General features: G+C 47.6%; 1 protein-coding gene and 2 long non-coding RNA genes across 4 annotated transcripts; 1 reads left to right on the top strand and 2 right to left on the bottom strand.

Moving 5' to 3' along the window:
* The first annotated feature begins 48,102 nt into the window (after nt 1-48,102).
* LOC126987394 (uncharacterized) lies at nt 48,103-58,265 on the top strand. The gene is made up of 4 exons (XM_050844375.1): nt 48,103-48,176; nt 48,905-49,096; nt 50,197-50,359; nt 57,932-58,265. Exons 1-4 carry the CDS (start codon nt 48,118-48,120, stop codon nt 58,010-58,012), a joined length of 495 nt encoding a protein of 164 aa, XP_050700332.1. The 5' UTR covers nt 48,103-48,117; the 3' UTR covers nt 58,013-58,265.
* On the bottom strand, nt 49,086-50,217 carry LOC126987396 (uncharacterized). The gene is made up of 2 exons (XR_007740870.1): nt 50,089-50,217; nt 49,086-49,781 (listed from the first exon to the last, which is right to left on the bottom strand). It is a non-coding gene; the product is annotated as an uncharacterized LOC126987396 (long non-coding RNA).
* Nucleotides 58,118-66,615, bottom strand: LOC126987395 (uncharacterized). Of its 2 annotated transcripts, none has more exons than XR_007740868.1 (4): nt 66,411-66,615; nt 61,499-61,662; nt 58,310-58,992; nt 58,118-58,269 (listed from the first exon to the last, which is right to left on the bottom strand). It is a non-coding gene; the product is annotated as an uncharacterized LOC126987395 (long non-coding RNA). The 2 variants fall into 2 exon arrangements; XR_007740869.1 differs by having other exon boundaries at nt 58,310-58,954; nt 66,411-66,613.
* Between the last annotated feature and the right edge of the window lie 4,927 nt (nt 66,616-71,542).

The raw sequence follows: 71,542 nt of genomic DNA, 5'->3' as shown, positions 1-71,542 counted from the left end.
ATTATCATATTCTGGAGGCGCGGAGTCAATATCCACAATCACCTTGTATACTGGGAATACGAGCCCGTGAAGCAGATTCAAAATCCGATCAGTAAGGATTCACGTGTTCGAACAGCTCGGGCAAGAGGTTCGAGAGCCTGCACTTCCTGCACAAGCCGCAGTAGTGTTAAAGGCGCGGTGTTGGATGGATCCCGGCTAGCCGGTGGTTTTACTTGTGTCAGTGATAAACAATGAAGATACACTGTGTTTGGTGCCACGGACTCTACTTGGAGGACAGAAACCTTGCGATGAGGTGACAACCTACTAGAGAGAGGACATGAGTGTGGTGGAGGCGGTTTATGTGAGCACAGATGGCCGCCGGTGCCACGCCAGATGGTGAGGTGAGCATCGTTTGGTGGGTTCACGACGCTTCTCTCCCAAAGCAAGCTTGGGGATCCACTGAGTGCGTGGTTTTCGTATGGGAAACACTAAATTCGTCGCAAACGCTTATTTTAGTGGTGGTGGGAGGAAAAATTCCCTAAATTTAGGGAATTTCCCTAGATCTAGGGTTTTTTTATCGCCCCCCCACTAAAAAAATACACGAATGCGACAGATTTCGTGTCCCCCACCCGAAACCCCGCATTCCCACCAGGTCCCCAGGCTTTTATGGGGGGGAGGGGGGAGTATGGGCAAACACTAGAATTTTACCCACTTGGGACAGGAAGGAGCGGAGGGCCAGGGTGTGGATGGGCTGTAATTAGGACAGGAAGGAGCGGAGGGCCAGGGTGTGGACGGGCTGTACTTGGGACAGGAAGGAGGGGAGGGCCAGGGTGTGGATGGGCTGTAATTAGGACAGGAAGGAGCGGAGGGCCAGGGTGTGGACGGGCTACACTTGGGACAGGAAGGAGGGGAGGGCCAGGGTGTGGATGGGCTGTAATTAGGACAGGAAGGAGCGGAGGGCCAGGGTGTGGACGGGCTGTACTTGGGACAGGAAGGAGGGGAGGGCCAGGGTGTGGACGGGCTGTACTTGGGACAGGAAGGAGGGGAGGGCCAGGGTGTGGACGGGCTACACTTGGGACAGGAAGGAGGGGAGGGCCAGGGTGTGGACGGGCTACACTTGGGACAGGAATGAGCGGAGGGCCAGGGTGTGGATGGGCCACGTGTGTGTAGGGTTGCCACCCTGACCTCAGGAAAATACCAACATCTTACTCTCCAATACGGAACTAACTGTATTTTAAGTTATGGGTCTTGTCTTGTTGCAGTGTAGGTGATGTTCACTTTGGGCGACTTGGGAGTCCACCGCCCCAACACTGTGCCCTACTCCTAGGGCCGCTTTCACTTTATTTGTTTTGATCGTTACCAATGGCGGTGATCAACGCATAGTTTTCCACGTGAAACTGGCCTATGGGGTAGTGGTAGAGGAGGTGAGAGGTGCTGAGAGTGTGTGGTAAGGTGCGGGGCTGGGCTCACCCCGCAGCCGCCACTACCCCATAGGCCAGTTTTACGTGGAAATACTATAGCGGCAATCACCGCCATTTGTAACGATAAAAACAAACAAAATGACTGTGAAAGCGGCCCCTAATGTGCCTCAGCTGGTCAGGGAGGAGCTACTCTCTGCCCCCTTGGAGTAGTCGTGTGTAGGACAGGGGGCTCATCAGGGATCCCCTGCAGAAACAGGTCAAATTTTCTCCTGAAGGTCTCCATGCTGCAGTTTGAGGTGTCCCTGATCTCCCTGGGCAGGCAGTTGAATAGTCTTGGTCCCTCGTTGGTAAAGCTGGCAGCATGTATGGACCTAAGACATTGACTGACTGTTTCAATGGATGTCCTGGGGCAGGTGCGGCCAAATTGGGGGTGTGTCTGGCGTGTTATCCCTCCTTCAGTTTGTGGTGATGGGTTAGGCACTTGCTTCTTCAGTGTTAATTATGTAGTACTATCTCTTCGTCTTTGGAGGGAGTAGAGTTGCAGAGTCTTGAGCCTGTCCCAGTAACTCAGATTTTTCATTGAGTTCAGCTTCCTTGTGAAGACCCTTTGTGTTTGTTCCAGTCGCTTGATATTGTACATTTTGTGTGGGGACCACAGATGGCACAGGTATTCCATTTTCGACAACACCAGGGACTTACAGAGCGGGAGGAGGTGTTCGGGCTCCCTCGTCTTGAAGGTGCAGAGTATCCATCCTGTCATCCTGCTGGCCGTCCTTGTGATGTCAATGTGCTCAGTGGGTGAAAAGTCATTACTAACTAGTACCCCCAGGTCATGTACGGAGCTCTTCTCTGCAATTTCTTGACCTTTCACCTGGTACTGTGATCTTGAGGTGGCCATTTTCCCCATATCTTATTAATTCAACTTTATTTTTGTTCAAAGACATGTTGTTGTCCTAACCTAACCTAACCCAGCCCTAAAATTTCTGTGGCCTGCCATGACTGACAGCCGCTGCCCACTGCTGGTGGAGGAAGGGGGAGGGACATTGCGTCGCCTTCTTTACACATAGGTATTTTAAGACAACCCATAACAAATACATCATTTTTCTGTTGGTATCCAAGGCGGTGGCTGAGTGGTTAGCGTGCCGGTCCAGTATTCACTGCGTCGTGGATGATTTGGGTTCGAATCCGCCGCTACCACCTGGGATTTTTCAGTCACCGCCGAGTGGCCCAAGACCACCCACCTGCTGTCCTGAAGACCACCCATCAACGTGGACTCTAAAGGAACTGTCAAAGGGAAATCAAGAATGAGCTTCCGGGCGCAGCATGAGCCAAGAATAGACGGCGCCAGTATAAACACTTGCCTGCACCACGTCGGGCTTGGGCCAACCACCACTCTTCCTATGGCTATTTATTACTCACAAAAAATGGAAATGTGTACATTTCAGGATAAATAAAAGTACGATGAAAGAGAAGGTTTTTGCCTTAGGCCAGTATTTATGTTATGACTACAGTACCCTCTCCAGTTTCGTGCTCGCTTCATTCCGAAGGTGTAGCGCTAAACTCGAGGGTCGCGAAACTCAAGGTATTGAAAACACTGAAAAAGCGCTTATTTGTTCCGACCCGTGGAGTTTTTTTAATTTTTTTATGTGGCTTATGGCGCCGGTAAACTATCCATCTGAGCCTAATGGTCGGCCCCGAGCCTGTCATGGCGCAGGCAACTGTTTATAGTGGTGCCATTATAATTGGGTCATGCTGCCCCCCCCTTGTTATCTCAAAATACGTACCTTGGAAAATTGGGTGAGCTCTGAAAACACGCTTGTGATTCGCTGGGAGTCCAATGATGTCATCGCCGGCGCTCACCCAATCAGCGGCCTCACTGCCTTATTAACCCGTAGGCCGTAGACCGTAGGGTTGTGCTATGCCACCACCGCCTACAATTAGCTCGAATTAGGCGTTTTATGGCGAGCCCTTTTTAGGGTCCACCGTACCACAGCCACGACTCGTGAAAGCCTAAAAAAGGGTCTGCCCACGTTCTCGGGTTAAGGAGGGCGCCCGGGGGGGTCCCTCCTGGGCACACAGTATGTCCTATGGCTTTGAAATTTTAGTATGTTGTTTGTTGGTGTAAGTGTATGACATTCTGTGAATTTTGTGAAATTTGGGTGAATGTGTAGAGGAGACTCAAACAAAGCATAAAATCTTATTTTTGTTTCACAGACTTTAGTTTTTAGTTAATTACTTTGAAAAAAAAATACCATAGAAACTTTTTGTATAGATCTACATTTCTCATTTTGTAATTTTTTTCATTTTTTGTTCTGGCTTAAAAAAAATTGAAATTTATTTTCACTAATAATTTTCTCCACTTTTTCTACCGTTTTCTTTTTGCATTTAAAAAAAATGTACAAAATGAGAAAAATTGCCGTTTAGTTGTAGATTATATTGATACCTTACAAAAGACTGTCAGACGTTTTGTCGATTTTGTGAAATTTTTTGAAGTGTAAAAAACAAATTTTCAAGATTTTGGCTCCTTAAGATTTTTTTTTCCATTTCATGTGTCTTGCCATTTGTATTCATTTGATTGTCATGAAATGTTCACATATGATTGTTTATACCTTGTTCACTTACTGGGCCGCCAGTGTGCTGAGCAGATGTTTCACTTGTTGCATATTGGTACATCTGTGGCCCGAATAGCCCTTTCTATAAACTTTTACAAACATGAGTATATAAACAATTTGTGGGTAAATTTGTATTTATTATGACTGCAGATGTGTTGCAATAGTACCAGGTAATAAGTTCAAAATGATAAGGTAATAAATATATAGCTATGTAAAGGCATCCAAAATACATTTAAAGTTTGGTGACATTTTGCTTCCAAATATAAGCATTTCATTATGTAACAGTAATCAACTGTAGAGGCAAATGCCTCATATCAAACAACGTAAAAATAAAAAAAAAATCCTGATAAATTAAAATTTTGCTCATAACAGAGAAGAAAATAATGTTCCCCATTCTGCTTTTCATCTGTTTCTAACTCCTCACTTTCCTCGGAGAGCTCATCATCTGGGTCATCTGAATTAACAAAAAACCTGAATCATCTGAATCACCAGATAAGGTATCCGATCGCCCTCCTTAAAAGACGGTCGGGTTCATTTCTGTTGAAAAGGAGGGGAAAAAAAACATTATTAATAGTTTTATATGTACAGCTCATCAAAATGTAAGATATTGTATCGACACTAACTCGTATAATAATCATAAAAACTGCACCAAATAGCAGAACAAGACTATATCGTCAGTGCTTCGCGAACTGGTACATATATGCGCCAACCTATGCCTGGTACATTGGTGCACCAATACGCAGTAGAGGGAAAAAATATTAGTGGTCTGTGATTTGGTATATATTTGTACCGTGGATTTTTACACTATACTACAGGCTATCCTCTCATAATGATACATAACTCCTCTCTCTGCAAAAGTCCAACGGACACTGGCGTGGTGGGCGCCATGAAAGTTCCGCGGAGCAGGCAAGAGCGCTGAGTTGCCAAACGCGATTAATGTGTTAACAGGCCTTAAAACTATCAAGCTTGCAGCTTTGGTCGCTGGATATTGTCCATTGACGTGTAGTTCTGTCTTAGTATTGTTACGAATATCGCTTCAGATTTATTTAGGTTAGTTCAAAAGACATATTTATCAATGAATATATTATTGCATTAGTTTATTATCAGTACACGCACTATTTGCCTGACCCGGTGGCCTGTGGCTTGCCTTCGGTGCACCCACCACCGCCCTGATCCCTCCCACCAACTTCAGTTTCCCCGTCCTAGGGCTCAATGCATTCAGGCTAAAAATCGGGCAAACAGAGTACTAGGTTTCATCTCAAGGAGCGTGAGCAATAGGAGCGCTGAAGTCATCCTCAAACTTTACTTAGCACTAGTTAGACCTCATCTCGATTATGCAGTTCAGTTCTGGTCCCCCTATTATAGAATGGATATCAAGATGTTAGAATCTGTACAGAGGAGGATGACAAAGATGATTCAGGGGGTGAGAAACTTGCCTTACGAAGACAGGCTGAAGCAGTTAAATCTACACTCTCTAGAAAGGCGAAGGTTGCGAGGAGACTTGATCGAAGTTTATAAATGGATGAAGGGATTTAATAAAAGGGATGTCAATAAAATTTTGAGAGTGAAAGAGCCAGGTAGGATGCGTGGCAATGGTTTTAAGTTAGACAAATTCAGATTCAACAAAGACATAGGCAAGAATTGGTTCACCAATAGAGTGGTGGATGAATGGAACAGGCTTGGGAGCCATGTTGTGGGTGCCAATACCATAGATACATTCAAGAAGAGGTTAGATAAAGCCATGGATGGTGAGGTAAGGTGGGGTTGAGTGTACAGGAGCTGCCTTGTATAGGCCAACCGGCCTCTTGCAGACTCCTTACGTTCTTATGTTCTTATGTTCTTTTTATTTTTTATTTTTTTTTCAGCACATGACTTTGTGTCCCAATGTCCACCACTGGTGTTAGTGTTGAAGTGAGGCATCGAGACAGTTGCTGTGGTCAGTACTTGTTCCGTCCCTGCTGCCGCTGACTTCAGGACTCCTTGGTGCATCCCTCGCCTTGCCTGCTCAATTGGTCACTGAGTGTGGCTTTGAAGCAACCTCGCCGCCTTCTCCAGCATCTCTGAGGTTCCTCAAGGCCAGCCAACTCCTCACATCCAGAGTAGTGTTGCAGTGGAGGCTGCAAGGCGGGACAGCAGCTGGAGTGGCTGGGATCAGCAGGAGCAGACTGCTACTGGTGTGAGGTTCAGGAGTGATAAAAAACACCACCAACACAACCACCAACAACAACAACAACTGCTGGCCTCTTCATCCACAAAGGGGGAAGTTTGAATTTCAGAAGAGTGAGAAGATCTGAGAATGAGAGCAAGTTTACTGACCAAAGCCAAGAGTGTGAGAAAAGACATGCAGGGAAGGATGACCTCAACAAATACACCCACACACTCTGGTGTAAGACCTGATGAAAGTCGGGAGTGTGGCAAAAGGTTTAGTAATAGGAGTAACCCCAAACATCACACCCTTACACACACTGGTGCAAGAAACCATGAGTGTGAAGTTTGTGGGAAATGTTTCAATCAGAAGGGTCACCTCAACACACACACCCTTACACACACCAGTGCAAGAAATTATGAGTGTGAAGTTTGTGGGAAATGTTTCAATCTGAAGGGTACCCTCAACACACACACCCTTACACACACTGGTGCAAGAAATCATGAGTGTGAAGTTTGTGGGAAATGTTTCAGTCAGAAGGGTACCCTCAAATTACACACTCTTACTCACACTGGTGAAAGAAATCATGAGTGTGAAGTTTGTGGGAAATGTTTCAATCAGAAGGGTCACCTCAACACACACACCCTTACACACACTGGTGCAAGAAATCATGAGTGTGAAGTTTGTGGGAAATGTTTCAGTCAGAAGAGTAACCTCAAGAAACACACCCTTACACACACTGGTGCAAGAAATCATGAGTGTGAAGTTTGTGGGAAATGTTTCAGTCAGAAGGGTACCCTCAAATTACACACTCTTACTCACACTGGTGAAAGAAATCATGAGTGTGAAGTTTGTGGGAAATGTTTCAGTCATAAGGGTCACCTCAACACACACACCCTTACACACACTGGTGCAAGAAATCATGAGTGTGAAGTTTGTGGGAAATGTTTCAGTCAGAAGAGTAACCTCAAGAAACACACCCTTACACACACTGGTGAAAGAAATCATGAGTGTGAAGTTTGTGGGAAATGTTTCAGTCAGAAGGGTACCCTCAAATTACACACTCTTACACACACTGGTGAAAGAAATCATGAGTGTGAAATCTGTGGAAAATGTTTCACTGAGAAGGGTACCCTCAAGAAACACACTCTTACACACACTGGTGAAAAAAATCATGAGTGTGAAGTTTGTGGGAAATGTTTCAGTCAGAAGGGTACCCTCAAATTACACACTCTTACACACACTGGTGAAAGAAATCATGAGTGTGAAGTTTGTGGGAAATGTTTCAGTCACAAGAGTAACCTCAAAGTACACACTCTTACACACACTGGTGAAAGAAATCATGAGTGTGAAGTTTGTGGGAAATGTTTCAGTCAGAAGGGTACCCTCAAATTACACCTTGTTACACACACTGATGCAAGAAGTTATGAGTGTGAAGTTTGTGGGAAAAGGTTCAAACTGAAGAGCATATTGAACAGGCACGTCTTCAGACACTCTGGTCATAAAGGGTTCAAGTGCGATGTTTGTGGGAAACGTTTCATGACTAAGGGTGAGATTGTCAGGCACATGAAGGTCCACTTCTCCTGAGGTGCTGTGCTGATTCAGTTCTGCTGTGTGTGTGAGTGCAAGTGTTTGTTGTGGTGGTGTTACAGGGCTGTGTGTAGCACAGAGAACAGAAAATATTCATCTGTTGGAACAAATGGTGACTGTGACGGCATGATCTGTTATTCACTTTCCACCCCAGGCTTCATGTGGTTGGTGGGTCCTGTGAAAGGTCTGGGCCCGTATCCTCGACAACTATTAATACTAAACTTGGTATTAACTTTCGACTTTGGTATTAACTTCACTCTCAAAGTGTATCCTCAACAACTATTAGCCTAATACCTACTCTTAACTTTGGTATTAACTTGAGAGTGCTGGCGAGGACTTCTAAACACTTAATAGTAAAGTTAATATTGAATCCCAGACCCAGACCCATATCAACATGGCCAGGCTTCCTCGTCCAGCCCGCCTCCGCAATTTAGAGTTTGATAGGGCGCTTTGGAACTGTATAACGATGGTGAACTTGTCAAGACATACATATTAGACCGTGCAGGAATGGAGTATGTGACTGATTTGGTGAGAAGAGCTACAAGATCCAGTTCAAAGGAGCATTCCCGCACCCCAGGGTTGAAAGTGATTTTGACTTAAAGATACTTGGCTACAGGAAAAATGCTGCTGTGTTCAAGTGATGAGTTAGGGGTAAGCCAGAGTAGTGTAAGCAGGGTGATTGTGGAAACTCTGGCCGCCCTCAGTGACCGTAGGTAGTCGGAGGTTTATCCAGTCTCCCCTTGATAGGGTGGAGATCCGTGTAAAGCAAGCAGAATTCTACCAACTTGCCGGTGCTGTGGGAGTGATAGACTGTACCCATGTGAAAATAATGGCACCAAAGGAAAACGATGTAGTTTATGTCCACAGAAAAAAAATAAACATAGCTTGAACATACAATTAGTGTTTGATGCCTTTGTTATTGATTAAAATGTGAAATATTCGAGTTAAGGAAAACAGAACATGGGAAAAAACTTTTATTTGTAGCAGAAAGGTACACACATGCAAATGAAAAGATGACATTAAAATTGCATTAAAATGTCATTTAGAATATGATTTATAATTATTGCTGCCGGTTATTCATATTGAGATAATGGTGGTAAGAAAGCTTGTTAGAGACGTCTGCCAGTGTGAGGGAGGAGGAACGAAAGGTCGAGGTGACCACATCGCGAACATCATGACTTATGAGTGAAGTAAAACGAGGTTACTTGGTTTCTGTTTACAAAGTTCCAAGTGGAAAAACAACTTTATTGTGAATTCAGTGTATACTTTTCTGGAGTATTGTGTTTACTGAGTGAATTGGTGACCAATCTGTTGTTATTTGTGTCTTGCTTGAAGATATTCATCATTGGATTCAAAGCTATGGTATTAATGTGCAATAGTCATCATAACAAAATACGTAGTAATTAATTATATATGTCAACCTATTTATTTTCATGAGATCATGGTATGACCGCTGAAAACATAGCTTTTATCTTGGCTCCATTACAAATTCAGTATATAATTACTCTATTAGTGGAATCTAGTTTTCAGCATCTTTTATTATTATGCCAATATTCTAAGCACTCAGCTTGCAAACATGCTTAGGTTTATGTTGTCAGCTTGGGTCGGACTTATGTGAACACTTTACCAAGTGACCTAAGATTACTCAATGCTAGCAAAGCTATGGTATTAACGTGCAATGGTCATCATACCAAAATACGTAGTAATTAATTATATATGTCAACCTAATTATTTTCATGGGATCATGGTATGACCGCTGAAAAACATAGCTTTTTTTATCTTGGCTCCATTACAAATTCAGTATATAATTATTCATATATCCAATAAAGTAGTGGAATCCAGTTTTCAGCATCTTTTATTATTATGCCAATATTCTAAACACTCAGCTTGCAAACACGCTTAGGTTTATGTTGTCAGCTTGGGTCGGACTTAGGTGAACACTTTACCAAGTGACCTAAGATTACTCAATGCTACCATATAGGTATACTACATCTTTGATTGTGAGTTCATCAGAGAGCACTGGAGAGCAGCATGAGTCTAATTAGGTGCTAATGAATATCCTGCCTGCATCACAGACTACATAAAATGCAAATATGATCGGTGCCTAAAGGTGTTATAAGCTAATGCTCATCTCCGTAACATTGGCCCTTGAGCCTGTGGTGGGAGGGAGCCCATTACCCCGGGACACAGGGCCAGTGTGACATCCGGGTTACCACAGTTTCCCCAGGTAGTCATTTATCGACCAGCCCGAGAGGGAGGATGATCAGCTGGGTGAGCTGCACTCCGACTGCCCGGGCCGGGATTCAAACCCGGGCCCGCGTAGAAGCCAGGCATGCTGACCACTAGACCACGGAGGCGTATTGGAGCCCAATCTCAAGTGAACCCACTCACAATGGCACACAATTTTTTTTCTGGTAAATTTTGTGCTTTGAATGAATTTGCTAACCATTTCTGTTGAAAAACAGCAGAGATTATTTTTCACCCCTTCCACCCTAACCTTATCAGTAATAAAAAAAAAAAGTGACAAAATCATAGCCTTGAGGCAGTAATATTCAGCCCCAGCATAAAAAAATTATACTGCTGCCCTATGAAAGGCATCTCTCAACTCTGATGAAGTAGGTGGTGACTGTGGTGGAGCAGCTTCATTGTCATCCCTTGCAGTGGCAGGTGTCATTGGGCCAGCAGATGATGAAGCAGTGGCTGGTGTCATTGGGCCAGCAGATGATGAAGCAGTGGCTGGTGTCATAGGGCCAGCAGATGATGAAGCAGTGGCAGGTGTCATTGGGCCAGCAGATGATGAAGCAGTGGCTGGTGTCATAGGGCCAGCAGATGATGAAGCAGTGGCAGGTGTCATTGGGCCAGCAGATGACGGAGCAGTGGCAGGTGTCATTGGGCCAGCAGATGATGAAGCAGTGGCAGGTGTCATTGGGCCAGCAGATGATGAAGCAGTGGCAGGTGTCATAGGGCCAGCAGATGATGAAGCAGTGGCTGGTGTTATTGGGCCAGCAGATGATGAAGCAGTGGCAGGTGTCATTGGGCCAGCAGATGATGAAGCAGTGGCAGGTGTCATTGGGCCAGCAGATGATGAAGCAGTGGCAGGTGTCATTGGGCCAGCAGATGATGAAGCAGTGGCAGGTGTTATTGGGCCAGCAGATGATGAAGCAGTGGCTGGTGTCATTGGGCCAGCAGATGATGAAGCAGTGGCTGGTGTCATTGGGCCAGCAGATGATGAAGCAGTGGCTGGTGTCATTGGGCCAGCAGATGATGAAGCAGTGGCTGGTGTCATTGGGCCAGCAGATGATGAAGCAGTGGCAGGTGTCATTGGGCCAGCAGATGATGAAGCAGTGGCTGGTGTTATTGGGCCAGCAGATGATGAAGCAGTGGCTGGTGTCATTGGGCCAGCAGATGATGAAGCAGTGGCAGGTGTCATTGGGCCAGCAGATGATGAAGCAGTGGCAGGTGTTATTGGGCCAGCAGATGATGAAGCAGTGGCAGGTGTTATTGGGCCAGCAGATGATGAAGCAGTGGCAGGTGTCATTGGGCCAGCAGATGATGAAGCAGTGGCAGGTGTCATTGGGCCAGCAGATGATGAAGCAGTGGCTGGTGTCATAGGGCCAGCAGATGATGAAGCAGTGGCAGGTGTTATTGGGCCAGCAGATGATGAAGCAGTGGCAGGTGTCATTGGGCCAGCAGATGATGAAGCAGTGGCTGGTGTCATTGGGCCAGCAGATGATGAAGCAGTGGCAGGTGTCATTGGGCCAGCAGATGATGAAGCAGTGGCAGGTGTCATTGGGCCAGCAGATGATGAAGCAGTGGCAGGTGTCATTGGGCCAGCAGATGATGAAGCAGTGGCTGGTGTCATTGGGCCAGCAGATGATGAAGCAGTGGCAGGTGTCATTGGGCCAGCAGATGATGAAGCAGTGGCAGGTGTCATTGGGCCAGCAGATGATGAAGCAGTGGCTGGTGTCATAGGGCCAGCAGATATTGAAGCAGTGGCAGGTGTCATTGGGCCAGCAGATGATGAAGCAGTGGCAGGTGTCATAGGGCCAGCAGATGATGAAGCAGTGGCTGTTGCTGGAGCAGCTAATGGTATCTTTTCCACAAGTAATGAACAATGTGCTGGGATGGTCTCTAGCAATACTGATAAAGTGTGTATCTACAAAGAATATGAATTTATGGGTAATTAATAAATTGTTTTAATAAGAATATAAAAGTTTTTGCCAAAAACATACAGGCCAGTCAATATTTCACTGCTGCTTGACTGTTGCTGCTGTCCTATCCCTAGCACATCATGTCAATGCTGAATGGCTCTGGTACCCCTTCAAATACATGAGACGAGCAGCCTGTGATGTCATACACCAGTTTATCTACCACAGTTAATGTCATAGTTATATAGGCAGGCGCCTGCGTATCTGTGGTGCCACACGTGTGGGGCACTCAGGTGCTGGGGGAAATGTCATTGTTATGAAGGGGCAGGGGTAAACCAGTGTATGCTGTGAGGCCTTGGTGTGGAAGTTCCCTGTCTGAACTGTGCAGCTAATCCCCATACAGTGAGGGCCTTTTTACTCCCTCAGGGCTGTGCAGCTGAGAGAGTGGTGTACATGAGTGTGAGTGTGTGAGTAAGTGTGTGCCTGTCTTGGCTAAAACCCTTCACTGGGGGAAGACAACCAAGGTATTTAGATAGATTGATAGTCATTGACAGATGAACATTAAAAAAATTTCTATATCAAATATGCAGTTCACTGCTATGAACTTATTAACTTTAAGCTAAAATAAAGGCATTGTGGCCAGTATAGCTGCATTCTGTGAGCACATAAAAAACTAACTAATATAAGTTTTACATTTAAAGACAACAACTAAAAAAAATTACCAGTCTGCCGCTGCTCATTCTTGCACTTGGCAATGCAAGGCTTTGATTTTTGTTGTACGTTGTACCAACGCCTCTAACAGTCATCCTTCGTACAGGTCCACTCCCAGGAAGGCACTGTCAGGGTATAAATGTGAAGCAAGTTTCTTAATCGTTTCACTATGGCATGCTTTTTATTTCCACTTCTCCAATAACATTTAATACATGCTGTGATGGAAAGCTAAATCAGTACCAATATTTTATTTACATGCATCATAAGACATTAACTTTTTAGTTGTTATGAACATGGCCATAAATACTACTTTTCATTACCTACTTTTCTAAAATGCTTTTCTCTAAGTAGGAGGATATTACACAATACAGCTATACAAAAAAATTCAAAGCATTAATCTTAATTCCATTCTTTTGAGTACTTCTAACCTAACATTATATCACCAGAAACTGTTTGACCAATGCTATCAAAATAATATTTTAATCTTACTTTACCATTCTCATCAAATCTACCTATTCCGATATAGTCTTAACATAAAATACTTGTAAAAGTGTTGAGAGCCTGGCATGCCCAACCCACCCACCCCCAAAAAAAAATCTAAATAAGGAATAAATAAAATAACAGGTAAATATGACTTGACTCTCTTATACTAACCCCCTTTCCACCCTAACAAACTTGGGGACCTACCATGTTAGGTTAGGACGTGTTAGGTAGGACATGTTTAGCAGGAGTTGGTTTAGTTATGTTAGATTGTTGAGGTGGGGTTGCAGCAGAAATGGTCATGATGATGCTATTCACATGGAGCAGTAGGAAAAAGTATGTCCTGTTTGGAAACTCTGTGGTTGTGTTTGTATACAAAAATACCCATTTGACGAGGTTAGGTTAGTTTGCAAGTTACTTGAATCATGAATATGTGAATGTGTAACAAAAAAATAAAAGCATTAACCTTAATTTCATTATCTTGAGTACATTCCAATCTAACATTATATCACCATAATCTGTTTGACCAATGCTATAAATATACTATTTTAATCTTACTTTACCATTCTCACAAAACCTACCCATTCCCATATAGTCTTGACATAAAGTACTTGTAAAAGTGTCCATCGTCTGGCATGCCTAGCCTCCCCCCAATAAAAAAAATAATAAAAAAATAAAAATAAATAAAGACTGAAAACAGGGCAAATATGCCTTAACTATCTATACCAACCCCCTCTTCCCCCCCAACAAACTTGGCATGTTAAGTTAGGATGTGTTCGGTAGGACGGGGCAGGTTTGGCATGGTTAGGTTTAGTTATGTTAGGTTGTTGAGGGAGAGGGGGTTGTGGCAGAAATGGTCATAATGAAACTATTTAGATACAGAATGAAAAGGTATTGTTACGCCACCCCCTACCACAACCATCCACGGGCAGGCAGGCGGCGTGATCCCCACCAGAACAGCCACACGGGCACCAGTCACTCACAGCGGCCCACACAGAACACCGAGGGGAGCAGGAACGGGGCAGGGCACAAAGGATACACGTTGAACACTAAGTTCTAGTTTAATGACAGGTTCCTCACAGAGTACAGCAACTTTCAAGGGCACAGAACAGTTAGTTAATCAGGCACAGACAGTACAGGGGCACGGCAGTCACGCACACACGGATGCACACAGCTCGCGAGCGGAGCAGCTCAACACTCTCTCAAGCCCAGACACGCGTCTTCTCCACTACAACTCCTCAGCCACCCTTGCTCCCCCACTGCTCGACTCAGCACTTCCTGCCCGGCCCCGGGCCCCCTCCTGTCTCTCTTGTCCCAACAAGTAGAGTTGCACCATGCTGAGCTAACATTGCATCATGCTACAAGTTCATCACATTACACATACAATCATTCACATACAGCACATTCGTAACACTATCTCCCCCTTCAGAAGGCAGTCGACCCGGCTGCCCCAACATTCAACAAACAAAACATGAAATTAATCAAACTAATCAGTCCCCTGGGACATCACTAAAGTCTCTTAACCATCCCGGCCGACGCCTCTCTCGCCGAGGGCGCCGCTGGGATGCGGGCGGCGGCAGGCAGGCGGTGGCACCCAGAGCGGCGTCGTCGGCCCCAAGTCCTTGCTCAGGGTTGTCACTGACATCTGCCGCTTCGCCCGCACCGCCCATGTTCTCGTTCGCCCCTTGGTCGACCTCTGACACGTCCCCTTCGCCGCTGCTGGGGCTCACGTCCCTCTTACGCCGGTCGTATGTCTCCTTCATTTCATGGCCTGGCCTGCCCCCTTGAGCTTGCCCCGTACGCGTCGGTGCACCTCAGCCAGGCTTTCCTGCAGTGCCGCTGCGAAGCCAGAGGTGACGGTGGGCAAGCTCACGTCGGGAGGCCGCCCCGTGGCCAAATCCACCGGTAGCCTGAGCTCCCGGCCGAACATAAGGCAGAAAAAATACATGCAATACACATAAATCAGTCTGTCTTCCACAGTCTCTTCTCGCGCCCCCAAAGGCTCCGCCTGTCAGCCACGCCGTCGACCAGCCGCCAGTCCGCAGTGGGCTCTTCCACGCCATCCACTCCACGTGACGCTCGGGACAGTCGACACCGGCTCCTGGCCTCCACCCTCGGGGCAAGGTGCCCTCGCTCAACCGTGACTACCTCCCCACGCAGCCATGCTCGAAAACCTCCTGGAAGCAAAGGGCACCATTCCGGTCACCCTCTCCAGCTCCCGTCCGAGGCCACCACGAGCCTTACTGGCCTGCGTCAGGTAGTCGAGGCCCAGCAAGCACGGCTCGTCTCGATCGGCGACATCCATCGGCCGGCGCTCCACAGCGCTGCCTACGCCGATACGAGCCTCCACTGGCCCCTCCAGCAGCACACACTACCCCGGGTCAGGCCGCGCCGAGCACTCCTCAGCCCCCGGTGTCCACTGTCACGCGTCGTGGCTACAACCGCTAAGCCTCCACTGGCAACACGCTGGTCGGGCGGCGGCAGCTTACAAGGCGGGGCCGAGGGCGGGAGACGGCTGGAAGTCGGCTCCCTTCTCCAGCCCGTCCGCGCTTTCCGCCCGCGCCGCGTCCCTGGGCCTGGGGCAGGCGCTCGAGCGGTGGCCAGACTGGCCACAGTCCTTGCAGCGAGGCTGGTGGGCATCGGGGCTCGGCCGGTCAAGGGAACGCGTCCTTCGCTCCCCCAGGCACCGACTGCAACTATGCCCCCTCTTGCCACAGCCCCCGCACGAGCCACGGAGACCCTCCGGGCTCACCTTCATCGACGCTGCCTTCATCTTCACCTTCGCCATCCGGCCCCGGAGGTCATGGCAGGGCGGGGCGGCCGCCGCTAGGCCGCTGATCGTCGTCAGTGCCCCGAACTCCAAGGCCCTCGTCAGCGCGTCGTCGGTCCACGGCAGGGGGTGAGAGTCCTCGCCAGTCTCGTCCCTCAGCGCCCGGCAGTCCGCACAGAAGCGCTGCGTGCCGTCCTTCTTCATATCCAGGACGACTGCTGAGGGCCACGGACTGTCTGTCCGCTCCATCACCCCCTGCACCGCCAGCTCGTTGACGGCGCGCTGCAATTCCTCCCGCCTGGCCGGCACGACACGTCGGGGCGGGCTCCTGGTGGGCGCACCATTTCCCGTGCTGATGTTGTGCTTCAACCCCGTGCAGCCCGGCAGGTCAATCCACCCCGCTGAACACGTCCGCGCACCGAGCCAGTGTGGCGCACCTTCGTCTGCGCCTCCGTCTGGTGAGCTGCGCTCCGGTGCGCCGAATCCTCCAGGAAGTCGGGCAGCGGCCTCCAAGCGGCCGACTCCGAACTCCCCGACTCCTCCTCTTGTTGCTCCACCTCTTCACAGTTGCCCAGCTTGGCACCAGCGGGTACTTTCAGAGCCTCGTCGGAGTTAGCCACCAGCACCGTGACTGACTCCTCCCCCGCTCCTTCGAGACTCCGTCCGGCTGCCACACCACCAGGCAGCTGCAGGCCCTCCGTGGACTCCACCGTGCCTTCCGCTGGCATCGCGTCCGACCGGCAACACAGGACCCTAGCCTCCGTCCCCGGGGCAAGGTGCAGTCGCTCCGCCGCGACTACCTCTGCACAGCCGACCTTCGGGAGCAAAGGCGCCTGTCCGCGCAGCCTCTCCAGCTCCCGTCCAAGGTCGGCACAGGCCTCGCCCTGCGGCAGGTAGTCGAGGCCCAGCACGCACGGCTCGTCTCGATCGGCGACGTCCATCGGCCGGCGCTCCACAGCGCTGCCTACGCCGATACGAGCCTCCACTGGGCCCTCAGACTGCACGCAGTGCCCCGTGACGCCACACAGCCTCTGTGGAGCGTGCTGGAGTCGTGTAGCGGCCAGCATGTCAGGCCGCCCCAAGGTCCTCTCGGCGCTCCCCACCAAGCGGCCGGGCCCGTCCACTGAGCCCCGTAGCGCTGTCGTCAGCAGCAGCGCCTTCTCATCCTCGCCCCAGCCCTGGGCAGCAGCTGGCATCTTGAACTGGGCCTTCAACGCCAACTTCCCGTCGTGCCCCGCTGGCTTAAGCCTCCCTGAGCGCGGGGAGGCCGAGGGGCCGCAGAGAGGAGCGGGCGGACCACGTGGGCTGCAAGCCGGCCGGCACGGCGGAGAGGGAGGCGGTGAGAGAGGCAACGAGGCAGGGTTAATGGGTCCGACTCCAGCACCAGCTGGACCCAAGGGAGCGGCTCCGACGGCTCCCCAGCCTCCTGCAGCCTCCACCGGCTCCGCCACGACGCCACCAGGCTTCAGGAGCCCTTGCCAGGGGCCCCACGCGGAGCCCCGCCAGTCCGCCACCCGTGCACCCGCCGCCAGCACACGTGACGCTTCTTGTTCCTCCCCGCACCACGTTGCCACCTCTCGCTGCTGCCATGGGAGAGAGAGCGGACTACGTGACCTGCGAGCCGGCTGGCATGGAGGAGAGGGAGGGGGTGAGGGAGGCAACGAGGCGGGGGCTCCCCCACCTCCTGCAGCAGCGACGGGTTCCGCCACGACGCTACCAGGCTCCAGGAGTCCTTGCCAGGGCCCCAGATAGACCCTGCAGGACCGCCGCCCGGCGCTTCCTGCCAGAGAACTGCCTTCTTCCTCCGCCTGCGACGGTGCCACCTCTCGCAGCTGCGTCTCCGCCTCCCTCAGGCCTCGGACCTCGCCTTCCTGGGTCCGCACCTCCTCCAGCCGTTCACTCCTCGCGCTGTCGCAGCCCTGGTCGGCGTACTGCTGGGTTTCCACCTTCAGCGACGAGAAACTGCTCTGGAGGACCTCGGCAAGATGGCGTGCCCTCTCGTCTGCCCTCTGTTCTGCCCTCTCTGTTCTCTGATCCAATTCCTGCCTCAGACTGGCCAACATGGCAGCGAACAAGTCCATCTGGCCCGGCTTCACCTCACCCACGTCAGCCTCGGCCTTGCCCGTCTCCTCACCCTCACGCCGATCACTGGGGGACGCCATGACACTCGGCGCGCTTCACTGTTCACTAATCCCACTCCTTTGACACCAAGTGTTACGCCACCCCCTACCACAACCATCCACGGGCAGGCAGGCGGCGTGATCCCCACCAGAACAGCCACACGGGCACCAGTCACTCACAGCGGCCCACACAGAACACCGAGGGGAGCAGGAACGGGGCAGGGCACAAAGGATACACGTTGAACACTAAGTTCTAGTTTAATGACAGGTTCCTCACAGAGTACAGCAACTTTCAAGGGCACAGAACAGTTAGTTAATCAGGCACAGACAGTACAGGGGCACGGCAGTCACGCACACACGGATGCACACAGCTCGCGAGCGGAGCAGCTCAACACTCTCTCAAGCCCAGACACGCGTCTTCTCCACTACAACTCCTCAGCCACCCTTGCTCCCCCACTGCTCGACTCAGCACTTCCTGCCCGGCGGCAGCCCGGCCCTCCCCTCCTGTCTCTCTTGTCCCAACAAGTAGAGTTGCACCATGCTGAGCTAACATTGCATCATGCTACAAGTTCATCACATTACACATACAATCATTCACATACAGCACATTCGTAACAGTATGTTCTGTTTGGGAGGTCAGTGGTTGTGTTATTATGCAAAAAATACCCAATTGATTAGGTTAGGTTAGTTTGTAAGCTAATTGAACCATGAATATGTGATTACTAACCTTGTTACAGCTTCTGCCACTTCAGTCCACGCTCTCTTCTTATCCTCAGGGGTGATACTCTTCCCATAACACCCTCTGATTATACGTATTTTTTCTTGAATTTGATGTAAGAAGACCGTTTCATCTGGCGACCAATTAAACTTACTCCTTTTCTGCGCTGGTTCTCCGGCCCGTAGATCATTGGGGCAGATGACGTGGTTATGGTGCGGTAATTTCAGCAGAGCAAGTCGTGACGCAGGCGGGGAGATCTTCTTCTTCTTCTTCTTTTGACCTGTAACGCTTTGTATCGCTTCTTAGGTCCTCCTCCTCTCGTTCCTCCCTTCTTATTCACACAACTTTCTTTTCAGCGTTATGTAATTTTCTAATCTGAAATAAAGCCACTTATATTCACTTATACGGACATTTGTGCCCTTTTTTCCCAGCACTGCGCGAGGAACACTTTTGCCAACTTTACCATTCTTCTTTCCGTTTCCTTTTTGTCTCCATACAGCCCCAACACCGTGCAGATCGCCCCGTTTTCCTCCTCTAGTCTCCTAGCCCACTCCTCTCCGCCTATTACCATCACTACTCCTGCCACCAACTCCCCTCTCTGCCGCTCATAGTTGATGCATTCCACTATTAGGTGTTCTACTGTTTCTATCTGCGGGCATTGACGAGTGACGGAGTAAAAACAGCCTTTGAGGCTGCTTCTATCCGCCACAAAACTCAGTATTTTCTTGTGTTTGCCATTTATTATGTTTCTGTTGTACATTTATACACCTTTTCTTTATTTTTCTTTTGAAATATATACTTAGTTCATGTCGGATGTTTAATACGGAAATAAAATAATGGGAAAAAATATGATTGATTGTTGCAGGTAAACAAAGTACTAAATCAGAAGAGGAAAACAGGAAAATCTGAATCTAGGTACACAGAAAAAATAAAGAATCAAGAAGGACCTAAGAAGATGTGCAAAGAGGAGATTTGATTGATTGATAGTTTATTGTTGCAGATAAACAAGAGGAGAAGGGAAAAGAAGAAAACAGGGAAATAAAATAAAGAAATGGGAAAATAGGTCAATCGTAAAGGATAAAATCGGAAAGTCTGAATATAGGGAGACAGAAAAGTGAAACAATCAAGAAGGAGCCAAGAAGCTATAAAGGAAGGAGAAGAAGAAGAGGAGGAGGAAGCAAACAAGTCCCCTGTGACATCAAGATCAAGGTCGAGGTCCGCCGCGTGCCCTGAAGTGCCCTGGCAGTGTTTCTCGTGGAGGAGGAGGAGCCCCTCGGCGTGCAGGCCCCCAGGGTGAGTGTGCGGGTGGTGGAGGGCCAGGGTGTGGACGGGCTACACTTGGGACAGGAAGGAGGGGAGGGCCAGGGTGTGGACGGGCTACACTTGGGACAGGAAGGAGGGAGGGCCAGGGTGTGGACGGGCTACACTTGGGACAGGAAGGAGGGAGGGCCAGGGTGTGGACAGGCTACACTTGGGACAGGAAGGAGGGAGGGCCAGGGTGTGGACAGGCTGTACTTGGGACAGGAAGGAGGGAGGGCCAGGGTGTGGACAGGCTACACTTGGGACAGGAAGGAGGGAGGGCCAGGGTGTGGACAGGCTACACTTGGGACAGGGAAGGAGGGAGGGCCAGGGTGTGGACGGGCTGTACTTGGGACAGGAAGGAGGAGGGCCAGGGTGTGGACAGGCTACACTTGGGACAGGAAGGAGGGAGGGCTAGGGTGTGGACAGGCTGTACTTGGGACAGGAAGGAGGGAGGGCCAGGGGTGTGGACGGGCTGTACTTGGGACAGGAAGGAGGGGAGGGCCAGGGTGTGGACGGGCTACACTTGGGACAGGAAGGAGGGGAGGGCCAGGGTGTGGATGGGCTACACTTGGGGGTATTATTCTAGTGTTTGCCCATACTCACCCCTCGCAACCAAAATTGGCTAGGGGGCCATTGAGACTTCGGGGAATGCTGTGGTAAACATGAAATGCGTTGCAAATGCATAGTTTTGAGTTATGAGGGTTGAAAATACCCTAGATGTAGGGAAATTCCTTACAATTACTAAGATGTAGGGAAATTTCATACATTCCGGGGTTTTTTTACAACGTACGGAAACCACGCAAGGTAATTATTGAAAATCACTCCGCACCTCCATATTGTACTTAAGGGCATATTATACATACGGACGATGTGTTTACATGGCGACGCCATTGCAATATGAGCAGCGTTGCCAACGATCCGGTTAGCAATGATACGCTATGTGAGACCAGGTCCACCATGCGTTGTTATTATTATTTTTTTGGTGTGAACACGCACCTTTACCTAATACTATTTCCGATAATACGCTTGGTTAGCGATGGTACGCTTTGTTAGCCATTAGCCCACGCATGTGAGACCAGGTCCACCACACGTGGTTATTTTTTTTTTAGAACACGCACCTTTAAGAGGGGGGGGTCCAGGGCAGCCCCCCCTTGGTTAGCAGGGTCTTCGAGGGGGCTGAAGCCCCCTCGTTAGCTAATTAGTTAGTTAGCGGGCCGCAGTCTCCTGAGCGGCCCAAACAGACAAAATACTAGCTTGGAGGTTTTGTATTTTTTTGCCCAGGGCTTTATTTTGCTCTCCAGCAGCTTAAGAATGATTTAACTTGCTGTTAAATAATTGTTAGTAGCTATTTTGATTTCTGGTCTTAAGATAAGTGATTTACAGACGCCCTCTCGCTGGAGAGGGCGTCTGTAAATCACTTATCTTAAGACCAGAAGTCAAAATAGCTATAGGTTCTTAAGCTAACAATTATTTAACAGCAAGTTAAATCATTCTTAAGCTGCTGGAGAGCAAAATAAAGCCCTGGGCAAAAATACAAAACCTCAAGCTAATATTTGTCTGTTTGGGCCTCAGGAGACTGCTGCACATTCGCCCCTCAGTGGTCACACACACCACACACAGATGCAAACCTTAAAACCTTACCAGCAAAGGGTAAATACATTTTTTTTCTATCAGCAGGTACCACGTTTGGACATTTGGCTCCAAACGACAGCCAGTATTATTTTTTCCCGAAATAGAAAAGAGGAACCGAGCTAAGTCCAAACTACTTGTCTTCGAGTCGCCGCTGGATAGCCAGTATGGTCCCTTGACGCACTGTACTCCTGAAAAAAAAATCTCCTTCAACTCATGCAGGATAGCATTATTTATTTATTTATTTATCTATTTTTTTTTTACGTTGATTGCCTATTGCACCGGTAGGCATCTTCCCGGTGGGGCCTGATGGTCGGCCCAAGGCTTCTTCCAGGTGGGGCCTGATGGTCGGCCCAGCCCCTTCTGGCGCAGGCGAGTGTTTATAGTGGCGCCATCTTGCATTGGCTCATGCTGCCCCCCCGGAACTCGTTCTTGATTCGCTTGGACGGCTTCCTCTAGAGTCCGGGTTGATGGGTGGTCTTCAGGACAGCATGTGGGTAGTTTTAAGCCACTCGGCGGTGACTGAAAAATCCGAGTGGTAGCGTGAGGATTCGAACCCGCGTCGTCCATCACGCGGTGAATGTGGGCCCAGTACTCTACCACCTACGCCACCGCCTACCCATTATGGTACCTTTCCTCAACTATTTCTTCATTTTGCCAACAAAAATCACCATTATCTGTGAAAAATAAATAAAACAGGAAACAGAATATTCAAAAATAAATTAACTAACTCTTCAACTCCAATATTAGGGAAGTAAAAACTGAACTGAAAAAAAACAACAACTAATGAACAATAATAATGATAATAATAATAATAATAATAATAATGATGATGATGATGATGATGATGATGATGAATATAGTATTAATTGCATGAAACATTGCAAGAAGTTAAGGGGATTCAAACAGAAACTGAAAATAACAAATCCAGTAATCTTTTCCTTGGAGAATCTTTTGTAATGCATGAGATGAAATTCCTTCCATTACTTTCCCAGTAAAAAAGAACCGTATACAAATACTTAAGCCATACTCTGACATGGCTATTGTGATCAATCACCTAATTAAGATCTAGCTATCTATGTCTGACAAAACACCATCTTGTGATGAATGTGCTGAATCATTTGACTGGGATTTCAACCTTTGTGCTCTACCTCCACAACGATCGCTGGAACGACGGAGATATTTCATAATTGTTTGACCAATCTCCTTCTCATCTGTAGAAAATTGTGGCTTCATGAGCAGCACTCCTGTCAAAAAATAATGTGATGTAAATATATTAACTATACATTATTAATTCTGTAAAATCTAATGGCCACTGAAAGGCTGCTGTTCCCCTACTCTAGACCTTCTCATCACCTCCTCAATAATAATTTCAACACCTTTGAATTAACATCCTATCAAAGGTGCAACTTCAAAGATTAACTAACTGCAATCCCCAACTTGTCTGTGATTGAATGTGTACCATAGGAAATCAGGGGACAGTATGAGCCTACATGAGGCCAAATAATACCTCAACAGGAAGAAAAATACTCACCCTAAAAGCCAAGTACTCACACTGGATAGGTAGGCCAACTTTCCCCAGGCATGACTTGGTCCTTGATAGCCTTTTGAGTTTTCTGGGAGTCTCTGTATGGAGGCCATCTACATTTTCTTTCATTTTTTGAAAGCCAAATGCTTGGAGCAACATCCACCTCTTGTGTTTCAACAAACACAACTACACAAAACTCTTTGGAAGTCATGCTGATTGATTGAATCACTGTGGCTGAAGGCTGTGAACAAGTGGAAAAGCAGCAAATGAATTTTGTGATAATTGTATCAGCAAATATTTTCTTTGGATTGCCATGTAAGAAGATATCTTCAAATCTTTTTGCAGTGTTTTAACTTTGTAAATTCCTAAATTTGCAGATGATAATGGGTAATGAAAAACAATTTCCTTAACCTGATATACTTGATATATTATACTTATATTATTAGGCTCACATTTATTTGAAATAATATTTTGAATGCATCCAATTTCATTGTTAATCATTACTCCTTGATCAGCAGGTGTGACTTTAAAACAGTATTTTTCAATGTATAATTCCTTGTACTGCTGGCATACCATTTCATCAACTAAAGGGCCTTGTGCGTGAATCTTTTTCAGGACAGGATAGATATGTTCTTCCACATCCATACTTATATTTCTTTCTGAAATCCTATTGATAACTTGAGATAAAGGGAAGTTGGGTTTCCTCAAGAGATTTTTTATGACTCCCAAAAAGTTTTCAAATTCAAATGCCGAAAAACTATCAAGAGTACCATGTTTTGCAACATCATCAGGTAGATGCCACAAATTACGAACATTGTAAACAGCATATCTTTTCCCATATATCTGGATAAAGTGCTCAGTGAACTTGAGTAAATAGTCTTTTGCATACTCAACAGAATTTGGAATATCTTTTCTGGACAAGAGATTGACTGCACTGAACAGCAACATGAAATTGTTATATATGTTGATGTCAGTGGTATCTTCAAAACCACAGGGCCTGTATATCGAAGAAAACTTCTTGACTCATTTGCTTTGAATCTATCAAGTTCATCTAGCGACCTTGGTTTACGGTTGAATTCCGCAGGCATGAATTTTGCTACATTGACCAGGTTTTTAGATATTAAGTTTTTCTTGTGAGAGCCTATCCTTACATTTAAGGGTCCTTTGAGCCAAAGATTGAGAAGTTTTCTCATAACACCCAAATACACTAAGTGCATAGGATCCAATGCAAATTTTGACACTTAACAATTTGTCATATTCAGCTTTGCAAGAGGGGATATACCTCGGTGGTGATTACTGTCACTTTGAGCAAGAAAATTTTCATCTGATCGTGGTAGAGAATTCAATTCTGGAAATACCACAGTTCCAGCCTCATATTCCCCCACCTGTTGACACCTCTCACATCCTGAGTAACCATTGTGAGATGTGATTCTTTTAAAGAACTGTCGTGCTGGGGCATCACAAATAAAGGAGGCTGTGTGGACTGGGATAAGATGCTCACCAAGCTTATACCCATTAGATACAAGTTTCAATTCATCAATGAAATCTTTCAAAAATTCATCAACATCATTAGATTTTGACATGCCATAAAATATTCGTACAACTTCTGGAGAACAGTTGGGTGTAAGTCCTTCACACTGAAAATTAATCAGTATTGTCCAAAATTGTGCTCTAGAGCTCCGATGTAATGGTATGCCATCACAGTTTATTTTCAAAGACAAACCATTGTGTACAAGTAGCTGAATGGACTCTTTAGATGTATGTCTTGTTTCATATTTATCAATAGTTTTGAGCAAACCAAAATGGTAATACTGGCCTCCACATTTATGATTAATAAGTGATGATAGGTTGACTGGAGTTTTGAGCAGTGTGCGAGCCTCTGAAGGAAGGGACGCATCATAATTTAGTTTTAGAATGGTTAACAATGAATTAATAGCTGTGTGAGTTATTTGATTATCAACAGCCCATTGTAGCAGCTGGCTTTGTGCATTTTCTGACACAACTGGAGGTACTTTTGGATGAATTGTGATTTCACAGTCACTATCAAATACTTTTACTTCATTACTAAGTGAAGAACAAATTTCAGTTTGCTTTCTTTTGTGATCATCTGTATTTAACACCTGCTGAGCTCCACAATCTACATCCTGCTTCCCTTCACATGACAATATCACATCATCATCACCATCACCCAGAGTCAGTAGTAGTGTGCAAGATTGACACATTGACGAGGATAGATCGTTGGGCGTGTTTGGGTTGGCTTGTATATGGATACTGCCAACATTTTCTCTTAGCTATTTGGGCTAATGTCCACTTTGAAGACTTCATCTTTCAAAGATTTATCAAAGATAACTCACCACTTGTGTGTAGAGTGGTAAATTGTTCAACGATGACGGGACGGCTTCTTGGATGAGCCGTTTTACAACGTAAACAATATTTAAGCGGGAAAAGTTGAACTTGATCTTGATCTTGAACGTTCGCTGCCTGTAATCCCGATCGGAAAACGGATAATCCATTTTTTTGTATGTTTGCATAAATGCAGTGCTATACATTAGCTCATGATTGAGGCAAATATGAGGCAAACTGTATCAGGCCAATTTGGTTTAGTATTAATTGGTTCAATTAACATTTACTGATGTAAGGCCGACACCGCTAACGAAGCGGTTTGCTGCAACAGTCACTCAGCCGCCGCTGCCGACACGACCCCGACAGTAGCCGATGCTGGCCCAATAACCCCATGTTTGCTGGGGAGCAGAGGGCCAGGGTGTGGACGGGCTGTAATTGGGACAGGAAGGAGGGGAGGGCCAGGGTGTGGACGGGTACACTTGGGACAGGAAGGAGGGGAGGGCCAGGGTGTGGACGGGTACACTTGGGACAGGAAGGAGGGAAGGGCCAGGGTGTGGACGGGTACACTTGGGACAGGAAGGAGGGAGGGCCAGGGTGTGGAGGGTACACTTGGGACAGGAAGGAGGGAGGGCCAGGGTGTGGATGGGTACACTTGGGACAGGAAGGAGGGAGGGCCAGGGTGTGGACAGGTACACTTGGGACAGGAAGGAGGGAGGGCCAGGGTGTGGACAGGTAGACTTGGGACAGGAAGGAGGGAGGGCCAGGGTGTGGACAGGCTACACTTGGGACAGGAAGGAGGGAGGCCCAAGATGTTGATGGGCTGTAATTGGGACAGGAAGGAGGAGGGCCAGGGTGTGGACAGGCACACTTGGGACAGGAAGGAGGAGAGGGCCAGGGTGTGGACGGGTACACTTGGGACAGGAAGGAGCGGAGGGCCAGGGTGTGGACGGGTACACTTGGGACAGGAAGGAGCGGAGGGCCAGGGTGTGGATGGGCTGTAATTGGGACAGGAAGGAGGGGAGGGCCAGGGTGTGGACGGGTACACTTGGAACAGGAATTAGCGGAGGGCCAGGGTGTGGATGGGCTGTAATTGGGACAAGAAGGAGGGGAGGGCCAGGGTGTGGACGGGTACACTTGGGACAGGAAGGAGTGGAGGGCCAGGGTGTGGACGGGTACACTTGGGACAGGAAGGAGCGGAGGGCCAGGGTGTGGATGGGCCACGTGTGTGTAGGGTTGCCACCCTGACCTCAGGAAAATACCAACATCTTACTCTCCAATACGGAACTAACTGTATTTTAAGTTATAGGTCTTGTCTTGTTGCAGTGTAGGTGATGTTCACTTTGGGCGACTTGGGAGTCCACCGCCCCAACACTGTGCCCTACTCCTAGGGCCGCTTTCACTTTGTTTGTTTTGATCGTTACCAATGGCGGTGATCAACGCATAGTTTTCCACGTGAAACTGGCCTATGGGGTAGTGGTAGAGGAGGTGAGAGGTGTTGAGAGTGTGTGGTAAGGTGCGGGGCTGGGCTCACCCCGCAGCCGCCACTACCCCATAGGCCAGTTTTACGTGGAAATACTATAGCGGCAATCACCGCCATTTGTAACGATAAAAACAAACAAAATGACTGTGAAAGTGGCCCCTAATGTGCCTCAGCTGGTCAGGGAGGGAGCTACTCTCTGCCCCCCTTGGAGTAGTCGTGTGTAGGACAGGGGGCTCATCAGGGATCCCCTGCAGAAACAGGTCAAATTTTCTCCTGAAGGTCTCCATGCTGCAGTTTGAGGTGTCCCTGATCTCCCTGGGCAGGCAGTTGAATAGTCTTGGTCCCTCATTGGTAAAGCTGGCAGCATGTATGGACCTAAGACATTGACTGACTGTTTCAATGGATGTCCTGGGGCAGGTGCGGCCAAATTGGGGGTGTGTCTGGCGTGTTATCCCTCCTTCAGTTTGTGGTGATGGGTTAGGCACTTGCTTCTTCAGTGTTAATTATGTAGTACTATCTCTTCGTCTTTGGAGGGAGTAGAGTTGCAGAGTCTTGAGCCTGTCCCAGTAACTCAGATTTTTCATTGAGTTCAGCTTCCTTGTGAAGACCCTTTGTGTCTGTTCCAGTCGCTTGATATTGTACATTTTGTGTGGGGACCACAGATGCCACAGGTATTCCATTTTCGACAACACCAGGGACTTACAGAGCGGGAGGAGGTGTTCGGGTTCCCTCGTCTTGAAGGTGCAGAGTATCCATCCTGTCATCCTGCTGGCCGTCCTTGTGATGTCAATGTGCTCAGTGGGTGAAAAGTCATTACTAACTAGTACCCCCAGGTCATGTACGGAGCTCTTCTCTGCAATTTCTTGACCTTTCACCTGGTACTGTGATCTTGAGGTGGCCATTTTCCCCATATCTTATTAATTCAAATTTATTTTTGTTCAAAGACATGTTGTTGTCCTAACCTAACCTAACCCAGCCCTAAAATTTCTGTGGCCTGCCATGACTGACAGCCGCTGCCCACTGCTGGTGGAGGAAGGGGGAGGGACATTGCGTCGCCTTCTTTACACATAGGTGTTTTAAGACAACCCATAACAAATACATCATTTTTCTGTTGGTATCCAAGGCGGTGGCTGAGTGGTTAGCGTGCCGGTCCAGTATTCACTGCGTTGTGGATGATTTGGGTTCGAATCCGCCGCTACCACCTGGGATTTTTCAGTCACCGCCGAGTGGCCCAAGACCACCCACATGCTGTCCTGAAGACCACCCATCAACGTGGACTCTAAAGGAACTGTCAAAGGGAAATCAAGAATGAGCTTCCGGGCGCAGCATGAGCCAAGAATAGACGGCGCCAGTATAAACACTTGCCTGCACCACGTCGGGCTTGGGCCAACCACCACTCTTCCTATGGCTATTTATTACCCACAAAAAATGGAAATGTGTACATTTCAGGATAAATAAAAGTACGATGAAAGAGAAGGTTTTTGCCTTAGGCCAGTATTTATGTTATGACTACAGTACCCTCTCCAGTTTCGTGCTCGCTTCGTTCCGAAGGTGTAGCGCTAAACTCGAGGGTCGCGAAACTCAAGGTATTGAAAACACTGAAAAAGCGGTTATTTGTTCCAACCCGTGGAGTTTTTTTATTTTTTTTTTTATTTTTTATGTGGCTTATGGCGCCGCTAAACTATCCATCTGAGCCTAATGGTCGGCCCCGAGCCTGTCTGGTCCCCCTATTATAGAATGGATATCAAGATGTTAGAATCTGTACAGAGCAGGATGACAAAGATGATTCAGGGGGTGAGAAACTTGCCTTATGAAGACAGGCTGAAGCAGTTAAATCTACACTCTCTAGAAAGGCGAAGGTTGTGAGGAGACTTGATCGAAGTTTATAAATGGATGAAGGGATTTAATAAAGGGGATGTCAATAAAATTTTGAGAGTGAAAGAGCCAGGTAGGACGCGTGGCAATGGTTTTAAGTTAGACAAATTCAGATTCAACAAAGACATAGGCAAGAATTGGTTCACCAATAGAGTGGTGGATGAATGGAACAGGCTTGGGAGCCATGTTGTGGGTGCCAATACCATAGATACATTCAAGAAGAGGTTAGATAAAGCCATGGATGGTGAGGTAAGGTGGGGTTGAGTGTACAGGAGCTGCCTTGTATAGGCCAACCGGCCTCTTGCAGACTCCTTACGTTCTTATGTTCTTATGTTCTTTTTTTTTTTTTTTTTTTTTAAGCACATGACTTTGTGTCCCAATGTCTACCACTGGTGTTAGTGTTGAAGTGAGGCATCGAGACAGTTGCTGTGGTCAGTACTTGTTCCGTCCCTGCTGCCGCTGACTTCAGGACTCCTTGGTGCATCCCTCACCTTGCCTGCTCAATTGGTCACTGAGTGTTGCTTTGAAGCAACCTCGCCGCCTTCTCCAGCATCTCTGAGGTTCCTCAAGGCCAGCCAACTCCTCACATCCAGAGTAGTGTTGCAGTGGAGGCTGCAAGGCGGGACAGCAGCTGGAGTGGCTGGGATCAGCAGGAGCAGACTGCTACTGGTGTGAGGTTCAGGAGTGATAAAAAACACCACCAACACAACCACCAACAACAACAACAACTGCTGGCCTCTTCATCCTCAAAGGGGGAAGTTTGAATTTCAGAAGAGTGAGAAGATCTGAGAATGAGAGCAAGTTTACTGACCAAAGCCAAGAGTGTGAGAAAAGACATGCAGGGAAGGATGACCTCAACAAATACACCCACACACTCTGGTGTAAGACCTCATGAAAGTCAGGAGTGTGGCAAAAGGTTTAGTAATAGGAGTAACCCCAAACATCACACCCTTACACACACTGGTGCAAGAAACCATGAGTGTGAAGTTTGTGGGAAATGTTTCAGTCAGAAGGGTCACCTCAACAAACACACCCTTACACACACTGGTGCAAGAAATCATGAGTGTGAAGTTTGTGGGAAATGTTTCAATCAGAAGAGTAACCTCAAATTACACACTCTTACACACACTGGTGAAAGAAATCATGAGTGTGAAGTTTGTGGGAAATGTTTCAGTCGGAAGGGTCACCTCAAATTACACACTCTTACACACACTGGTGAAAGAAATCATGAGTGTGAAGTTTGTGGGAAATGTTTCAATCGGAAGGGTCACCTCAAATTACACTCTTACACACACTGGTGAAAGAAATCATGAGTGTGAAGTTTGTGGGAAATGTTTCAATCGGAAGGGTCACCTCAAATTACACACTCTTACACACACTGGTGAAAGAAATCATGAGTGTGAAGTTTGTGGGAAATGTTTCAATCGGAAGGGTCACCTCAAATTACACACTCTTACACACACTGGTGAAAGAAATCATGAGTGTGAAGTTTGTGGGAAATGTTTCAATCGGAAGGGTACCCTCAAATTACACACTCTTACACACACTGGTGAAAGAAATCATGAGTGTGAAGTTTGTGGGAAATGTTTCAGTCACAAGGGTAACCTCAAATTACACACTCTTACACACACTGGTGAAAGAAATCATGAGTGTGAAGTTTGTGGGAAATATTTCAGTCACAAGAGTAACCTCAAATTACACACTCTTACACACACTGGTGAAAGAAATCATGAGTGTGAAGTTTGTGGGAAATGTTTCAGTCGGAAGGATACCCTCAAATTACACACTCTTACACACACTGGTGAAAGAAATCATGAGTGTGAAGTTTGTGGGAAATGTTTCAGTCACAAGGGTACCCTCAAATTACACACTCTTACACACACTGGTGAAAGAAATCATGAGTGTGAAGTTTGTGGGAAATGTTTCAGTCGGAAGGGTACCCTCAAATTACACACTCTTACACACACTGGTGAAAGAAATCATGAGTGTGAAGTTTGTGGGAAATGTTTCAGTTGGAAGGGTAACCTCAAATTACACCTTGTTACACACACTGATGCAAGAAGTCATGAGTGTGAAGTTTGTGGGAAAAGGTTCAAACTGAAGAGTATATTGGACATGCACGTCTTCAGACACTCTGGTCATAAAGGGTTCAAGTGCGATGTTTGTAGGAAACGTTTCATGACTAAGGGTGAGATTGTCAGGCACATGAAGGTCCACTTCTCCTGAGGTGCTGTGCTGATTCAGTTCTGCTGTGTGTGTGAGTGCAAGTGTTTGTTGTGGTGGTGTTACAGGGCTGTGTGTAGCACAGAGAACAGAAAATATTCATCTGTTGGAACAAATGGTGACTGTGACGGCATGATCTGTTATTCACTTTCCACCCCAGGCTTCATGTGGTTGGTGGGTCCTGTGAAAGGTCTGATCTTTTTGGTGACTGTGCTGGGCTGGCTGTTGTGGCCTGGGCTTATTGGTCAAGTGTGTGTGTGTTAATAGTAATAATATAGTGTATTTGGTCTTACCAGCCGCTAAGCTAAAAATGTACACATTATAAACACATTGTAAAGAACAGTAGGTAGGGGTTCAGGGATCTAACACATCAGTGGGAGGTTGGAATGATAGTGGTGGGAGGGTTGAGTGCAGTGTGGTGGTGCCGGGGAGGGGGAGGACATCCTCTTCCAGATGGTGGCAAGGTGTTAGTCCCAGGTCATCCTTAGGTCAGACGCTGATGGCGGGATTCAGGCAGAGCAGTGGGAGTTAATTGAGGCCACAGACTGAACACTTGTGCCATACCCTGGGCTGGTGGGACAAGAGAGGGGGGTGGCTGGGGGGACAAGGCCACAGCCTTGGCGTGGGTGGTGTACATTGTGCTCCACTTGAGTGACAAGGCTCCAACACAGCAGTCACCAAAGCAGAGCAGGCCTTTCCCGGCAGCAGGTTGGGCAGGATGACAGCACTGTAGGCAAACCACACCAAACTGGCAGTTGGGAGGGGTAACTGAGGTCTTATGGTGTTGTCACTTTCCTGTTTCCAACCTTGTGATGTCTCATCTCAACAAGCAAGTCAAATACCACGGCAGCCTTTTGGGGGGGTGGGGTGGGGGGCACAACAGCAGTGGCACCACTTCCTTTGAGGGATGAGAGAAATAACGGAAACGGGAGAAAGGAATAAGGGTGAAGTTTGGTAATGCAAAGGCGAGTTATCAATTCTCTCCATACACTCCCGTCTTCTCATTCTTCCCTCCCCTACTTCTCTTGGGTGTTCTACCACCCTGCTCCCCCTCCCCCCCATCCCCTCTCTTCCCCCAATCAGAATTATAACAGGTTGCATTTACATGTGTCTTGTATGCCCTCAAATCTCAGTGTACCACTTGGGAATTTAAAGCATTCCGAGAGATTAGTTTTATTATCATAAGAAAATAGCGTGTGTTCCTTAATTTCACTCTGGCAGCCAGTGAGTCCTCAATGTTGCAGGAAACATGTCACCGGGAACAAATGTAAAACACTCATTTTACGTGCACAGATTTGGCGGTACTGATATATCAATGTGAATATATGCAGCAACATACTGTAAATTTGAGTTAGTTACCTATCATTCCAATCCATGGCATTCATCACACAGCACACTGGAGTGCTTTGGACACAGGCCTACCGCAGTGAATGCAGTAAGTCCTGGTCTGGCTGGCTCCTTTTGCTCAGGAGAGGCAAGTCCTGGGGGCCGGCCTGGCAAGGGAGAGGCAGGTGGGAGCACGGGTGCCTGATGGGGGGAAGCAAGGTGTGACATTCATGTATGTGTGAAAGAGGGGTGACGATATGATTGAGCACATGCTACTTGAGTGATGTATGTATATAAGAGAGAAAAGGGCACCTTGCACAGCTTCTGTAGTTTAATATTCTTCCCTAGTTGTACAATTCACTCTTGAGTCTTGACTCTTCACTGACCACTAGCTTACTATGACTGGGACTAACTCCTCTCGCCCTCTTCTCCTATATATACCGAACAGTACAGTCTAGAACGTTACAGTATATATTAGATTATACAAGAACATGTAGCAAAAATATGTGCGAGTTGGCAACACTTCCCGCCTGGCCGCGGGGCGCGGGCGGGGCCTTGCTCCCCGCCCCTCTACTCGCTCATCCCGGAGCCTTCCGGAGTCCCATAGACCCCGGGGGAAGCTTCCAGCACAACACTATCAAGTGTTCCCACTAACATGTGGTTGGTAAAAAACCTGCTCACTCAGTCTAACGTCACTCATCAACTTAATTAAGCCTTGACTACAACTACCGAGTGTTTGCGCTCCACCGTGGTTACCCCTGATAATGACACACACACCATTTGTCCTTTACCCTCTTTCCTCCTCCCGCACACAACCCCCAGGGCATGCTGGCTTGGGTCCCGACAGCAGTCAGCCAGCCTACCATCAGACAGACTTACTTCGACACCTCGTATAAAAGTCCTTAAATATAATATTATAGCCTTGGTATATTGAACACTTCTATGTATGTGAGGCCAGTTATGCTATTCGAAGCAACAAGTTGAAGAGGATGACATGGAGCCAAGAGTGCAGAATGCTGGGATACATGGGCCATGTGAGATGGACAAGTAGGGTATCAAACTAGGTGATAAGAATGTGTGGTGTGGAGGTGGTGCCCCTCTTGATCAAAGACACTGAAGTTAGGGATGACTGAAGATCTGTTAGGCAGCATGTTGGTAACCCTCCGTCACTTGTCAATGGTTGAAAACTCTCAGAGTCTTGCAGTGGGAGTCGAGTCCTCTGGATCACCACGTACACACGCTGACCACTCCCACCGGTGCACCATACGCAATCTGCAGGTGTAAGCTGATATTAATTACATATTAATAATAATCGCCATATAAATTAAGATTGTTGTAGTTAGTGAAGAAGTTATTTAAGTTTCCCATGGAAGTACAGTTTCTTTAATTACTCCTCCACATATTTTCATAAATCAAGCAGTTTAAGCTGAAATTACTGAATCCATTATTTTCCTTTATTATAATTAATTTCATTTAGTTTCTGTAAATCAAGTTTTGTATTCTTAGTTGAACTGAGATAGGTATATATTTGCCTTTCTCGGGTTTTGTCTGTACAAGTTCCTGTCGTTGAAAATAAACACGATTCAGCAAGAAGAGCGAGACCAAGCCGCCACCAGCCCTTTCTCTGCCCTCCGTTCACCTCCAGATCTTAGCCACGGCGTTGATAATTCCAACATGCTGCCATACTTGCAGGGTGCCGTGCCTGCTGCCATACTTGTAGGGTGCCGTGCCTGCTGCCATACTTGTAGGGTGCCGTGCCTGCTGCCATCCTTGCAGGGTGCCGTGCCTGCTGCCAAACGTGTAGGGTGCCGTGCCTGCTGCCATACTTGTAGGGTGCCGTGCCTGCTGCCATACTTGTAGGGTGCCGTGCCTGCTGCCATACTTGTAGGGTGCCGTGCCTGCTGCCATACTTGCAGGGTGCCGTGCCTGCTGCCATACTTGTAGGGTGCCGTGCCTGCTGCCATACTTATAGGGTGCCGTGCCTGCTGCCATACTTGTAGGGTGCCGTGCCTGCTGCCATCCTTGCAGGGTGCCGTGCCTGCTGCCATACTTGTAGGGTGCCGTGCCTGCTGCCATGCTTGTAGGGTGCCGTGCCTGCTGCCATCCTTGCACGGTGCCGTGCCTGCTGCCATACTTGCAGGGTGCCGTGCCTGCTGCCATACTTATAGGGTGCCGTGCCTGCTGCCATACTTGTAGGGTGCCGTGCCTGCTGCCATACTTGTAGGGTGCCGTGCCTGCTGCCATACTTGCAGGGTGCCGTGCCTGCTGCCATACTTGTAGGGTGCCGTGCCTGCTGCCATACTTATACGGTGCCGTGCCTGCTGCCATGCAGCAGGGTGCCGTGCCTGCTACCATCCTTGCAGGGTGCCGTGCCTGCTGCCATACTTGTAGGGTGCCGTGCCTGCTGCCATCCTTGTAGGGTGCCGTGCCTGCTGCCATCCTTGCACGGTGCCGTGCCTGCTGCCATACTTGCAGGGTGCCGTGCCTGCTGCCATACTTATAGGGTGCCGTGCCTGCTGCCATACTTGAAGGGTGCCGTGCCTGCTGCCATGCAGGGAGCCGTGCCTGCTGCAACACGTGTAGGGTGCCGTGCCTGCTGCCATCCTTGCAGGGTGCCGTGCCTGCTGTCAAACGTGTAGGGTGCCGTGCCTGCTGCCATCCTTGCAGGGTGCCGTTCCTGCTGCCAAACGTGTAGGGTGCCGTGCCAGCTGCCATCCTTGCAGGGTGCCGTGCCTGCTGACAAACGTGTAGGGTGCCGTGCCTGCTGCCATCCTTGCAGGGTGCCGTGCCTGCTGCCAAACGTGTAGGGTGCCGTGCCAGCTGCCAAACGTGTAGGGTGCCGTGCCTGCTGCCAAACGTGTAGGGTGCCGTGCCTGCTGCCATACTTGCAGGGTGCCGTGCCAGCTGCCAAACGTGCAGGGTGCCGTGCCTGCTGCCATATTTGCAGGGTGCCGTGCCAGCTGCCAAACGTGTAGGGTGCCGTGCCTGCTGCCAAACGTGTAGGGTGCCGTGCCTGCTGCCATACTTGCAGGGTGCCGTGCCAGCTGCCAAACGTGCAGGGTGCCGTGCCTGCTGCCATACTTGCAGGCTGCCGTTCCTGCTGCCAAACGTGTAGGGTGCCGTCCCTGCTGCCATACGTGCAGGGTGCCGTTCCTGCTGCCAAACGTGCAGGGTGCCGTTCCTGCTGCCATACGTGCAGGGTGCCGTGCCTGCTGCCATACGTGTAGGGTGCCGTGCCTGCTGCCATACTTGCAGGGTGCCGTGCCTGCTGCCATACGTGTAGGGTGCCGTGCCTGCTGCCGTACTTGCAGGGTGCCGTGCCTGCTGCCATACTTGCAGGGTGCCGTGCCTGCTGCCATACTTGCAGGGTGCCGTGCCTGCTGCCATACGTGTAGGGTGCCGTGCCTGCTGCCGTACTTGCAGGGTGCCGTGCCTGCTGCCGTACTTGCAGGGTGCCGTGCCTGTTGCCATACGTGTATAGGGTGCCGTGCCTGCTGCCATACTTGCACGGTGCCGTGCCTGCTACCATACGTGTATAGGGTGCCGTGCCTGCTGCCATACTTGCAGGGTGTCGTGCCTGCTGCCATACTTGCAGGGTGCCGTGCCTGCTGCCATACTTGCAGGGTGCCGTGCCTGCTGCCATACTTGCAGGTTGCCGTGCCTGCTGCCATACTTGCAGAGTGCCGTGCCTGCTACCATACTTGCAGGGTGCCGTGCCTGCTGCCATACTTGCAGGGTGCCGTGCCTGCTGCCATACGTGCAGGGTGCCGTGCCTGTTGCCATACATGTAGGGTGCCGTGCCTGCTGCCATACTTGCAGGGTGCCGTGCCTGTTGCCATACTTGTAGGGTGCCGTGCCTGCTGCCATACTTGCAGGGTGCCGTACCTGCTTCCATACGTGTAGGTGCCGTGCCTGTTGCCATACTTGCAGGGTGCTGTGCCTGCTGCCATACGTGTAGGGTGCCGTACGTGCCTGCTGCCATACTTGCAGGGTGCCGTGCCTGCTGCCATCCTTGCAGGGTGCCGTGCCTGCTGCCAAACGTGTAGGGTGCCGTGCCAGCTGCCATCCTTGCAGGGTGCCGTGCCTGCTGACAAACGTGTAGGGTGCCGTGCCTGTTGCCATCTTTGCAGGGTGCCGTGCCTGCTGCCAAACGTGTAGGGTGCCGTGCCAGCTGCCAAACGTGTAGGGTGCCGTGCCTGCTGCCAAACGTGTAGGGTGCCGTGCCTGCTGCCATACTTGCAGGGTGCCGTGGCAGCTGCCAAACGTGCAGGGTGCCGTGCCTGCTGCCATACTTGCAGGGTGCCGTGCCAGCTGCCAAACGTGTAGGGTGCCGTGCCTGCTGCCAAACGTGTAGGGTGCCGTGCCTGCTGCCATACTTGCAGGGTGCCGTGCCTGCTGCCATACTTGCAGAGTGCCGTGCCTGCTACCATACTTGCAGGGTGCCGTTCCTGCTGCCATACTTGCAGGGTGCCGTGCCTGCTGCCATACTTGCAGGGTGCCGTGCCTGTTGCCATACATGTAGGGTGCCGTGCCTGCTGCCATACTTGCAGGGTGCCGTGCCTGTTGCCATACTTGTAGGGTGCCGTGCCTGCTGCCATACTTGCAGGGTGCCGTGCCTGCTGCCATACGTGTAGGGTGCCGTGCCTGTTGCCATCTTTGCAGGGTGCCGTGCCAGCTGCCAAACGTGCAGGGTGCCGTGCCTGCTGCCATACTTGCAGGGTGCCGTACCTGCTTCCATACGTGTATAGGGTGCCGTGCCTGCTGCCATACTTGCAGGGTGCCGTGCCTGCTGCCATACGTGCAGGGTGCCGTACACGTGCCTGCTGCCATACTTGCAGGGTGCCGTGCCTGCTGCCATCCTTGCAGGGTGCCGTGCCTGCTGCCAAACGTGTAGGGTGCCGTGCCTGCTGCCATCCTTGCAGGGTGCCGTGCCTGCTGCCAAACGTGTAGGGTGCCGTGCCAGCTGCCATCCTTGCAGGGTGCCGTGCCTGCTGACAAACGTGTAGGGTGCCGTGCCTGTTGCCATCTTTGCAGGGTGCCGTGCCAGCTGCCAAACGTGCAGGGTGCCGTGCCTGCTGCCATACTTGCAGGCTGCCGTGCCTGCTGCCAAACGTGTAGGGTGCCGTGCCTGCTGCCATACGTGCAGGGTGCCGTTCCTGCTGCCAAACGTGCAGGGTGCCGTTCCTGCTGCCATACTTGCAGGGTGCCGTGACAGCTGCCAAACGTGCAGGGTGCCGTTCCTGCTGCCATACTTGCAGGGTGCCGTGCCAGCTGCCAAACGTGTAGGGTGCCGTGCCTGCTGCCATACTTGCAGGGTGCCGTGCCTGCTGCCAAACGTGGAGGGTGCCGTGCCTGCTGCCATACGTGGAGGGTGCCGTGCCTGCTGCCATACGTGCAGGGTGCCGTTCCTGCTGCCAAACGTGCAGGGTGCCGTGCTTGCTGCCATACGTGTAGGGTGCCGTGCCTGCCGCCATACTTGCAGGGTGCCGTGCCTGCTGCCATACGTGTAGGGTGCCGTGCCTGCTGCCATACTTGCACGGTGCCGTGCCTGCTGCCATACTTGCAGGGTGCCGTGCCTGCTGCCATACGTGCAGGGTGCCGTTCCTGCTGCCAAACGTGTAGGGTGCCGTGCCTGCTGCCATACGTGCAGGGTGCCGTTCCTGCTGCCAAACGTGTAGGGTGCCGTGCCTGCTGCCATACTTGCAGGGTGCCGTGCCTGCTGCCATACGTGCAGGGTGCCGTTCCTGCTGCCAAACGTGCAGGGTGCCGTGCTTGCTGCCATACGTGTAGGGTGCCGTGCCTGCCGCCATACTTGCAGGGTGCCGTGCCTGCTGCCATACGTGTATAGGGTGCCGTGCCTGCTGCCATACTTGCACGGTGCCGTGCCTGCTGCCATACGTGTATAGGGTGCCGTGGCTGCTGCCATACTTGCAGGGTGCCGTGCCTGCTGCCATACTTGCAGGGTGCCGTGCCTGCTGCCATACTTGCAGGGTGCCGTACCTGCTGCCATACTTGCAGGGTGCCGTGCCTGCTGCCATATTTGCAGGGTGCCGTGCCTGCTGCCATACGTGTATAGGGTGCCGTGCCTGCTGCCATATTTGCAGGGTGCCGTGCCTGCTGCCATACGTGTATAGGGTGCCGTGCCTGCTGCCATATTTGCAGGGTGCCGTGCCTGCTGCCATACGTGTATAGGGTGCCGTGCCTGCTGCCATACTTGCAGGGTGCCGTGCCTGCTGCCATACGTGCAGGGTGCCGTGCCTGCTGCCATACTTGCAGGGTGCCGTGCCTGCTGCCATACGTGTATAGGGTGCCGTGCCTGCTGCCATACGTGCAGGGTGCCGTGCCTGCTGCCATACGTGTATAGGGTGCCGTGCCTGCTGCCATACGTGTATAGGGTGCCGTGCCTGCTGCCATACGTGCATTGTGCCGTGCCTGCTGCCATACGTGTATAGGGTGCCGTGCCTGCTGCCATACGTGTATAGGGTGCCGTGCCTGCTGCCATACTTTCAGGGTTCTGTGCCTGCTGCCATACGTGTATAGGGTGCCGTGCCTGCTGCCATACTTGCAGGGTGCCGTGCCTGCTGCCATACGTGCAGGGTGCCGTGCCTGCTGCCATACGTGCAGGGTGCCGTGCCTGCTGCCATACGTGCAGGGTGCCGTGCCTGCTGCTTTAGATCATAATTAGCAGATATAACGACATTTTATTCTTAACGAAATATATGATAAAATAGTTTCTAGAGATGGGACACTTCAAGCTTCACGTTCAATATGTAAAAATTGGATAATCAGAATTTTATCAAACTTTTTGGTTAATTACAATTTTCTTCTGATTATGTAGCACGAGCAGACTAACGGGAACTGGCAACACTGAAACCTGAGCGATGCGGTGCATGATAATTATTATATTGATACGAGTTATTGCCTGGTACCGTTAGCGATGACGTCCCTACGATGCCCTAGAATTTCTTAACTCCACCAGAACAAGTAATTTACACAAGATTGGTTTTACTGACGCGCTCGCACCTCGCATCTTACCCTACAAAACGCCCCTGCGGTGTCATGATATCAGTAGTATAGAGCCTTCGTTTATTACTTGCCATTTCGAACTTCTAGGCAAACCATAGAGAAGACTGGAAACATTAAGTGTGAAAATGGCTATGAATTAATTGCACGGACATGCTTGTGCGGCAAATACAGGTTTTATAATTCAGTACGGCCAGAGTACGACACTTTGGGCTGAAGGTGTACGATGGTTGACTTGTTGGTCATGGCGGCGTTGTGGGAATCAACTCGCAGCCGTAAAATAGCTCGCAGAAAGAGGTGTTCGACTTGCATACTTTTTCTATATTTCACTCACTGCTGTCGTTTACTTGTCCTGCTTGGGCTCCAACACACGGCACAAACACCAGAGCAACACTTTTAATCATGAGGAGGCTTTACAACAAACGAATAGGGCAGATTTTAGGGAGAATTACCCCACGTAGATGTTCACTCAGTTCCTGCTCGTTTGGTCAGGTGTGTCCTTTTCCTGCGGGCAATATCAACCACGAAGCAAGAATAAGAGGAGGAAATCAGGGAAATGCAAAAAATAATGGCAGTGGAAAATGTCAGACATGCCGGGAGGGGAGAGAATTCAAGAGGAGGGGAGGGAAGGGTGATATTAAACCTATCCCAAAATCTCTATTCCTATGCCTGACTATTACTCCTATCACTCCATTAGAGGTGAATTATCATGTTATCCGGCTGTGTATCGCCCAGTGGACAAAAAAATGGACATGACAGCGACCTATTTCTGCGAGGAGTTATTTCTCGTAGCAGCGGCGCCAGCACGTTCAAACAGGGGATGGCCGCCGCGTCGTGTTAGGGGCTATTATTTTTTATAGTATTGCCTTCCCAGTGAGTCCCACGGCTATAGTCCGGCAAATCTTAAGTGGCGGCTCTGACGTAGACAGCCCGCTAGACCCTGATGCCACGTCTCCAACTGACCTCGCACACCGTACCTCTCACACCCTTCTCTCTCTCTCTCTCTCTCTCTCTCTCTCTCTCTCTCTCTCTCTCTCTCTCTCTCTCTCTCTCTCTCTCTCTCTCTCTCTCTCTCTCTCTCTCTCTCTCTGTGTGTGTGTGTGTGTGTGTGTGTGTGTGTGTGTGTGTGTGTGCGAAAGAGAGAAAAGTGGGGGTGTACTCTCATTCGGGGAGTATGGTGCACGACAATGCATAATAATAATTGATTGATTGATAGTTTATTGTTGCAGGTAAACAACAAGGGAGAAGGGAGGAACATGCCATCCCAACCCCCAGGCAGGACAGAGTGTGATTATACAACTATTAATACATGTGTAGGTAGCAAGACTCTGCCCCTTGGGTGGTGTGGAAATAAGGTCAAAGTGTAGTATTTTGGTGTTCTCAGCGAGCACTCGATCCTTCCCCACTGCCTGGCCATCCCCAGCGGCACCTCACCATTCACCTGCATGACTCACACAGACTTTGCTTGACGGTCCTGGCATTCCATATACAGGTACAGTCTCCATATTTTATCATAATTATGCCGTATGGCTGACATTGACGGCAGATGGCAGACACACACTAAAAAATGGCAGAAATGCGATAATTAAAGCAGGCAGGGCAACTGGCAACTGCGGTGTGTTGGGTTGAGAAGAGCGTGACAACGCCGCGGCGGCAACGCTGCCAAGTGTTGTACAAATTTCTTTGTATTCACTCACAGATAGAGAATCAATCCTAAAAAACATATTTGTTTTAATACTAGAGTGAGAGAGAAAGAGAGAGAGAGAGAGAGAGAGAGAGAGAGAGAGAGAGAGAGAGAGAGAGAGAGAGAAGGGTGTGAGAGGCACGGTACGCGAGGTCAGGTGGAGACCTAGCACCAGTGTCTAGCGGCTGTCTACGTCAGAGCCGCCACTTAAGATTTGCCGGACTTATAGTACTCCTGCATAGGCTACTGACCCAGCACACGGCGGGCACGGCAGCGGGGCACGTGTGGGCAAGTGACAGCCTCCGGGGACACTTCCTGGACAGTACTTCTATTTTTGTGGTAATTTCGGTGTTTGAAATAATGTGTTTCTGGCGCATAACATTCTGGCGCTACTCCATTTATTATATTTTATTCCCCCGAGAGAGAGAGAGAGAACACCCCAGAGAGAGAGAGAGAGAGAGAACACCCCAGAGAGAGAGAGAGAGAGAGAGAGAGAGAGAGAGAGAGAGAGAGAGAGAGAGAGAGGGAGAGAACACCCCAGAGAGAGAGAGAGAGAGAACACCCCAGAGAGAGAGGGAGAGAACACCCCAGAGAGAGAGAGAGAGAGAGAGAGAGAGAGAGAGAGAGAGAACACCCCAGAGAGAGAGAGAGAGAGAGAGAGAGTGAAGTTGGTTGGCGAGGGTGGAGTGTTTCATTTTAGACTCACTGGCCCGCACCGCAATTTGAAAGAAACTAACCTAAGTAACCTAACCTAGCGTAACCTTTCCTAACGGCTCGCCCCCTGCTCTCACATCTCATCTCTGCATGCTGAATAAATATAAACTAACCTAACTTAAGGGAACCGTCAGTAGATTTCTATTTTCAAAACTATTGAACAAAAAAATTTACTCGCATGTCTTTTAGACCTGAATGATGTGAGGATATTACAGAAGTTTCAAAGGATTTTGATGAATAAAAAAAAAATATATGAAAAAAATGTTTTTACAATTTTGAAAATTTTCAATTCCATTCAGTTACTCACATACTTAGAATAAATTTTTACATAGATATAAAACTTGCAAGTGTTGAAACAAAAATAAAGAGCCAGATTTTTCAGTTTCTTTTATTTTTTTAGTTTTTTTTTTTTCACTCATGTTTAATCCGGTACCAGCGACGGGCCAAATTTGTGACTTTACCGTGTAGCAACGACGGGCCAAATTTGTGACTTTACCGTGTAGCAACGACGGGCCAAATTTGTGACTTTACCGTATAGCAGCGACGGGCCAAATTTGTGACTTTACCGTGTAGCAACGACGGGCCAAATTTGTGACTTTATCGTGTAGCAACAACGGGCCAAATTTGTGGCTTTACTGTGTACCAGCAACAGGCCAAATTTGTGGCTTTACTGTGTAGCAGCGACGGGCCAAATTTGTGGCTTTACTGTGTACCAGCAACAGGCCAAATTTGTGGCTTTACTGTGTAGCAGCGACGGGCCAAATTTGTGGCTTTACAGTGTACCAGCGACGGGCCAAATTTGTGGCTTTACTGTGTACCAGCAACAGGCCAAATTTGTGGCTTTACTGTGTAGCAGCGACGGGCCAAATTTGTGGCTTTACTGTGTACCAGCGACGGGCCAAATTTGTGGCTTTACCGTGTACCAGCAACAGGCCAAATTTGTGGCTTTACTGTGTACCAGCTACGGGCCAAATTTGTGGCTCTACTATGTAGCACTGACGGGCCAGATTTGTGGCTTTACTGTGTACCAGCAACGGGCCAAATTTGTGGCTTTACTGTGTACCAGCGACGGGCCAAATTTGTGGCTTTACCATGTACCACTGACGGGCCAGATTTGTGGCTTTACCGTGCACCACTGACGGGCCAAATTTGTGGCATTACCGTGTAGCAGCGACGGGCCAAATTTGTGGCTTTACCGTGTAGCAGTGACGGGCCAAATTTGTGGCTTCACCATGTACCAGTGACGGGCCAAATTTGTGACTTTACCGTGTAGCAGCGACGGGCCAAATTTGTGACTTTACCGTGTAGCAGTGACGGGCCAAATTTGTGGCTTTACTGTGTAGCAGCGACGGGCCAAATTTGTGGCTTTACTGTGTAGCAGTGACGGGCCAAATTTGTGGCTTTACTGTGTAGCAGCGACGGGCCAAATTTGTGACTTTACCATGTAGCAGTGACAGGCCAAATTTGTGACTTTACCATGTAGCAGTGACGGGCCAAATTTGTGGCTTTACTGTGTAGCAGCGACGGGCCAAATTTGTGACTTTACCGTGTAGCAGTGACGGGCCAAATTTGTGACTTTACCGTGTAGCTGTGACGGGCCAAATTTGTGGCTTTACTGTGTACCAGCGATGGGCCAAATTTTTGCCATGTTATAAACCCCCCAAAATAGATGATACATAAACTGTCCACAAATGCGTTGATATATATTATGAAATGGTTTGCATGAGTGATGATTTTTTCTCATTTCTCTTGCTTAGAGGTGCAGCTACCGGGTTAAATGGTTCACTTTCGTGAAAAAAAAGAAAAGTCTATTGTCACTGTGCATTTAGTCCTCTTTAAAATGGTACCTAAAACATCAAAATTGGTTAATTTGTTACAGAGAAATAGGGAAAAATGTGAGAAAAACGGTTTTGAGAAAACAGCCTTTAAAATTTTTTTATTTCCTCCTTTATTTCTAGCTCTCAGATTATTTTTTGTCACTCGCCAAAATTACATATTCTAAGTTTGCAAACATCTACATGATGAGGATGAAGGATGTACAGAGGAAGCAAATGGTATGCTGACTAAACTATACTGGAAGCAGCACTAGAAATAGGAACACTATGACCTGCCCAGGCAAGACTGTTATGCTGGGATCACACATCTGTGATTTTGCCTCTGCGACTCACTGCGATTCTGGAAATGGGAAAACAGCGGTGAAATCACAATCTACTACGCTCTCGCTGCAACAGTTGTAACAGGAATTGCAGGGAGTCTTTCTGAAGCATAGCAGAGTCGCCACGTATCGTGGGTGATTGCACGATGCGGCCACTGCTGCGATTTGTTTTGGGATGTTCGTAAGAGATCGCAACTGCCTCTGCGATTCCCATATCGCTCAACTCAACGCAGCGTGATCGCAGTGTGGACGCAGTGAAAGCTCAGCACACTGTGACTCGGCAGCAATATTGCTGCAATGATTGCAGTGGCCTGCGACAAATCGTTGGCAAATCTAGCAACTTTCTCATCGCAAGATGTGGCGACGAGGTATCGCAACGACATCTCCTATAAATAAACTGGGCGAGCGACGCTCCCTCGCTGAGACTCCACACTGCCGTGCTCCGGTGACGACTGCCTCTCCCTCTGGCAACCACCACTCCCAACCACAGCGTGCCACACAACGTCTTGTCTCCTTCAGGACGCCTACATCATGATGAAGGAGAAGAAGGACAGCAGCCCCTCCCAGAAGACTAAGAAGACCAAAGTCTCACCACCAGCCCCCACACCTACCAATCCACCAAGGCCCTAACCACCGCCATCATCGTCAACATCGTTTAACACACCCTCAACACTTGACGACCAGCCTGCTGTGGAAGTAATGGAGAATCCACAAGAGGTGATACATGCGCTGCCAGCTCCTCCACCCCCACCAGTGCCTGTTTTACAGGAACAAAAGTCCGATCCGGAGTGGCTGTCCAACCAGATAGTGAGGAGGAGGGCGCCGACAAAGAAGAAGAAGAATCAGAGGGCCAGGCGGCATGTGAAATGAGGAAGAGACTGCTGTCCCTGCCGGCAGGGGTTGAGAGGGAGCTGGGGGGGAATGGTTGCAGGAAAACACTTTCCTGTATGACCAGGGGCTGGCAGACTACAAGAACACTGTAAAAAAAAAAAAAAAAAAAGGAGTTTTAAAAGAAGAGGCCTCCTCCCTCAACCCACCCCAACAGGTGGTTAGGATTAACCCCTTCACTACAGCCGGGCCAAAACAGCGCCCCGCGCCGTATCCGGGATCGCCGCGCGCGCCAAATTTCAAATGTTGCTATTGAATATAACAAGTTTTCAGCCATAAACTCAACATAATCATCATGTATTATATATGAAAACATGCAGAATTAAATGGTGCACATAAAGAAACACAAATTAATTGATGATTTTGAGATGTAAGCATAAATATAGAGATAAAATAACTCGTACATTGGCTAAAGCGAGCCAGGACGCAGTATGCACGTCCTCGGATATGGTACGGGGCACACAAGGACGCAGTATACGCGTCCTTGTGTTGAAGGGGCTAATTGCAGTACATTGTTGTGAAGTTGAACTGGAAATGAGAGCCAGTCAAGCAGCAGTCTTCATCCACTGCAATAATCGTGCATGCGTCGCAGGTGCTCACGATGTGCTTGCGATGAATCCCTGCATGAGTTTGTGATAATTGCAGTGAGCTGTGACACGCACTCAATCTTTCCTCGCTTCGCCGGCAATGACTGCAAAGGTCTACGACTAATGGAGCGGAGATTGAGCACACGGCGTGATGGATCGCGAGATCTTTCTTGTCGCAACAAATCGCGCTTCTCGGATGGCGAATGAGCTGCGACTCCAACATTTTCGGTATCACAGTGAGTCGCAGTGGCAAAACCGCAGCTGTGTGATCCCAGCATTAGAGACTTAGACAGAGTTATGGTGCAGAGCTGGCTGGCTGCAGCAGGGCACTCCTGGGACTGGCTCAGACAGACAACCAGGATGGATTGGATGATGGAATATGATGCAGCTTTAACATGTACTTCATACTCTTAACGCATTGCAAACTAATGTATAGTGAATATAAAGCTGCATATTTATAGAATTACAGTAAAACCCCGATTATCCGAAAAACCGGATTATCCGAAATTGATCTGGATAATGCAATTAAAAAAATTTTTTTTCTATACTAAAACGTTATAAAACATCAAAAATAAATAAAAGTAACTACATATGTACTATATTAACACATTTAAAATTGATAAGAACAGTTAAAATGAATATGCTTTCTAATACGTATTGCCGAAATAGCTTGTAACGAATAGATCAATGTATTAGACAAAAAACATTAAACAAACTCTCAACAACACCACGTCCGCACCTTCGCCCCAGCAAGGACGTAGGTGCGGCGAACGAACAAACTACTGCACGACTACTCTCACACCGTACTCTCAAGACAACGACACAAACACGACTCCCCTCTCCACTCCATGCCACATTCCCCTTCCAACATACGAGTTGCGCGATAATATGAGTCATCATACTGTGTCTCCACCTGCACGATGCATCAAGGTCACACTTGCAAGCTTGCACAACCATGCACAATCGCAGTCTGCAACATTCACAATTCAGATCTGCAACGCTCACAAGTATCAACATACACTGGTCCAGACAAGGAGACACACAGACAAACATACAATAAAACATTTACATCACATGTTTTAAGCGTACTACTTTGTTTAGCGTAGCGTGTGTTTGTTTGGTTTCATTGTTTACATCGTCAGTCGGCGGCAGTCGCGTCACACACTTCACACTGGGCAGTCGCATCGCGTTCTACCTGTGCTTCGACCTCACTTCTTTCTACATCACCATGCCGAAAAATTGTTTTCCATCCACAACACAATTTTTTTTGGATAAAAAGCAGCAGCGACAGCATCCTCATCCATCCTGGCTAATGGTCCGTCCATACTAGCTACATGTGTTCTAATGAGAAAATAAGAACCAAGGTGCAAGATCAAAGTGATATTCATCCAAACGAGAAACCAAGACACAATGCCGACGATCAAACTGGCGGCGATCAAAATGGCGGCCATAAATCCGGATTATCCGAAAAATCGGCTTATCCGAAAGAGGCTTCCCCCCTTCCATTTCGGATAATCGGGGTTATTATATTAATTTCTATGAATTATAAAAAAATCTAAAGAGAACGACTGAGCCCCAAGTTTGGCGAGGTAAAGGTCATCGTGCACCAAACACCTGAAAGGCTGCACAAGGTGTTACTTTACCCTTGACTTTCCAAGCCACTCCGACTCACTGCTCATAACTGAACACCCGTTTGGAAACTGCAAAGAAAAGCGTGTTTTGATTTCTCTGTGTCGGTGCCCATTTCCATCCCAGGAGTCAGTGCCGCCGGGACTTTCAGATCATCACAGTATCTTCTCCAGGCTCCTCAGACACTGCCAGTTTATCAGCCATCTTGAAAATAAGGATAATTTTTTGGTGGGCTGTGCAGTGGCTGCCCTGGCCAGGGTCACACCTGAAGCCCCGTCCAAACGAGGGGCAGTTGCCCGCCGTGCAAACACTATTACCAGATATCATACTGCTTCTACTGTTTTGATGGTGGGAGCGAAGATGACGTCAGAAGCGGGAAAACTACGGGCAAATCATCCAAGTGCCCTTGCTCGTGGGCGAGGCAATACCTGCTGGTTTAATGGTTGGTATAAAGAGAGCATGTTGCCAGACACACGAAGTTAACCTGCGGAACTCCCTTGCAGTCAGTTTCAGATTTCCACCGTACGTGCACTTGACGGGAGAACATGTCTGTCCCGTGTGGCAAAGAACAGGTGTGGTCAAGGGAAGCCACTGTGCAATTAATTGACCTATATAAACAGCACCCTTGCTGTAGCCCATGTTGTGCTACTCTCAGTCCGGTCGTGCTATCGGCCGCTGCCTGCCCTGGACTGCCCGGTCTGCTATGTGTGCCTGGTAGTGGCAAAAACCCTCCACCAACTGTTCGACCTGGTAACCCTTCTAAACAAGCGAGGAATATACGATCAACGGGCAGTGCCGGGCAGGCAACTGCCCCTCGTGTGGACACAAGTTTGCCCGCCAGTTTTTGCCCGGTGAACGGAGTAGGGACTGTGGCACACAGCAACATCTGGTAGCACTGTTTGTTGCCAGATCTGTTTCCTCGTTTATGTGCTTATGACGTCATCCCGCTGCTTAGTATGATGTGGTAACAGTGTTTGCACGGCGGGCAACTGCCCCTCGTCTGGACGGGCCTTAAGCTAGTGGAGCTGTAGCTGGCATGCCAGCCACACCACAGGGAGACTTGATGAAGGGGCTTACCACAAGTAAGTGTTTTTGGTAAATAGCAGGTCAGCACCATCTTGGCAGTGGGCATGAATAACCAGTAGCAAGAAAGGAAGGAGATAAAACAAGAATTTCAATTCAAGGAGACTTTTACAGATTTTACAGCCATTTATTGAGTAAATGTGATTGAAAGTTCCAGAACCAGGTTAGATAAGTTTATGGGCAGGGGCCACAGATGACAGGAATGGGTTGGAAATAGCCGGGTAATTGGAACAGACATTACAGCGATTCATTTAGTTAAAACATGGTTGAAAGTACCAGAACAAGATTGGATAAATTCGTGGATGTGGGCCACCGATGGCAGCGATTGGTTTGAAACAGCTTTCTATGAATTAGGGGCTTCATTTTAACATCTCCGTGGTGCAGTGGTTACTGTGCCTAACTATGAATCTGTGGGCCAGGGTTCAAATGGCAGGCACAAGGCACCCAGGTGTTCATTCTCTCTTTCGGGCTGGTGGATAAATGGGTACCTGGGGAAACCTGGGGAAGGTAAACTGTAAACTTGTATGTCATGCTGACCCTGTGTCTTCTGTTTGTGTTCTCACCCACCTCAGGCTCAAGGGCCACTTGTACAGAGATGAGAACCGTGGCCATGCACAGCTGATGCTCCCAACTTTATTATCCTTAGCCTCCCACAGTCATGTTTTTGATCAGCCTTGTGACAGGCCCAGTAAGAATAAGATGAAGCGTGTGTAAATATTTACCTCGGTGTACCCTGGCAGGGACATCCAGGCAGCCATCCAGAAGAGGGTCTCCCAAGTCACCGAACTTCAGGAGGAGATCAAGGACCAAGAACAGAGTAATCTGCAATTAACTCAGCAGCTCACAGCCTCAGAAACCAAGCTGCAACACATCCACCAGGCGTGGGACCTCAAGCAGGACAGCCTCAACAAAGAGATCAAGGAGCAGAAACAGTAAGCCTTTATGAAGTTTTCAGTATACAAACCATTTTCCTTTTGCATCTATTTCTCTGACACTGTCCCCTCACACAGCCACCCCTGAATGGAGCGCCGTGGCAGAAGAGGCTCCTCCAGGCTTCCTCGTCTTGGCAGGCCCTCTCACCACACATATCTTTTGCCAACCAACCAACTCACTCTCTCTCAACTTTTCTATTGCCATGTCTATCTCCTCTACACTTCCCCTTGTAGGTATGATGCGGTTGTTCCACTTGAATCTTTACTTCCATACTGGTCACTTCTCTTTCCTCATGAATTGAGATGCCTTTTCCTTACCTCCTTTGTCTCTTCAATCCCTTTAACACGTCCGCTGCGATTGGCACGGATTTGGCTTTCACTGGTAGCCTGGTAACCCATACTCCCAGGTCTTTCCCTGCCTCTGTGGTGGATAGTGGAGTGTTTCCCATGTGGTATCGGTGTGCTGGATATCCCCTCCCAAGGTGCAGGAATACATTCTTCTATATTAAATTGTAGCAGCCACTCTTTGTTCCATTTCTGTATCCTGGTGATGTCTTTTGGCAGGAAATCCACAGTCAAGGGGTTGAGAAGTGCTCTGTTGCTCCCCTTGCTGTACAAGTATCAGTTGTTCCTCTCACAACTTTTTCCAGAGGAGCATTTTGTCCTCCAGATAGGTTTCACCTTCCTGCCAAAAGCAAAGAGCGATGAAGAATTGCACCATTTTATTCCTCGTCATGGCCCGGTGATCCCGTTATTCACTCATGTCTGTGTAAGGTGTAGCAAGTGTTAAGAAAGAACATAAGATTGTCATTTAAGCAATAGTTATGAGGGGTTGTTCCTACCTACACTCAGAATACTGCACTTCCCTACACTGAACTCCATCTGCCATTTATTCGCCCAGTCATACAATCTGTTTAGTTCACCCTGGAGAATACTAGCGTCCTGATCCGACTCAATTACTCTACCGATCCTGGTATCATCTGCAAACTTACTGACATATTTCTCACGATGGCCCGCTGATCATACTGAGGCACCACGGATGTCGGGTGTCCAGCACCCACTCACTGTTGCATGAGGTGAGGCAAGTCTTTTCTCTGCAGGGTTCTCGAGGACCTGGAGCGCAACCAGACGGAGCAGGACATTGTGTGCAAGGAAGTGAGTGATGACGTGGCTGACCTGGACGGGCAGATCAGACAGTCCATGGAGGAGATCCGGAACACCAACATCATGATAAAGAACAACTACAAGCTTATCCTCGATGCTGTATGTACCATTTTACTTATTAATACATTAACTCAAATTCCACTGGTCAGGAAATTCATTGTCGTGCTTTATGCAAACAAGGAATGGAGGCGTAAGGGACAGAGTCAACTTTGCTCTAGTTTGCACTGGGAAAGTCAAGATACACACCACAGGATGAACAAGAAATATAATGCAAGGGAAAAGTGACCTAGTATGTGGTGTGCCAAGGATGAGTTTTCCTTCGCAACTTGTATCTTGTTCTGCCTGAGATGTGTAGCCTTGCCTCTCCTCGTGCAGACTAGATAGAACTGTCTTTGTCCTCCCAGCGCCTCAGTGATAATGCGTAGCCTACCTTTTCTCATACAAACTAGGAAAAATTGGCTCTGTCCTTCAAGCGCCTCAGTGATACCCCCCAAGACAAGTGTAGCCTGCCTCTCCTCGTGCAGACTAGATAGAACTGTCTTTGTCCCCCTAATGCTGCAGCTGTAACCCCCAAGACAGAAACATAGCCTGCCTCTCCTCGTGCAGACTAGATAGAACTGTCTTTGTCCCCCTAATGCTGCAGCTGTAACCCCCAAGACAGAAACATAGCCTGTCTTTCCTTGTTCAAACTACATATAATTGGCTTTGTCCCCCTAATGCCACAGCTGTAATCCCCCAAGACAGAAACATAGCCTGCCTTTCCTTGTTCAAACTACATATAATTGGTTTTGTCCCCCTAATGCCACAGCTATAATCCCATAAGACAGGCATCTGAAACTTTAAAAAGTGTTGATCTCTGGCAGACTCTCTGTGTGGGTGCCTGGAACATCCTGATCCCTCTGGAGGATCAGCGACTGCCTCATTTGTCAGCTTGAGTACATCATTTTTTACAGCAACGGAGGGAGCTCAAGGAAGGGCAAAAATTAAAACTGGAACAAAAAAAAAAAGGACGAGGCTAGATGATGATCCAACGCAGGAAAACAGAACAAGAACCCAGAAGAGACTTCAATTTTGGGTGGAACTTGGGTGGAACACAACTCGGGAGGCTGAGAGTGAACATAGTGGGGCTCTGAGATGAGGAGACCTGGTGAGGGAGAGATCAGTAGTGGGCCACAGCGATGGTGCCTGTCTCAAGAGAGTAGCTGTGGCCATTTCTCGCTGACTGCAGTCCTCTGTTGTTGGGGATTATGAGTGTGTGATGCTGGTGATGTTGAAGCACTCCCTGGCCTTCATATCTCTTATTGCAGTGTACACCCCTACTGAGATGTGTGGACTTTAGGAGAAAGAGATGTTCTACGCCAAGCTTGACTCTGTAGTTGACCAGTGCCCCCGACACAACACACTCATTGTCGTGCGTGACTTTAATGCAGTTACTGGCACAGAGAGAGATGGCTGTGTGATATGTGTTGGTCCCCACGGCTCTTGTGCCAGAAACATCAACATTTCACTCCATCTGAGCTTTGCCAAACCCAGAAGGCTGAGGATTACTGGTTCCTGAGATGCGAGCCTTGCCGCTGGTCTTGGAGCAGCAATACTAGTGGTGTGGCAAAGGAGATTGATCACATCCTTGCTAGTACTTGTTAGAGGATCCTCCAGAAATGTAGGGTTTTACACTGCTGAGTTCATTACAGTTGACCACAGACTTCTTGTTACAAAATTGAGGATATGCTTCAGGTCCATGAAATTCTTGAGATGCAACTCTCTGCAGCCTTATCTTGAGAAGCTCAGGGACCAGGTGTGTGCTCAGGGGTATGCAGTGGCAGTCTCAAATTGGTTTGAAGTGGGTGCTCTGAGAGATCCTGGAGGGTTGTGGGATACCTTTAAATGTGAAACTCAGAGTTGCCGAGGGGTGCATTGGAGAGCATCCAAGGACTAGGAGTGGCATTGCCTTGAGTGTATAGAGGAGAGTCATGCTGCCAAGTTGGCCAGGGACTTGAGAGCAGTACAGGAGAACTGGAACCCTTCTGAGGAGAGGTATGTCAGAGGTCTTGCTAAGGATCCGTAATGAACACCACTGAGTGCCGGGAATCGAACCCGAGCCTTCCTAGTAGAAGCCAGGCAGCATCCCAAATAAGCCAATGATCTATTCACTGTGTTATTGCAGTTTCTCTAATCTTGCTAAGGATGTTGAGGGTTGTCAAAATGCAGACGACCTTAGACCTGCCTCTCCAGCTCTGAAGAACCTCTGCTCCTAATTCACATCTCAGATGAGTACTGTCTGAGCAGCTGATGGGCAGATAACATCAGATGCAGATGTGTACCGGGCTCATTGGGCCGAGTACTTTTGGCAGTCGTACACAGCAGAGTACCCAAGTGTACAGGTCCCTCTGGCTGGGTTGCAGATGGCCACTGCTGATCCACCAATAGACAAAACGCCAGCCTCTCCTGCAAAAGTGAGAGAGGCTGTGAAAAGTTGAAGGGTGTAAGGGCAGCTGGGATCTGCAACATCAGCGCAGAGAAGTTGAAAGTTGGGGGTGAAGCCATGAGCCATGGGTTGCATGTGGTGCTGTGTGCTGTGTGGGCAGTCCAGTGCCATTCCTCTTGACTGACAAAGGGGGTTGGTTGTCCCTATCTGGAAAGGGGACCAACAGGACTGCAACAATCACCGTGGTTTGGTGTGCCGGGTAAGGTGCTCGCTCATCTGCTGCAGATGCGAATTCGATCTCATCTGCTCAAGTTTGAGAGACCTGAGCAATCCAGGTTCATGCCCAGCAAGTCAACTTTTGAGTGGATCACAACACTTTGCGTCATTGTGGAACACTGATGTGAATTTTGACGGGGTGCTTGCAGCCCATATCTGTCTCGAGAAATCTTTTGAGCCAGTACATTGTGAGGCACTCTGGGACATGTACGGATGCATGGGATTCCTACATGGATTACTGACCTGATGACTGGCCTTTACCCTGGGACGGAGAGTGCTGTGATGTGTGTGGGGGAGATGTCTCTGGCTTCTTCCCTGTTATTCCAGGAGTGAGGCAGGGCTGTATCCTTGCTCCATCACTTTTCAACACTTGCATTGACTGAGTATTAGGCCAAAGTTGTTGATCAAAATCATTGTAGAGCATCTGTAGGTGACATCAAGGTCACTGATCTTGTTTTTGCTGACGATCCTGCACTCCTTGTAGAGTTGCTGGAGGTCCTGGTGACGGCTCTCAAAGTGCTGCATGAGGAGGTGAAGCCTCTGGGACTGAAGGCCTCCTGGGCCAAGACCAAAGTTCAGCCATTTGGAGGCTTGCTGGGTGACACAGCTCAGTCTTTTTTTGCGTCCTATTGCACCATTAGGCTTTTTCAATGGTGGGGGCTGATGTTCGGCCCAGCCCGTTGTGGCGCAGGGGAATATTTATTGTGCCATCTTGTTTTGGCTCATACTGTCCCCCGGAGCTCATCTTTGAGCCTTTCTTTGGAGAGGTAACCTAGAGTCTGGGTTGACAGGTGGTCTTCAGGGCAGCATGTGGGTAGTCTTAGGCCACTTGGCGGTGACTGAAAAATCCCAGCTGTGTGGCGGCCAGGATTCAAACCTGCGTCCCTCCTGGATCTCCCAGAGGCGGTGCCGGCACGCTAACCACTCAGCCACCGCCTCCCCATGCATGTGGTGAGGATGTTGAAGTCACCAAAAGCCTCACATGGCTTGGTATTGTAGTGCATAACAATGGTGGTTCTTACCAGGAAGTCACGCCACAGATTGGCCTGGCCCACGGTGTTCTGGGCTCCCTCAATGTGAGTGTTGATATGGTGGTGTTGATGCCTGTGATACTTGTGCTCCCTGTCTTACTGTATGGCCCTCATGGTGTTCTGGGCTCCCTCAATGTGAGTGTTGATATGGTGGTGTTGATACCTGTGATACTTGTGCTCCCTGTCTTACTGTATGGCCCTCATGGTGTTCTGGGCTCCCTCAATGTGAGTGTTGATATGGTGGTGTTGATACCTGTGCAGGCGGACAAAGATTTGAACCTTTAAGTCGCTTGTGTTCCCTGTCTTACTGTATGGCCCTGAGACTTGGAGACTGAATAGAGATTTGGAGAAGCATGTTGGTGCCTTTGGTACCAAGTGCCATCACAGGATTATGGGGCATTGCTGGAATGCTTTTTGTCAAACCAGCAACTAAGCGATGAAACTGAATCAAGGCCGTTACCAGCTTAGTCCATGAACGCCATCTCTGGCTACATGGCCACGTGGCATGCCTCCCGGATGTCATCCTGCTTAGTATTTTTTTAGCAGAAGAAAACCTTGAGAGGAGGTCACCAAGGGGACACCCAAGTAATTCATGGCTGGGTTGAGTTGATCGATCTGGAGGGGCATGAAATGAGAAGTGAGGATGTGTGGAGGCTTCCGCCGGGGGTGGAGGCAACGCAGGAGTGAAGTGAAGTGATGTCTCCTGGCTTGTGCTCCTCATTAGTTAGTTATTGTGGAAATTCTTCCAGTTTGTATGTAGTATATTATTATTATTGCTGATTAACTGAGGCTCAATTATGAAGTAGGGAACAAGTGGTAATTCAATACCACAGTAGGATTAAGACTGCAGGGCAGAGGTTTTGAGCGTCTGTGAATCTTTGTTCTGATGTGGCACTCGTAACTTTGTGAATTGAACATCGCCGGCACTCTTCTTGAGACTAGATAGTGCCAAGAACACGCCTCCACACCTGTGTCCCCAACTTACTCATTCTCATACATTCAATCAATCAATCAGTGGGGGCATACGCTGGGGGGTGCATCGCCTCATCCACCCTACGAGTCCGAGGGTCCCTCCGGGCGAGTCTCCATGCCAACCCTCTTCCCATCCTGAGTACCTCCCGGCAGGATATATTGACTTGCTCAAGCCATAAACTCCATGGGTGTCCCTTGCCCTCCTCTACTCAGGATTGTCTCTCACAGAGACAACCTGATGAGCAGGATCAGCTTCAGGGTAATGTGCCACGTGGCCGTATAGCCGGAGTTGGCGTTGACGGACTATGCAGGTAATATATGTCCAATCAGTCTCACGGAGCAGTCAACGGTTCAACACAAAGTCATTCCAGCGATATCCCATGATTCTGCGTAGACAGTTATTACCAAAGGCATCAATCTGCCTCTCCAAGTCTCCATTTAGTGTCCATGTCTCACGGCCACAGAGTAAGACAGGGAGCACAAGGGACTGGAAGATCCGGATCTTTGTCCTTCTGCACAGGTATTGACAACGCCACATACTCGTGTTGAGCGAGTCCATAACACCGTGGGCCAAGCCAATCCACCGTAAGACTTCATGGCGAGACTCACCGGTTATTTTAACTACACCACCAAGGTTAGTAATATTTTCCGAGATCTCAATGTCCTCGCCACATGCATGTACAGACTGTACTGTTCCATCCAGCAAGCCTCCAAACACCTGTACCTTGGTCTTAGCCCAGGAGACCTCAAGTCCCAAGGGCTTTGCCTTCTCGTGTAGTGCCTCGAGAGCCATCACCGAAACCTCCAGCGACTTTGCCAGGATTTTATTTATTTATATTTTTTTACATGTGGCCTATAGCGCTGGTGGGCTAATTCATATGGGCCTGATGGTTCGCCCGAGCCCGTCATGGCGCAGGCAATTGTTTATAGTGGCGCCATTATTATTGTCTCATGCTGCCCCCGGAGCTCATTCTTGATTTCACTTGCGCTGTACAGCTTCTTCTAGAGTCCGGGTTGACAGGTGGTCTTCAGGACAGCATGTGGGTAGTCTTAGGCCACTCGGTGGTGACTGAAAAATCCCAAGTGGTTAGTGCGGATTTGAACCCACATCATGGACAATGCACCAGACGTGAGGCCGGCACGCTAACCACTCAGCCACCGCCTCCCCATACTGGATACTGGGCTACTGGATCATAGTAAAAAACAAGGTCAGTGACCCTGGTATTGCCAGTGGATGCTCCGCAATGACTCTGGTCCACAGCTCTGCCCAGTACCCAGTCCATACTAGTGTTGAAAAGCGATGGGGCAAGGACAGCCCTGCCTCACTCCCTCATCCACGGGGAAGAAGCTGGACAAGCACCCCCTCCACACTTCACAGCACTCTCAGTCCCAGAATACAGGCCAGTCAGCAAACCAACAGTCTTTGCAGGAATCCCACGGAGTCGCAGAAGATCCCAGAGTGCCTCGCAATGCACCGAGTCAAATGCCTTCTTGAGATCGACATAGGCTGCAAGCATCCCCTGTCGAAACTCACGTCGGCGCTCCACCAGTACGTGAAGCACTAGGATGCGGTCAGTTGCTGCCTTAACGGGCGTGAACCCAGAGTGTTCAGGTCTCTGCATCTTCAGCAGCTGGCTGCGAATTGGCATTAGTAATAGGTGGGCAAGCACCTTGCCTGGCACACTGGGCAGTGTAATACCACAGTAGTTGTTGCAGTCTTGGCGGTCCCCTTTCCCTTTCCAGATAGTCATTCCAGCGATAGCCCCTAAGAGTCCACTCTTCCAGTCAGGAGTAGTAGTGCCAGATAGCCATACAGCCGTCAAGACTGCATTCAACCCGTGGATCATGGCCTCACATCCAGCTTTGAGCAGCTCCTCAACAATGTTACAGGTGCCAGGTACCTTTCCACCCCTCAACTTTGCCACAGCCTCTGACCTCGTCAAGAGAGAGTGGGCTTTCGTCAATGGGTGGATCGGCATCCGCCACCTGCAACCCAGTAGCTGGAAGCTGCCCAGTTGGAGGGTCTGCCATGTACAGCTGCTCAAAGTACTCAGCCCAACGAGCCCTCTGCCCTTCCACGTCCGACACGAGGCAGCCATCAGCTGTTTGGATAGCGCTCACCTGGGAGGGAGACTTGAAGCAGAGCTTCTTCAGGGCTCGGTAAGCAGGTTGGAAGTCATTCTCATTTAAGTGTTCCTTGACCTCCTCAGCAAGACCCCTGACATACCTCTCCTTGTCTCTCCTCAGGAGAGCTCTAGTCCTACGTGACAGAGCCCTGTAATGGTCCCGATTCCCAGCAAGTGTCTGGCAGCGCGTCTCTCCTCAATATTCTCCAGCATCTCCTCCGAGGCAAACCCACTCCTAGATCTCGGGCGCTTTCCAATACACTCCTTGGCAGCTCGAAGAGTCGCATTTGAAGGTATCCCACAGTTCTACAGGGTTCTCAAGGGAGCCGAGCACATTGAACTGTTTGAGACTGTCACTGCATAGTCTTGAGCACATGCCAAGTCTTTCAGCAGTCTACAGCAGGGGAGAGACACTGAAAACTGAATGGCCGAAGCCCCCTTATAAAGCCGAAAAGTGCGCCATAGTGGACGCTGATTGGCCGGCTTAACAGCGCACGCTCATTGGCTCTCAGCACTGCAGAAATTTAAAAAGTTGTAAACCGGTTATGTGCCCACAGTCTGCACCGGGGCCACAGAAACGATCCTGGAGCCCTTCGGCAGGCCGCACCTAATGTTGAATGATGTAAAGTCCCGCGAGCCGCACCAAGGGTGCTCGCGGGCCGCGGGTTGGGGACCTATGCTCTAAAGGTTAAAGGTTACCCCTGGCCTGGGTGTATGGGCTGGTGCCCCATCTGTACCACACAGCTGCTCCCAAAACAAGGGTGTGTTGGGATTTCTTAGTAGGTGAATATAGTCAGAAGTGGCAGCAAGTCACCTTGTATCAATGTCTGTTTCCTTACAGATGGAGGAAGGCAACGTTGAGCTGATGTCTGCCCTCACTGAGGCCACCAAGTGTGTGGAGGAGTTTAGGTCTGCAGAGTGACTCCAGTCCTCAGGCGGGCCAAGGCTTCAGAGGATACCAGGCTGAGGATCAATGGGGATTCAGTTCTTACTTCCGGACTTTATATTTTCTAAGGCTTATGGATTTACGCCTTTATATTTCCTAAGGCTTACGGTTATACTATAGTGTTACGTAGTGTTGTCGGGAGCATTTATTGGTGCAGCAGTTACTTGCATCCTGAGTGTTGCAGGGTGTGGCTGTTACTCTGCACTCGTGTACCCAGGCAGGTTTTTACACACCTTTTCAGGCGCTTGTGTACCCAGGCAGGTTTTTACACACCTTTTCAGGCACTTGTGTACCCAGGCAGGTTTTTACACACCTTTTCAGGCACTTGTGTACCCAGGCAGGTTTTTACACACCTTTTCAGGCACTTGTGTACCCAGGCAGGTTTTTACACACCTTTTCAGGCACTTGTGTACCCAGGCAGGTTTTTACACACCTTTTCAGGCACTTGTGTACCCAGGCAGGTTTTTACACACCTTTTCAGGCAAGGTATTTTGCTTTCATATCTTCACCTTAGTTTCAGGATGTCATTTTCACCTTTTGTAGATTTTTTGTATATTGCAAACATTTATTTTACTAAGCTTCTTCAAATTTTGGTGATTTTCCTTCCATACTCTGTCTTTCACTACAGTGGTAATATATGTATATCTCCATAGTAAAACTAATGCTAATCATTCAGTTTCAATAATGACTCCATGGCTGCCGCGAAATGTGTGTAGTTTTGTTTTCCCTGAACGCTGTTGTAGTCTGAACATTGCCATTGTGGCCTGCCGGGCTGCCGAGGTGATCTCTTCGCTGATTGGACAGCAGCTTGAGGCAGCCTTGCTCCGGCTCATCTTGAGAAACTGGCCCTCCACACTGCATCTTGCCACTTTTTTCTGTAGCTCACACTTCTGCCTTGCAACTCTTACTTGGTGCCTTCTTCAGTGGACGGGAGAATAAGAGTGGACTGTGGATGGCTTGAAAAAACAAATTTTTAACTACAAAATAAGACACTATTTGAAGTCTGTCTCTTATATAAATGTTTCTAGTGCTTTATATTCCTATTTTTCATGAGATTGTTAAGGTAGTGCAAAAATAAACTTGCAGGTTACAGAGATGTTCTGAACACGGTGGCATCACCAGACTTTGAATTCATTGGGAGGGAAGGGAATTGTGCACATTTAAAAAACAACTTGTAGGTGCAGCTCTCAGCATGTCATGTTTGCTTGGTAATGATTTTTTAATACATTCGTAATTCACTTTTATGCTATTATTAACTGATGAAGAAACTAAATATTGCATTACATAAGTGAGCTACAAAATCAATATCAATGGGGGCATACGCCGGGGGGTGCATCGCCTCGCCCACCCTACGGCGCAGAGCCCAGGGGTCCCTCTGGGTGAGTCTCATGCAGGCCCCCTTCTCATCCCAAGTACCTCCTGGAAGGAACCATCGACTTCCTCTGCGGGCGCCCCCATGGCCTTCCTTCCCTCGTACACTCTCTTCACAAATTCATTCTCCCCCATTCTCATCATGTGTCCAAACCATCTCAGCGCACCACCCACTCCACCACTCCACACTCCACTCCCTTCACTATCACACCCATACCAAACCCCTCACACACACTTCCATTACTTCCTCCATGCCATCCTGACACACCACACGCACCTCTTGTACAACTCATTTCCACTGCACGTATTCTTGATTGCTGCGCTGCACTCCATGTCCACGTCTCTGATGCATGCGACAGAGTTGGCAGGATAATACTGTTCCTTGTTCCCCTCTTTACCGCCATGCTCACACTTCTTCCTCTCACAACTCTCCCCAATGCACCCACCACCTGTCTGCCCTTCACTGCTCTTTCCCTCACCTCACCTTCCATGCTTACATACAACTGTCCCTAAATATTTCACCTCAGTCACCTCCTCCATTCTCTCCTCCCCTAACCTTATCCTACACTTTGTTGTGCTCTTTGCTCTAACTCTGTATGGCTTTGCAAAATCAATGTCCTGTTCTCTCGCCCTCTCAAATACCATAACCTTGCGCTTTCCAGCATTCACTCAGCTTCCTCCTCTTACACACCCTGTCAAATGCATCCACTATCCTCTGTAGTGTCCCCTCATTCTCTGCCAACAGTACTGTATCATCTGAAAACAGGTCTGCCACCAATGACTCCTCTGTACCTCTCACTTTCTGCCTTGTACCAAGTTCCCCCACTCTGGCTTTCATTTCTCTCACAGAACCGCCCATGTACAGTTACTTTCTTCATCCTCTCATTTAAAACCCTGCCATACACTTTTCCTGCCACTCTGAGTAGACTTATTCCCCTGTAACTATTAGTCACCTCTGCTTCCTTTCCCTTTGTACAGCAGCACAACACTAGCCTTTCTTCAACCCTCAGGCACCTCACCCTGTTCCTGTTCCTGTTACATATCCATAATATCCATTCCACAACTACACCTCCTCCATACTTCAGCCGAGTGGCCCAAGACTACCCACACGCTGTCCTGAAGACCCGGACTCTAGAAGAAACCGTCTAAGTGAATCAAGGATGAGTTCCGGGGCACAGCATGAGTGAGGAATAAATGGCGCCACTATAAAAATTGCCTGTGCCATGATGGGCTTGGGCCGACCACTAGGCCCCTGAAGAAAGCCAACCGGTGCTAGAGGCGAAGTTGTTAAAAAATACTACTAATAATAATCTGTTATGCCATCAGCTCCAGGGGCCTTTCCTACCTTTAACTTCTTCTTTGCCTCCTCTATCTCACCTCTCTCCAGCCTCCCCTGTGGATCTGGCCGCCCTACACTGATCTTTATTCCTACACTGCTCACTTCCGCTCTCCCTCCCACACTCTTATTCATTACAGTTTCCTCTTTCCACACCTCCCTTATCTCCTTATTCCCCTCACAAGCACCCATCTCTCCTCTTCATGCTACAAATGTCACTCTTTCCTCCCCTATTTCACTTTTATCTTCTTTCCAGCAAAGTTTTTTGTTCTGGTATTTTGGTGATATTTTCCTTCCCAAATCCTCATCCACTCTCTTTACTTCCCTAACCAACTTCTTGCTCTCCCTGTACTTCCTCTCCCATCCCTCTCGCCTCCTCCATCATATTTCTCTCTAACATTTTCTTGTAGTTCCTTCTGTTCTCCTCAACTGCCTCTTTCTATCTCATCTGTCCACCACACAATTCCTTTCTTTCCTTTTCCACACGACCTATACCTGACCACTGAACTCAAACACCTCATTCACTCCCACACTGCAGAGGACCTACCACTGACAGCACAGTCTGGCCAACACCATGAATCCAAGAGAAACCTTCCAGATTAATGAAGACCAAACTACATATGTAAACCTTATATGTCTGTAACACTCCTTCCCAGATGATCAGTCACTAGAACTACCAAGCCTATCAATGAAACCAGAGGACAAACCTGCCTCTAGCTTTGTATAAATGAAGTACCCACTGTCTTCTGGCGTACCTGGCACCTCAGGCCGCCTCCTCTTGGGATGACACTAGACTGACTTCCTCCTCCAGTCTTGTCTTCAGGGTTTTGTAATGACTGTAGACTGACTGACTTCCTCTTTCAGCCTTCTGGGTTTTGTAATTTCATCTTCGTCTTCTCCTGGTTGTCCCTGAGAAGGCCTGAAATGAACCAAAAAGGAAACCAATACAAGTTCACACAGGGAACAAGATATATAAATGCATAGGGAACTAGAAGATACTTGGGAATATATACTTATTTTATGCATAAGAAAGAAAATAGACAGAGCAATACTTCCAAGACTGGAGAGCAAGACAATACATTCTCCCCTTCTTCCCCCCCCCAAAAAAAAAAGGAAAATTCTAAACCCTTTCACTAAGTTGTGGGGTCACTGGGCTTGGACGAGGCACTCAGAACAACGACACTTGTCAACCGCAGAGTCTTAGAGGGAAGCATCTTATTGGTGGGTTATGTGGAAACATTTGAAACATTTTATTATCCCTTTTTATACAATTATGTATTTACAATAATTTACTAGTGCAGGGAGCCCATTTAAAGCTGTGAGCTTTTTGGGCAGTACTGGAAACTTAGGTGCCGGATTTAATCAATAGTGCAACAAGAAAAATATATATATATTGAGAGCAATGAAAAAAATTATATATATATATATACATATATATACACATACAAACATATAATATATGACAAAAGTAAAATGATGATAATAATGATAGGTAATAATAATAATAATAATAATAATAATAATAATAATAATAATAAGTTATAGAAATAATAATAATAATTAACATTGTGATAATTATAAAATAATAGTAGTGTAAATAATAATTAAAGTGATAATATTAACACAATATCATTAGTACAAAAATTGTAATTGATTTATAAAAATAATATGGTAGTACTGTAAATGATAATGTAAGTAGTAATAGTATTAATACAATAATAATAGTATAAGGTAAGAATTGATTAAGCTGAGGACACACTCTGACAGATGATACATGGACTTAATAATTATAATTGAGAAGAATATGTTTTTTAAATTGTTTTTTAAAGGAGTGTATTGAATTTAGAGCTTTAATATTATTAGGAATAGAATTCCAGGTTTTAGGTCCTGAATAAGAAAGTGAGTGTTGAAAAAGTGTTAAATTATGGGCAGGTGTACGTAAATTTTCATGAGTACGGGTGAAATAAGTATGTTGTGGCTGTAAGGACACGGAGGTTTCACTTTGATCTTTTTATACATGTAAATACCAATTTGTAGCTTATTTATGTCAAAAAGTTTTAAGGAATTTGTTTCTTTAAAGAGAGGTTGTGTGTGGGCAAAGTAGTCACTGTTTGTAATAATTCTTATTATTTTCTTTTGAAGTCTAAACAGAGGTAACAGGTGTGTGGGGTAGGTGTTGCACCAGATAGGCGTACAGTAATACAGGTGTGGTAAGACATGTGCGTTATATAACATTTTCAAAACATCAATGGGCATTAATTCTTTAATTTGATATAACAGAGATACTAGCCTGGATAATTTAAGGATTTGGTTTGTTACGTGATGCTTAAAGGTCATGGTATCATCATTTGTTATTCCTAATAATGTATGTTTATTAGTTCTGCTTATAATGTCTTGGGAAAAAAATAGGGACGAAAGTATTGATGGTGACTTATTAGTAAATAGCATATAAAATGTTTTGTTTAAGTTCACTGTTAATCTATTACTCAGACACCATTTATGAAAGGTTTGTAGGTCAGTATTTGCTATATGTATCATGTCAGTAGGATTTTCACCAGTAATATTTAAGGTTGAGTCATCTGCGAAAAGGATTGTTTTAAGGTTTGTAAATATGTAAGTAATATCATTTATATATAAGAGAAACAGGATTGGACCCAAGACACTGCCCTGTGGAACACCGTATTGAATAGGTAGAGATGCAGATAGACAAGTGTGGAATTTGGTTGATTGAGTTCTGTGGGACAAGTAATCCTGAAACCATTCATGAATAATACCTCTAATTCCATAGTAATACAACTTACGTAATAATATATCGTGTCTGACTGTATCAAAAGCTTTGGTGAAGTCAACAAAGATGCTTAATAATGACTGTTTATTATCTAAAGTTTTATAGATTTCTTCTGAATAGGTTCTCAAGGCATCGAAAGTGTTTAGACCACGACGAAAACCAAACTGACTTGGATTAAGTATGTTTTTAGTTTCAAGAAAATTTATGAGGAATTTTTTCATTACTTTTTCAAAGATCTTAGAAAAAACATTTAGTAAGGATATTGGTCTATAATTACTTAGTTCATCTTTGGGGCCTTTCTTATGGATGGGGACAACAGTTGCATGTTTTAGGAGTTGAGGAAATTTACCATTATTGATATTAAAGAGTACGGACAAGGGTATTGCAAGTTGGTTTTTGCTGGTTTTTAATACAGATACTGGGATTTCATGCACATTGCACTTTTTGTTTTTAAGGGAATTAATTACAGTAATTACATCTTGGGGGATAATTATAGGAATTGTCATTGAATGAGGAAAGTCACCTTGAAGAAAGCTGAGAGGGTCTGTGGTGGAAGGTGGTAGACTGTGATCTATTTTAGGCGCAACATTTGTGTAAAATTCACTAAAAGCTTGTGCAATTTGTAAAGGTTCAGAGAGTTTTTTACCATTACAGATTATGTTATTTGTGGAACTCTTCTTATGGTCATGATTAGAAAGTTGGTGGATTGTTCGCCATATTTTACAGGTGTTATTTTTAAAAGTAGTGAATTGAGCCATACAGTAAGATTTTTTAGCTGGAGTGAGTGGAGGTAGTGGTGTAGGTGGAAGGTAGAACAGTTAACCCGTTCACTGCGGTTGGCACAGATTTCGCCTTCACTGGTAGCCTGGTAACACAAAGTCCCAAATCTTTCTCTGCCTCTGTGGTGGATAGTGCAGTGTTTCCCATGTGGTACTGGTATGCTGGATATCCTCTCCCAAGGTACAGGACTTTTCATTTTCTTCATTGAATGGGAGCAGCCACTTTTTGTTCCATTCCTGTAGCTTGGTGGTGTCTTCTTGTAGGAGGTTCGTATTCAAGGGGTTAAAGAGTACAAGTGGACTAAATATCAATGGTTACAAGTCACGAGTGGATAGAGTGAAGCAGTGGGGAATATTGCACCAAGAGCCACTGAGGACAGGACGAAGACAAGAATCTGCATCAGGGGAAGTCCTGTCAAGTAGGTCACAAAGTCTGCGTGCTTGGGGAGTCCAGCGAGGGAAGACGGGCAGAGATCGAGGCCCATCTTCGCAGCTCCTCAGTTTGCCTCTTTGAAAAGCCTCTAATGGAAGTTGCTGGGACTTTCATGGAGAGTTTCGTGATCCTAGTGATAGTCTTACACAACCCCTGCACCTTGAATGGGAAGAACACCTATGAGAGCCAAGCTGACCATCTCTGTGGCCTCCAGAAATGGTCGTAGTGGGAGCTAGAGACATTTAACCCGGTAGCAGCGATGGGCCAAATTTGTGGCTTTACCGTGTACCAGCGACGGGCCAAATTTGTGGCTTTACTGTGTACCAGCGACGGGCCAAATTTGTGGCTTTACTGTGTACCAGCGACGGGCCAAATTTGTGGCTTTACCTTGTACCAGCGATGGGCCAAATTTGTGGCTTTACTGTGTACCAGCGACGGGCCAAATTTGTGGCTTTACCATGTACCAGCGATGGGCCAAATTTGTGGCTTTACCGTGTACCAGCGATGGGCCAAATTTGTGGCTTTACCGTGTACCAGCGACGGGCCAAATTTGTGGCTTTACCATGTACCAGCGATGAGCCAAATTTGTGGCTTTACCGTGTACCCGCAACGGGCCAAATTTGTGGCTTTACCTTGTACCAGCGACGGGCCAAATTTTTGCCATGATATAAACCCCAAAAATAGATGATGCATAAACTGATCCCAAATGCGTTAATATATTTTATGAAATGCTTTGCGTGAGTGATGATTTTTTCTAACTTTTCTTGCTTAGAGGGGCCTTTAACCCGGTAACAGCGGGGATCATGTTTCTTAATGGTCCCTCCAATCGAAAAAAAATGAGAAAAAATCACCCTCACACAAACCATTTCATAATATATATCAAAGCATTTGTGATCAGATTATGTATCATCTATTTTGGGGGGTTTATATCATGGCACAAATTTGGCCCATCACTGCTACACGTTAAAGCCACAAATTTGGCCCGTCGCTGCTACTGGGTTAAGAAACATGATCCCCGCAGCTACTGGGTTAATACCATGGTCTTAGAGCCCAAATAGTTGACCTTCCTGCCTAATATGAGGACCAGGACTAAAACCAGAAGCAGGGTACTGAAGTGGCGCTCAATGACCACCAACATCAGGAGCCGGTTCGCCAGTCCACCACAGAGTTATTGCAATCGCCCGAACCAATCTACTTTCTCCACAATGATCCGTTACTTCCACTCAAGTGCCGGACACTATAGAGACTTCCCATGTGGTTACCTAAAATTTCCTCCTTTTTATGTCAATGCCAATCACTACACAAGGCACTTTCCTGTTAATCTGTGTGCACTGTAGCCTGGAGATGATGGAACAAGAGTCGGCAGGGTGGAGAGGTAGGAAGGAAAGTTTGGTTTAGTCGGCGCAACATCTGTGGTCATATGCCGGAGAGAGACAGAAGGGGAAGGAATTATAGGAGAAGGGAACAGACCCCAGGAGACGGGACACAACATCTGTGGTCATATGCCGGAGAGAGACAGAAGGGGAAGGAATTATAGGAGAAGGGAACAGACCCCAGGAGACGGGACACAACATCTGTGGTCATATGCCGGAGAGAGACAGAAGGGGAAGGAATTATAGGAGAAGGGAACAGACCCCAGGAGACGGGACACAACCCCCAATTAATACCTGGTACCCATTCACTGCTGGGTGGACAGGGGCGTAGGGTATCGGAAAAGCCCCCCATTTTTTTCAACTCCGCCCGGGAATTGAACCCGGGCTCTCAGTTGTGAGCCGAGTGTGCTAACCACTGCACCACGAAGCCCCCGTAGGTAGGAAGGAGTATTTGGAGGGCGGAACAAGTGGAACAGCGGTGCAGATTGCAACTGGAAAGAAAGAATGATTAGAGAAAGTGGAGAGCAAGCTGTAAATATGCTGGAGGAAGAGTGGAGTGAAAAAAAAATGTAGAGTGGAGAAGTGGAGTAGATTGAAAGTGGAGAGAAAGAGTATGATTAGAGAAAGCGGAGAGTAAGTATAATATGATGGAACAAGAGTGGAGTGAGAAGTGGAGTAAGATGAGAAGTAGAGTGGAGAAGTGGTGCAGATTGAAAGTGGAAACGAAGAGAAATAGTGGAGTAGGTGGACTAGGTGGAGTAGACGGCACTTGAAAGAAACTAGACTTGTGAAATAAACTGCAGCTAGAAACTTTACGTACATGTTAAAGAAAAAATGTGACTGTAACAAGGTGGAGCAGGCGGACGTGGAGGAGTGGAGTGTGGAGGAAGTGGTCTATGTGGAGTATTGGGGGTAAAGGGAAGAGAACAGCTAGAAATTACAGTAGAGAGGTGGAGCAAGTGGCGTATAGAAGGGTGGAGGTGGAGTGATGGTATGTGGAATGAGTGGAGAGGGACAGATTGGTAAGTGGAGTTTTGAGAAGATTGAACTGGAGAAGATAAGCAACTGGAAAGATGGAAGAGTAGTCGGCAATGATAGAAGTGGAAGAGGAATATGTGGAGAGGTGGAAGAGAAGTGGAAAAAGGTGGACAGGGAGGGAATTTGAGTGGAAAGGAAGGAAATTTGAGTGGAAAAGAAGGAAAATTGAGTGGAAAGGAAGGGAATTTGAGTGGAAAGGAAGGGAATTTGAAGGAAAGGAAGGAATTTGAGTGAAAGGGAAGAATTTGAGTGGAAAGGAAGGAATTTGAGTGGAAAGGAAGGGAATTTGAGTGTAAAGGAAGGAATTTGAGTGGAAAGGAAGGAATTTGAGTGAAAGGAAGGAATTTGAGTGAAAGGAAGGAATTTGAGGAAAGGAAGGGAATTTGAGTGGAAAGGAAGGAATTTGAGTGGAAAGGAAGGAATTTGAGTGGAAAGGAGGAATTTGAGTGGAAAGGAAGAATTTGAGGAAGGAAGGGAATTTGAGTGAAAAGGAAGGAATTTGGAAAGGAAGGAATTTGAGTGGAAAGGAAGGAATTTGAGGAAAGGAAGGAATTTGGGTGGAAAGGAAGGGAATTTGAGTGGATAGGAAGGGAATTTGAGGAAAGGAAGGAAGGAATTTGAGTGGAGGAAAGGAAGGAATTTGAGTGGAAAGGAAGGAATTTGAGTGGAGGAAAGGAAGGAATTTTGAGGGGAAAGGAAGGGAATTTGAGTGGAAAAGGAAGGAATTTGAGTGGAAAGGAAGGGAATTTGAGTGGAGGAAAGGAAGGGAATTTGAGTGGAGGAAAGGAAGGGAATTTGAGTGGAGGAAAGGAAGGAATTTGAGTGGAGGAAAGAAGGAATTTGAGTGGAAAGGAAGGAATTTGAGGAGGAAAGAAGGAATTTGAGGGAAAGGAAGGAATTTGAGGAAAGGAAGGAATTTGAGTGGAGGAAAGGAAGGGAATTTGAGTGGAAAGGAAGGAATTTGAGTGGAGGAAAGGAAGGAATTTGAGTGGAAAGGAAGGAATTTGAGTGGAAAGGAAGGAATTTGAGGAGGAAAGGAAGGGAATTTGAGTGGAAAGGAAGGAATAGGAGTGGAAAGGAAGGAATTTGAGTGAGGAAGGAAGGAATTTTGTGTGGAAAGGAAGGGAATTTGAGTGGAATGGAAGGGAATTTGAGTGGAGGAAAGGAAGGGAATTTGAGTGGAAAGGAAGGGAATTTGAGTGGAAAGGAAGGAATTTGAGGAAAGGAAGGAATTTGAGTGGAAAGGAAGGAATTTGAGGAAAGGAAGGAATTTGAGGGAAGGAAGAATTTGAGTGGAAAGGAAGGAATTTGAGTGGAAAGGAAGGAATTTGAGGAAAGGAAGGGAATTTGAGTGGAAAGGAAGGAATTTGAGGAGGAAAGGAAGTGAATTTGAGTGGAGGAAAGGAAGGAATTTGAGTGGAAAGGAAGGGAATTTGAGTGGAATGGAAGGAATTTGAGTGGAAAGGAAGGGAATTTGAGGGGAAAGGAAGGGAATTTGAGGAAAGGAAGGAATTTGAGGAAAGGAAGGAATTTGAGGAGGAAAGGAAGGAATTTGAGTGGAGGAAAGGAAGGAATTTGAGTGGAAAGGAAGGAATTTGAGTGAAAGGAAGGGAATTTGAGGAAAGGAAGGAATTTGAGTGGAAAGGAAGGAATTTGAGTGAAAGGAAGGAATTTGAGTGGAAAGGAAGGAATTTGAGGAAAGGAAGGGAATTTGAGTGGAAAGGAAGGAATTTGAGTGGAAAGGAAGGAATTTGAGGAAAGGAAGGAATTTGAGGAAAGGAAGGAATTTGAGTGGAAAGGAAGGAATTTGAGTGGAAAGGAAGGAATTTGAGTGGAAAGGAAGGAATTTGAGTGGAAAGGAAGGAATTTGAGTGGAGGAAAGGAAGGAATTTGAGTGGAAAGGAAGGAATTTGAGTGGAAAGGAAGGAATTTGAGTGGAAAGGAAGGAATTTGAGTGGAAAGGAAGGAATTTGAGTGGAAAGGAAGGAATTTGAGTGGAAAGGAAGGAATTTGAGTGAGGAAAGGAAGGAATTTGAGTGGAAAGGAAGGAATTTGAGGAGGAAAGGAAGGAATTTGAGTGGAAAGGAAGGAATTTGAGGAAAGGAAGGGAATTTGAGAGGAAAGGAAGAGGAAGGAATTTGAGTGGAAAGGAAGGAATTTGAGGAGGAAAGGAAGGAATTTGAGTGGAAAGGAAGGAATTTGAGTGGAAAGGAAGGAATTTGAGTGGAAAGGAAGGAATTTGAGGAAAAGGAAGGAATTTGAGTGGAAAGGAAGGAATTTGAGTGGAAAGGAAGGGAATTTGAGTGGAAAGGAAGGAATTTGAGTGGAGGAAAGGAAGGAATTTGAGTGGAAAGGAAGGAATTTGAGGAAAGGAAGGAATTTGAGTGAAAGGAAGGAATTTGAGGAAAGGAAGGAATTTGAGTGGAAAAGGAAGGAATTTGAGGAAAGGAAGGAATTTGAGTGGAAAGGAAGGGACTTTGAGTGAAGGAAAGGAAGGGAATTTGAGTGGAAAGGAAGGAATTTGGAGGAAAGGAAGGAATTTGGAGGAAAGGAAGGAATTTGAGGAAAGGAAGGAATTTGAGTGGAAAGGAAGGAATTTGAGGAAAGGAAGGGAATTTGAGTGGAAAGGAAGGAATTTGAGTGGAAAGGAAGGGACTTTGAGTGGAGGAAAGGAAGGGAATTTGAGGAAAGGAAGGAATTTGAGTGAAAGGAAGGGAATTTGAGTGGAAAGGAAGGAATTTGAGGAAGGAAGGAATTTGAGGGAAAGGAAGGAATTTGAGTGGAAAGGAAGGGAATTTGAGAGGAAAGGAAGGGAATTTGAGTGCAAAGGAAGGGAATTTGAGGAGGAAAGGAAGGAATTTGAGTGGAAAGGAAGGAATTTGAGTGGAAAGGAAGGAATTTGAGGAAAGGAAGGAATTTGAGGAGGAAAGGAAGGAATTTGAGTGGAAAGGAAGGAATTTGAGTGGAAAGGAAGGAATTTGAGGAAAGGAAGGAATTTGAGTGGAAAGGAAGGAATTTGAGTGGAAAGGAAGGAATTTGAGTGAAAGGAAGGAATTTGAGTGGAAAGGAAGGAATTTGAGTGGAAAGGAAGGAATTTGAGTGGAAAGGAAGGAATTTGAGGAAAGGAAGGAATTTGAGTGGAAAGGAAGGAATTTGAGTGGAATGGAATGGAATTTGAGTGGAAAGGAAGGGAATTTGAGTGGAGGAAAGGAAGGGAATTTGAGGAAAGGAAGGAATTTGAGTGGAAAGGAAGAGAATTTGAGTGGAAAGGAAGGAATTTGAGTGGAAAGGAAGGGAATTTGAGGAAAGGAAGGAATTTGAGGAAAGGAAGGGAATTTGAGTGGAAAGGAAGGAATTTGAGGAAAGGAAGGGAATTTGAGGAAAGGAAGGAATTTGAGGAAAGGAAGGAATTTGAGGAAAGGAAGGGAATTTGAGTGGAAAGGAAGGAATTTGAGGAAAGGAAGGAATTTGAGGAAAGGAAGAGAATTTGAGGAGGAAAGGAAGGAATTTGAGTGGAAAGGAAGGAATTTGAGGAGAAAGGAAGGAATTTGAGTGGAAAGGAAGGAATTTGAGGAAAGGAAGGGAATTTGAGTGAAAGGAAGGGAATTTGAGTGGAAAGGAAGGAATTTGAGGAAAGGAAGGGAATTTGAGTGGGGGAAAGGAAGGGAATTTGAGTGGAAAGGAAGGGAATTTGAGTGGAAAGGAAGGAATTTGGAGGAAAGGAAGAATTTGAGGAGGAAAGGAAGGAATTTGAGTGGAAAGGAAGGAATTTGAGTGGAAAGGAAGGAATTTAGAGAGGAAAGGAAGGAATTTGAGGGAAAGGAAGAATTTGAGTGGGAAAGGAAGGAATTTGAGTGGAAAGGAAGGAATTTGAGTGGAAAGGAAGGAATTTGAGTGGAAAGGAAGGAATTTGAGTGGAGGAAAGGAAGAATTTGGTGGAAAGGAAGGAATTTGAGGAAAGGAAGAAAAGGAAGGAATTTGGAGGAAAGGAAGGAATTTGGAGGAAAGGAAAATTTGTAGTGGAAGGAAGGAATTTGAGAGGAAAGGAGGGAATTTGAGTGAAAGGAAGGAATTTGAGTGGTGGAAAGGAAGGGAATTTGAGTGGAAAGGAAAGGAGTTTGAGGAAAGGAAGAAATTTGAGTGGAAAGGAAGGAATTTGAGGAAAGGAAGGGAATTTAGTGGAGGAAAGGAAGGAATTTGAGTGGAAAGGAAGGAATTTGAGTGGAAAGGAAGGAATTGGAGGAAAGGAAGGAATTTGAGTGGAAAGGAAGGGAATTTGGAAGGAAAGGAAGGAATTTGAGTGGAAAGGAAGGGAATTTGAGTGGAAAGGAAGGAATTTGAGGAAAGGAAGGAATTTGAGTGGAAAGGAAGGGAATTTGAGTGAAAGG

Source organism: Eriocheir sinensis, chromosome 64 (assembly GCF_024679095.1).
Source record: "Eriocheir sinensis breed Jianghai 21 chromosome 64, ASM2467909v1, whole genome shotgun sequence".
Classification (NCBI taxonomy): Eukaryota; Metazoa; Arthropoda; class Malacostraca; order Decapoda; family Varunidae; genus Eriocheir; species Eriocheir sinensis.
The sequence above is the reverse complement of the archived record's forward strand: the minus strand, read 5'-3'. Positions and strand labels throughout refer to the sequence as shown.

Excerpts from the sequence above, each read along its gene's own strand:
- LOC126987394 (XM_050844375.1), top strand. The coding sequence starts at position 48,118 with ATGCCAGCCACACCACAGGGAGACTTGATGAAGGGGCTTACCACAAGT. Across the intron at positions 48,177-48,904 it reads ACCACAAGTAAGTGTTTTTG|GGACATCCAGGCAGCCATCC; the intron begins GTAAATAGCAGG and ends GTACCCTGGCAG. Across the intron at positions 50,360-57,931 it reads ACAAGCTTATCCTCGATGCT|ATGGAGGAAGGCAACGTTGA; the intron begins GTATGTACCATT and ends GTTTCCTTACAG.